The sequence below is a fragment of the Nicotiana tomentosiformis genome, chromosome 3 (genome assembly GCF_000390325.3).
Source record: "Nicotiana tomentosiformis chromosome 3, ASM39032v3, whole genome shotgun sequence".
Lineage (NCBI taxonomy): Eukaryota > Viridiplantae > Streptophyta > Magnoliopsida > Solanales > Solanaceae > Nicotiana > Nicotiana tomentosiformis.
In genome coordinates this window covers 15,785,354-15,857,442 of record NC_090814.1, presented here as the reverse complement: position 1 = coordinate 15,857,442, position 72,089 = coordinate 15,785,354, and the positions used below count along the sequence as shown (strand labels likewise).

At 37.9% G+C, this 72,089-nt stretch overlaps 1 protein-coding gene across 5 annotated transcripts; it reads right to left on the bottom strand.

Moving 5' to 3' along the window:
- Positions 1-40,499: 40,499 nt before the first annotated feature.
- On the bottom strand, positions 40,500-60,706 carry LOC104117816 (OVARIAN TUMOR DOMAIN-containing deubiquitinating enzyme 4). 5 transcript variants are annotated; one of them, XM_009628929.4, is made up of 8 exons: positions 60,215-60,246; positions 60,045-60,083; positions 56,870-56,940; positions 56,228-56,766; positions 55,656-55,777; positions 55,144-55,184; positions 54,756-54,854; positions 40,500-40,872 (listed from the first exon to the last, which is right to left on the bottom strand). In XM_009628929.4, the coding sequence occupies exons 4-8, from the start codon at positions 56,748-56,750 to the stop codon at positions 40,701-40,703; spliced, it is 957 nt and encodes a 318-aa protein (XP_009627224.1). In that variant the 5' UTR covers positions 56,751-56,766; positions 56,870-56,940; positions 60,045-60,083; positions 60,215-60,246; the 3' UTR covers positions 40,500-40,700. The 5 variants fall into 5 exon arrangements, with proteins under 5 accessions (XP_009627224.1, XP_009627225.1, XP_070052841.1 ...); XM_009628930.4 differs by lacking the exon at positions 60,045-60,083 and having other exon boundaries at positions 60,215-60,611; XM_070196740.1 differs by lacking the exons at positions 56,870-56,940; positions 60,045-60,083 and adding an exon at positions 60,004-60,040 and having other exon boundaries at positions 60,215-60,312.
- Between the last annotated feature and the right edge of the window lie 11,383 nt (positions 60,707-72,089).

Below are 72,089 nucleotides of genomic sequence, written 5' to 3'. Positions count from 1 at the left end.
AGGAAATACTAAATTCTAAACAAAAATAGTTAGTGTGACTAAATTATCCTTAATTAAATATTGCAGCATAATTTAATGTAAGGAGTAAAAGACTTTTTAAGGATATGTATTTTAGGAATACGTATATAAGAGTAATTTTAGAAAAACAAATTGAATTTTTTCTTGATTATATAAATAGACACTTATTTTGAACCAAAATAAAAAGACAAATTGGTCACTTATTGTGAACCGGGGGAAGTAAGTAACAATAACAACATTAGTCCTTCGGACGACCTTGTTGGTTTGGAAGGGTTATTCATAGTGATAACTTGGGATCGATCCACCATCAATGCCTTCTGGGTCTGAGCTTGTCGCACAAGGCTTGCCTAGTGTGATTTATTTCTCATGTGTGATTTGCATGTTATTACACAATGGGAGGTTTATCCAGTGCGCACAGAGTGCTCACCCAAAGGCAGAGGCTGTGGGTTTTCCTGGGATTCCAAAAAAGAAAAACAATAACAACAATTCCAGTGTAATCTTATAAGTGAGGTCTGGGAAGGGTAATGTGTACACATATCTTACCCCTACCCTGTGAAAGTAACGTGGTTATTTTCAATATATTATCGGCTCAAGGAACAATGTAAATAAACCAACAAACAATGGCAACAACAAGGTAATAGGGTAAGTGAAGCAAATAACACAACATAAAATAATAAAAGAATAAAGAAATAAGAAAATACAAAAATAGTACTAGTACTTCTAGTAAGTTTGGGAGAAACTCACGACTATTTGCGGATCTTTAACTTTAATTCTTGAAATCCGTATTTTACTATCGAGAATCATGTCCTCGATGAGTTGAAGCAAAATATATAAATATATATATATATATATATATATATATATATATATATATAGAAATGAACATAGTGTAGCAGACAATTTCAAAGATAATGGGCAGAGTTGGTGGATTCCAGAGTGTTTGCCCCGGCTAAGGAGGCAAAGATGTGAGAGTATGTTATTATTATGAAGTAGATAATGATAAAATTTGAAATTTAAATACAGAACATGCCAAATCTTTTGATCAAATAATTGGTATGTTTGCTCAGAACATTTGGGTGTCTTAATCTTTATTTCTCTATTAAAAAAAAAAAGTTTCTTTTTTTCTTTTTACTTTTTCTATCTCAAATGTCTAATTTTTTACTCCTAAATCCTGGGTTTGCTTGACTACAAGTTTGCAATGTCTTGTTACAAACTTGCTTTAGCTCAATCATAGTAGAAAATCAAAGTGATTTACTTTTTATGATGATATATAATAAACCAACTCTTCTCTTAAATATTCTATTTTTCTTGCCAAAGAAAGAAAAGCAAAACCAATTGTCCTCAGTGAATGTGAAAGAATCACACTTCACTTTCGAAATTTAGCTTAAATTCTACTGTGAATCTTAACATTTTGCTAAGGAACAAATTGAATACTCTAAGCTAAGTTAAAACTTTAAAAAACAAAAGGATTTGAAAGTTGTGTTGAAAAATAATTTTTTGAAATTGAAATTTTTTTATATGCATTTTACTTGAAAAAAATCAAAGTTTTGTACATGAAACAAAAAAATTCATGCAAAAACTGGCCCAAATCAATTTTTAGAACTTGAAAATTTTTCTTCGAAAACTAATCAAATTCAGTGAACAAACAATAGTTTTTCCAAATTTTAATGAAAAAAATAAATAAATAAAATTTATGTCCAAAGGGAAGCTAATTCATTTTATTATAAATGCCCTGATTTTTTCTCATTATTTAACAATATTGTTGTGTAAGACGAAATAAAAACAAGAAAAATATGAAAGTACCTCACAATCTTTTTCACATAGTGGTGTCAGAAAATCATTGAAGAAGGACACACATGCTATTGATAAGTTGATACCAACTTTTTCAGAAAATATTCCAGCTTCCTCTTACAATGGTATATTGGTAAATATGAGGATTTTATAGTAGTTTGATTCAAATCCAACGGTAAGGACAACCAGTATTGAGTACAATTCACTCGAGACTTGATTCCAGTACACTTGGTTTGTCTTTTGGTAAGGAAGCAGACAAAGGAGAAACTTGCTCAAACGAAAACTTGGATTTCCCCATTACATTTGCTCGTTTAACAATTACTGTATTGGTTATCGGGATTATGAAAGTTTTTATTTTGGAAATAATCATTTGAAAACTAATTTGTTGAGTTGAGCATAATTAACATAAACTAAATTTTGATGATTAACAAACGTGTTGAGAGAACCAGGTTCCATTGATGTCATTTGTTATGCTATTAACTGGTGTCAAGACAAAATATGCCGATGATGAAAGAACCAGGATGAAGCAGAACACTGAAGAGGTTAATCAAATTTAGCGGGAAGTTGAGTGCAAGTTGTATTCCTGAAGAAAGTCAATTTGTGCGCAGCAAGGAATTATTTTAGCCGGAGGAAACCGCGTTCGAAAAGGTTTCAACAATTATGGAAAAGTTGCAAAGAAGGAAAAGTGTATAAGGTCAAAATCGAGTTTGCCCATCGTGTAATTAGTCGAGATTAGAACGTGATGAATCGAGAATCATCATTGTAACATCGAGATCAGAAGTGAGGCCAGATTATCGAGCTCAAAATACCGAGCTCGAGTCAATATCGAGCTCGAGTCGATATTAAGCTGTGATATGAAGTAGTGTTATCGAACTCAAGAGTCAGAGATCAATCAATATCGAGCTCGAGTCAATATCGAGCTCGAGATCCAGAGATCGACTGACACCGAGACCGGCCAACATCGAGCTAAGAGACAAAGAGCCGTTGTAGCCGCATCAGGGAGAGAATCTCGGCAGGAATTAAGGAAAAGTTAATCAACTAATTTATCATGGGATCCCCACTATGTATTTTTTATTATATCCAAAGTAAGATTTTTCCACTATACGAAGAATGAGTATTATTTCTATAAAGGACAGATTGAACATTGGCAGAAAAGATCAAAACATTCATACACTCGCATTTCAAAGATTATTACACTGATATATAGAGAGATTATCCTTTTTTGGGCTTTGGATATTGATTCATCTCGCTTGTTTACAAATCATTCTCTACTCAATTTGGTTTGTATTTCATTTCCTTTTTTACAGTCAATATTCGATATATTTTCTACTTGTTGTTCCGATTTGTACCGAGTTATACTGCGTATCCTTAGACGTATAAATTCAACTCTATCTGTTTTTCAGGTAAACAGTTTGGTGCCCACCGTGGGGCTAAGGATAATAGTGGTTATTTGGTATGAATCTCTGTGAAACACACTATTTTTACACTTGCTCTTGAAAGTGTCTTTGATTTCAGGCTGAAAACGACGAATTCTCAATTAATGGCCCTACCTATCGACAATGAAGCTGGCCTTCAAGATGAAAACAACAACTTAACGCCCGAGTGTGAAAGGCCACTTGTTGATCCCGTTAGAGCTCGGGTCGAAGAACCAATACACGTTAATTCACATGTGGCCATCGAGGCAAACCAACGTTCCGACCCTGAAAATAGCATTCATGGTGGAACTCGATCTGCAGCTCGAAATACCCAAAACGCTGAGGAAAACGGAATCAGCTTGCGTATGATTTTCGAAACATTGCAAGCTCAACAAGTAGCAATAGCCCAGTTGCAGAGCCAAACCCAGGCACCGACCAGGCTCGAACCCAGTCCACCCCAAGAAGTCACCGACAAAACGGGGCCAGCTGTAGTGAGGTCAAATGAGCAAGAATCGGGGACTAATCCCGAAATTGTTAAGATGCTCGAGGAACTGACAAAACGAATAGAGTCAGGAGAAAGGAAGATTGAAGCAAATGACAAAAAAGTGAAAACGTATAACTCCAGGGTTGATCAAATCCCCGGGGCACCGCCACCGATATTGAAAGGCTTGGATTCCAAAAAATTAGTACAAAAGCCTTTCCCCCCGAGTGCAGCTCTGAAACTGATCCCCAAGAAGTTCCGCATGCCCGAAATTCCTAAATATAATGGAACGACCGACCCCAACGAACACGTCACCTCTTACACATGCGCCATTAAAGAGAACGATCTAGAGGACAACGAGATCGAATCTGTTTTATTGAAAAAATTTGGTGAAACCCTGTCAAAGGGAGCAATGATATGGTATCATAATTTACCGTCTAACTCTATCGATTATTTTGCTATGCTTGCAGATTCTTTCATAAAAGCACACGTTGGAGCCATAAAGGTCGAAACCAGGAAGTCGGGCCTTTTTAAGGTAAGACGAAAAGATAACGAGATGCTAAGATAATTTGTATCTCGTTTCCAAATGGAACGAATGGACCTACCACCAGTCACAGACGATTGGGTTGTTCAAGCTTTTACTCAAGGTCTGAACGAACGAAGCTCGATAGCTTCACGACGGTTGAAGCAGAACGTGATCGAGTACCGAGCTATTACCTGGGCCGATGTTCACAATCGGTCTCAATCAAAGATTAGAGTCGAAGACGACCAGTTGGGTTCTGGGTCCTTTATTAAAAGGGACATCAACCGAGAACAAAAGTCGATCAGGGATCGATACCGGCCATATAGTGGAGATTATAAGGGTAACGAACCAAGACGTAACCTCGCACAAAGCAGTAAAAGGAGTGATCGAGGCCAAGGGTCTCGGGGGCTGATGAATAAGAATGGATTCGACAGACATACTGGACCTAAGGAAGCACCACGGTTATCGGAATATAACTTCAACATCGATGCATCCGCCATCGTGTCGGCTATCGGATGCATCGAAGATACTAAATGGCCTCGACCTCTGCAGACTGATCCAACCCAGAGGAATCCCAATTAAATGTGCGAATATCATGGCACTCATGGCCACAAAACAGAAGATTGCAAGCAATTGAGAGAGGAGGTAGCCCAGTTATTCAATAAAGGGCACCTTCGAGAATTTTTAAGTGACCGGGCCAAAACCCATTTCAAAAATACGGATTTCAGAAGACAAAACGAACAAGAAGAGCCACAACACATCATCCACATGATCATCAGTGGGATCGATATCCCCCAGGGGCCGGTGCTTAAACGCACTAAGATGTCGATTGAAAGAGATAAGCGGTCTCGGTCTCAGGATTACACACCCAAAGGAACCTTGTCCTTTAGTGATAAAGACGCAGAAAGAATCATGCAACCCCATAACGATGCTCTGGTAATATCTGTACTTATGAATAAAACTCAAGTTAAGCGTGTGTTAATTAATCCAGGTAGTTCGGCCAACATTATTAGATCGAAGGTCATAGAGCAGCTCGGTCTACAGGACCAGGTTGTGCCCGTAACCCTAGTTCTAAACGGATTCAATATGGCATGTGAAACTACTAAAGGCGAGATAATCCTGCCAATAAACGTGGTCGGGACCATCTAAGAAATGAAGTTCCACGTGATCGAAGGCGACATGAGGTATAACGCTCTTTTTGGAAGGTCGTGGATCCACAATATGAGAGTTGTACCCTCGACCCTCCACCAGGTTCTGAAATTCCCAACATCAGAGGGAGTCAAAAACGGTCTACGGAGAGAAACATGCCGCAAAATAAATATTTTCCATCGATGAGGTGATTCCGATATCTACGCTATCATTGATAAAAGGATCAGATTCGAAGGGGGAACATGATACCAAGTAGCAATCACAAACGTCAGCCTCAACGCAACTAGAGAATCAGAAGACTGACGAAGGCGATGACTATGGGATCCCTCGATCCTTTGTGGTCCCCGATGATACCGATGCTACCCAGTCAACGATCGAAGAACTAGAGCAAATCACGCTAGTCGAACATTTGCCCGAGCGAAAGGTATATCTGGGCACGGGGTTAGATCCCGAGCACAGGAAAAAGCTTATTCAATTTTTTATAGCTAACATGAACTATTTTGCTTGGTCCCATCTCGACATAACAGGGATCCCACCGGAGATAACCACTCATAGACTAAGCTTGGATCCAAAATTTCGTCCGATAAAGCAAAAAAGAAAGCCCCAGTCTGAGCTCAAACATGCCTTTATTAAGGACGAGGTAACCAAACTTCTTAAAATAGGATCCATTCGAGAAGCTAAATACCTTGAATGACTAGCAAATATGGTGATGGTCCCTAAGAAAGGAAACAAACTTAGAATGTGTATAGATTATAAAGACTTGAACAAAGCATGCCCTAAGGATTCCTTTCCTTTGCCTAGCATCGATCGTATGATTGATGCCACGAGACTCTCAGTTTTCTCGATGCCTACTCTAGATACAACCAGATACAAGTGAACCCGGAGGATCAGGAAAAGACCTCATTTGTCACTAAGTACGGCACCTATAGTTATAACGTAATACTATTCAGTCTAAAAAATGCTGGTGCAACTTATCAACGCCTAGCGAATCGAATGTTTGAAAAACAAATAGGAAAATCAATGAAAGTTTATATTGATGACATGTTAGTTAAGTCCCTGCGAGTAGAGGACCATTTAAAGCATTTGCAGGAAACTTTCGACGTGCTAAAGAAATACAATATGAAGCTCAACCCCAAAAAATGTGCATTCGAGGTTGGCTCGGGCAAGTTTCTTGGTTTCATGGTGTCCAACCGAGGAATCGAAATCAACCCCGATAAAATCAAAGCTATCGAGGACATCACAGTAGTAGATAATGTAAAGGTCGTGCAAAGGTTAACGGGGAGAATAGCCACCTTGAGACGATTCATTTCGAGATCCTCGAATAGGAGCAACTGATTTTTTCTCACTACTTAAGAAGAAAAGCAACTTTGCATGGACTCCGGAATGCCAACACGCTTTGGAAGAACTAAAGTAGGTATTTATCGAGCCCGCCTCTGCTCCATACCCCGAAAGTGGACGAACAATTTTACTTGTACTTAGGTGTCTCGGAGATAGCGATAAGTGGAGTCCTGGTTCGAGAAGAACGAGGTACGCAATTCCATATTTATTATGTTAGCCGGACCTTAGGCGAGGCCGAAACTAAATATCCACACTTAGAAATATTAGTGCTTGCTTTAATAAGCGCCTCTAGGAAGTTAAAATCGTATTTCCAATCTCATCTGATACATGTTGTAATAACTTATCCTCTTCGAAACATTTTGTGCGAACCCGAGCTTTCAGGTCGACTGGCCAAATGGGCCATAGAAATCGGTGGGTACGATATCGAGTATCGACCCCGAACCACTATCAAGTCTCAAATCTTGGCAGACTTCGTGGCTGACTTTTCGCCAACCCTCGTGCCCGAGATTAAAATAAAGCTACTTATAAAATCGGGTACCTCTTCGGGAATCTGGACCCATTTCACGGATGGTGCCTCGAATGCGAAGGGGTCCGGATTAGGCATCGTACTAAAATCACACACAGGTAATGTAGACAGTCTATCAGAACTACGAAATTGACTAACAATGAGGCCAAGCATAAGGCCATGATTGCAGGTCTCGAACTAGTTAGAAGCTTGGGAGAAGAGATCATAGAAGCCAAGTGTGATTTCCTCCTCGTGGTAAACCAAGTTAACGGGACTTTTGAAGTCTGAGAAAATCGAATGCAAAGGTACTTGGATAAATTACAGGTGACTCTACATCAATTTAAAGAATGGACTTTGCAACATGTACCCCGAGAACAGAACAGCGAGGCCGACACTCTTGCGAACTTAGGTTCATCGGTCGAAGATGACGAACTCAACTCGGGGATTGTCGTACAACTCATAAAATCGGTGATCGAAGAAGGTCACGCCGAGATAAACTCCACAAGCCTAACCTGGGATTGGAGAAACAAATATATAGAGTACTTCAAGAATGAGAAGTTTCCATCAGATCCAAAGGAATCAAGAGCTTTGCGCACAAAGGCAACACGATTCACCCTATCCGAAGACGGAACGCTATTCAGAAGGAGTTTTGATGGACCATTGGCAATATGTTTGGGACCAGGAGATACCGATTACATACTACGAGAAATTCACGAGGGCACTTGTGGAAACCATTCTGGTGCTGATTCGTTGGTCCACAAGGCGATCAAAGCAGGGTATTATTGGACTGATATGATCAAAGATGCGAAGGAGTTCGTTCGAAAATGCGACAAATGCCAAAGACATGCGCCCGTGATTCATCAACCCGTGGAGCTACTTCATTCGGTCTTATCTCCATGGCCTTTTATGAAATGAGGGATGGACATCGTCGGCCCCCTCCCATTGGCCTCAGGTAAAGCTCAGTTTATTTTGTTTATGACTGATTATTTTTCTAAATGGGTTGAAGCACAGGCTGTCGAGAAAGTCAGAGAAAAAGAAGTGATAGACTTCATTTGGGACCACATCATATGTCGATTCGGGGTGCCAGCCGAGATTGTATGTGATAATGGAAAATAATTCATCGGTAGCAAAGTAACTAAATTTCTCGTAGATCACAAGATCAAAAGGATCCTATCAACACCGTACCATCCCAGCGGAAACGGACAAGCCGAATCGACCAACAAAACCATCATCCAAAATCTTAAGAAGAGATTGACCGATGCCAAAAGCAAATGGAGAGAAATACTGCCAGAGGTCCTATGGGCATATCACACAACATCGAAATCCAGTATTGGAGCAATACCATTCTCGTTGGTCTATGGCGTCGAAGCTTTGATCCCGGTTGAGGTCGGAGAACCTAGCATCAGGTTTTGATATGCAACAAAGGAGTCGAATAACGAGACCATGAACACAAGCCTAGAATTATTGGACGAAAGACGAGAGGCCACTCTCGTCCGATTGGCTGCCCAAAAACAGCGGATCGAAAGATACTACAATTGAAGAACCAATTTTTGATATTTTAAAATCGGGGATTTGGTACTAAGGAAAGTCACCCTCAACACCCGAAATCCGAATGAAGAAAATCTAGGTCCGAACTGGGAATGACCATATCAAGTCCTCGAAATCGTCCGAAAGGGGTCTTACAAGCTCGGCGTGATAAACGGCAAACAACTACCGAGTAATTGGAACGTTTCACACCTAAAACGATATTACTACTAAGGTTCGACCCTCCCATGTTCATTTATATTTCGAAATTAACACTCGCAGGTGTTCGACTAGAAACAGGGATGGATCATTCAACTCGAAGCCTTTAGATCTGAAAGCACGTGTTGCATTCTTTTTCCCTTAGACCGGTTTTATTCCAAATGGGTTTTTCGGCAAGGTTTTTAATGAGGCAACCATTAATCGTTCTAACTTAGAACAATTCAATAGTATTCGAGGCCTCTTTACAATCAAGCTCGAATATATGAAGTTCGGTGCAAGAATGTTACTTCATGGCAATGCGATTTCGATAGAAAAAATTGTAAGGGCCAAATAGTCAAAACGAACCATGCCCATATAGTTTGCTCGAGCCCTAGAACAAAACATGAACACATGAATAATGATTTATAAAGATAAATTTCTTCTTTACCGATATCTCATATCTCAGAAAGATTCTTCTATTTCGTGATCTATTATGCAAACAGGCTTAAGGGCCGACCATGACCGGAGTTTGAAAAATTACCCCATAAATCGGGGACTACCAACCGAAAAATCAACAAGATCAAGATCCACATAAGCATAAGGGCTATATTACTTCGAGTTCGAGCAAACACTCACTTGACCATTAAGCCTGAGGGCTACATTTCTTCGAGTTCGAGAAAGCATTCTTACTCCACTACAAAGCCCAATGGTTACCTTATTTCGAGTTCAAGAAAGTCCTCACTCGACCACTAGGACTAAGGGATATTCTTATTTCGAGTTCGAATAAATCCTCACTCGACTATAAAGCCTAAGGGCTATTCTTATTTCGAGTTCGAGCAAATCCTCACTCGACTATAAAGCCTAAGGGCTACATTACTTCGAGTTCGAGAAATCATTCTCACTCGACTACAAAACCCAAGGGCTACCTTACTTCGAGTTCAAGCAAACACTCATTCGACCATTAAGCCTAAGGGCTACATTACTTCGAGTTCGAGAAATCATTCTTACTCGACTACAAAGCCCAAGGGCTACCTTACTTCGAGTTCAAGCAAAAACTCACTCGACCATTAAGCCTAAGGGCTACATTACTTCGAATTCAAGAAATCATTCTCACTCGACTACAAATCCCAAGGGCTACATTACTTCGAGTTCGAGAAATCATTCTCACTCGACTACAAAGCCCAAGGGCTACCTTATTTCAAGTTCGAGCAAATCCTCACTCGACCACTAAGTCTAAGGGCTATTCTTACTTCGAGTTCGAGCAAACACTCACTCAAGCATTAAGCCTAAGGGCTACATTACTTCGAGTTCGAGAAATTATTCTCACTCGACTACAAAGCCCAAGGGCTACCTTACTTCGAGTTCGAGCAATCACTCACTCAACAATTAAGCCTAAGGGATACATTACTTCGAGTTCGAGAAATCATTCTCACTCGACTACAAAACCCAAGGGCTACCTTATTTCGAGTTAGAGCAAATTCTCACTCGACCACTAAGTCTAAGGGCTATTCTTATTTCGAGTTCGAACAAATCCTCACTCGACCACTATCGCATTAGCATTAGCCATGGCTACCTCGGCCTCCGAGTTGGCTGTTGCCGGTTCCAAGACCAGTCTATCTCGATCAGAAGTCACTGAGTCTAACCGAGCTAACATTACAACCAAGATCGGAACTCCTCGATATTTTTCTCTTGCACCAAGGCTCTCTCTTTTGAGCTTCGGAGTTGGGCCTCGACCGAGGCCAGTTGAGCCCGAGCAGCCTCCTTTTCAGAAGCAAGGCAGTCTATATTCTCTTTCCACTCCTCGGCCCCCACTTTCACTGCATCCACCTCGGTGCGAAGCTGTCCAATCATGTTGAGCTTTTGCTGAACCTGCGGGACCGAGCTGTTAACCTTCACGCCCAAATCAGTGTCATTAACTTCAAAGACTTTTTTTACCTGCTCGAACAAATTGGTTTGTTGTTTTCGAGTTTCTTCTAGCTCAGCTCAAAGTCCTATTGCCTCTCCTTCCCTCTGCTCACTGAGAAGCTTGAAGGTATCTCTCTCCTTAGTAAGCCCTCGAATTTCAGCTTCAAACCGGCTTAGCTCCCCTCAGGATCGGAAAAATGCCTCGTGATAGAGCACAAAAGCCTACAAAAAATAAAAGGGAGTTATACAAAAGAAGAAAAATACAAGTATAAAGTTGACAAAGAGAAAGCGAAATTACTCGATGCAGGGCCTGCTGAGCTTCGTTGAATATACGAGGAATCTCCGCCTTGCCCGAGCTCTTCTTCGAATCCTCCAAATCACTCGGACCGGTAGCATCTTCTACTCCAACAAACTAACCATGGAAAGGATCCTCCTTTCCATGGGCTCCCTCCCCATGATAAACTTCCACAGCTTGGGCGTCATGTATCATAGACTGTGAAAATGAAGTAAAAGAAGGAGAATCTCCGATCTCTATTGCCCCGATTATGTCTTTTGAGGCGCCGCCTCCATCTCGGGGAACCTCAAACTCAGTTTTTGCACCATCATCGACCGCCTATTCTACGGATTCGTTGCCCCAAGGTAAAATATCCTCGGTCTCCCTTTGCTCGAACTCGGTTCGAAGTCTCCTCTTCGACTTTGTCAGACCTGGGTGAAGCAGGATCAGTCCCCACTGGTCACAAAGATTTACAAATATCGATGCCAGCCCGAGCACGGGCCACCAGTCCAGAGTTATCTTCTTCATATTCTCCTTCTTTTTCATCCCTTAGACGCAGGACCGATTCTATAGTCAATGGGATTGTGGTTCCTTGGGCTTACGGACTATCCTCTTCTTAGGTTTTTGACCCTCGGAATCCAAAGTCCTTTTTCTATTACTTTCCTTCAAAGGCTTCGAGACAGGCGGTAAAACTTCCTCACCATCGGACAAGGGCCTCATGACCGCATCTTTTCCGAGACCTGTGAAGGGAAAAGATAAGTAAACTCATGCTTCGAACAAACATGTCACCTCGAATGACAAACGAATCGGAAGACCAAGATGAAAGCTTACCATGAGTACGAGCTTCCCATCGACCCTTCGACAAATTGTGCCATGAGCGCTCGGCAAATGATAATGTCGAAACCAGATTTTTTACCCAGTTCTCGAGATGGGGAACCGCACCCGGCATCCAAGCAACTACTATGTCAAAAAGAACACTGATAAGAAAAGATGAAGTGGAAAACAATAAAAACTAAAAACGGCATCACACTCACGGTTCATATTCCATTTCTCGGGAAATGGCATACACTCAACCGAATTAGGTTCGAGGTCTTCACTCGAACGAACCGGCCCATCCAGCCCCGATCCTTATCTTCATCTATGCTCGACGTGAACACCTTGGCGCCATGATGTTGAAATTATCAGCACGTCTCGGTAAAGTTGAGGACTATACAATCTTATGAGGTGGTCGAGGGTGAAGGGAAGCCCATCGATTATGCTCATAAAGAAACGGATCAAGATCACGATCCTCCAGAAAGAATGATGAATTTTGGCCGAGGGTCATCTGGTATTTCTTGCAAAATTCAATTATGACCGGATCGAAGGGACCCATCGTGAAAGGGTAAGTATAAACACTCAAATACCCTTCCACGTGGGTAGTGAGCGATTCCTCCTGTGCTGGTATCACGACCTCTTTGTTTACCCAATTACAATCTTTCTTCACCACATCAAGGAAACTTAATGGTATCGAGCATAGGTATCTCGATACCGGTTCGCATCGACCGGCAACCAAAGAGGGTTTGTCAACTTTAAAATCAGAATCAATAACCCCCCCCCCCTCCGGGAATGAGTTCTTCAAGGTGTAGCTCGAGTTCTTCAAGGTGTAGCTCCACCACCGTCTTCTCACCGGCCGACCGAGATGAGGAAGCGACCTTTTTTTGAGGAACGATTTTAGATATCTTGGCCATTTAGGTTTTCAAAGAACAAAGAAAATGGGAAAATGAAATATTTCGGTATTTGATGAAGAACAAACAAAGAACTTTTCTGAACTTGGAAATAGATAATTTTGAAGAAGACAAAGAATTGTGAATGAGAAGAGTAGGAAGTAAAAGTTTAAAATGATGAAGGAAGGAGGCTATTTATAGAGTCGCAATGACGGTTCAATATCAGCAATGGTCGACCATCGTCTGACGCACATTTAATGCCTTGGTAACTGAACTGATGGGACATTTATCAGGTACGTCATGGTCGGGCTCGATGCAGACGTCAGTACACATCTAATCATGTCGTTGAGAATTCATATCGTTTCTCGCCACATTCTTTCCAAGAAACGAGGGGACTATCTGTATACAGTCAAATTCGAGTTTGAAATGTGATGAACCGAGGATCGTCATTGTAACATCGAGATCAGAAGTGAGTCCAGGTTATCAAGCTCAAGATACCGAGCTCGAGTCAATTTTGAGCTCGAGTCGATATCGAGCTGTGATATGAAGTAGTGTTATCGAACTCAAGACTCAGAGACCAATCAATACCAAGCTCGAGTCAATATCGAGCTCGAGATCTAGAGATCGACCGATACCGAGACCGACCAAGATCGAGTTAAGAGACAAAGAGTCGTTGTAGCCGGATCAGGGAGAGAATTTCGGCTGGAATTAAGGAAAAGCTAATCAACTACTCTATCATGGGATCTCCACTATGTATTTTTTATTATATCCAAAGTAGGATTCTTTCACTATATGAAGAGTGGGTATTATTTCTGTAAAGGACATATTGAACATTGGCAGAAAAGATCAAAATATTCATACACTCGCATTTCAAAGATTATTACACTTATATAGAGAGAGATTATCCTTTTTTGGGCTTTGGATATTGATTCATCTCGCTTGTTTATTAATCATTCTCTACTCAATTTGGTTTGTATTTCATTTCCATTTCTACAGTCAATATTCGATATATTTTCTACTTGTTGTTCCGATTTGTACCGATTATACCGCGTATCCTTAAAACTACGTATAAATTCAACTCTATCCGTTTTTCAGGTAAACAAAAAGGTTAAGAAGTTGTAAACAAATAAATTACTCTTGTTATTACTGATATTCAAGACTAATGTTATTATCACAGTTCTAAGAAATTACTCTTGTCAATAGCAATCTCAAGCAAGGAGGTATTCTTATGGACCCAAACTGCTCAATGAAAGAACCAACTCGCTTAGTGCTTTGGTTGTTAGGTTTAGTCTTTGTTATTGAATTATAACTTATTTGCTTTTAAAGAAGTGTAATCATATGTTAGCATAAATTTTGAGTTTTTTCTCGCTTTCTAGACTAGAGTTAATTTAGAAAGGGATAACTACAATTGAGTTGATTGTAGGGGAATGATACTAGAGTTAGTTCTCTTGGTTATAGAGTTGAAATCTAAAACTGTTCTTTGAAGTTAGTGAAGTTCTGAGGCAAATCCTACAGAGTAGGTCGTGGTTCTTACTCCCATGAAGTTTTTCGTGTAATATCATTGTGTTCTTTAAATTCTCCACTTCACTAGTTTTTTGTCTCTGAATTAGGTAGGTCAAAGGACCAGGTTCTTTGATTAGCAAAAAACCAGTAAAACACAATTCATCCTTCTTGTGTCACGTTGCAACTTTAGAATAATACAATTAACATGTTTGAATAATTGTTGTTTTCAAAAGATTTTGTTAGTTCCCAAAAAAGTTACTCTAATAGAAGTCTTTCACTCTTTATTATTATTAGCCAATTTATACTCCAATTCCATCTCGAATTTATGGGTCTATCGGAAACAGTTTTTCTAGCTTTTTAGGTAGGGGTAAGGTTTGCGTACACACTACCCTCCCCAAACTCTACTTGTGAGATTATACTGGGCACGTTGTTGTTGTTGTATTAAAGGAGGCTTGAAGACTCCCGATGGCGGTGTAATAATTAGTTCAATCCGTCCAAATTTGAGTTGATTTTGTTGGAAATAAATTTAAATCATGGATCAATTTAGGCACACAACACAGATTTCCCGTTACTCTGCAAGTTTACTCGACCTTCTATTAGGTCTAAAGTTGTATGTCATTGCTATGGTGCTAACAGTTAACATATTCACTACTTTAGTGCTGTTGTCAACATCGTAAGCTGAGCATGAAAAGTCTGAGTCAATTTGGGCTAGAATTTGATATATACTCCAAATTAACCTTGAGAATCGTGACATGTTCGTTGTTTTAACCTCCTTACTTAATACATTTAATTTAAGTTTGGCTCAGAACCCGTTAGGTCAAACTCCTAAAAAATGCTTATTTTTTAAAAAGTATTTTTGTTTCAAAGTAGTTTACGAAACAGATATTTTTGTAGAGTAGCAATTTGTATTTGGCCAATTCATTTGAGAAGTACTTTTTGCAATCATTGATAATCGAATTGTGTTTGGCCAATCTTTCAGAAAAGTACTTTTGAGGGTCAAATTAATGAAAAAATGACAGTAAAGGTTTATATATATATATATATATATATATATATATATATATATATATATATATATATATATTAGGATTTCAATCAATATAAGATATAATTATCTAAAGTAATAATATTAGGTATCTAGTATATTACTTATTGTTACATGATGATTTAAATATATCAAAATACATCATTATGTTGTAAAACTATTAATAATATGGATGTCCACTACTTTTACCCATGATGTATATAATCTTCCACTACTCATCACTATTAAGATTGTACCTCTCACACCTCCATAACCTCTCCCCATGATCTTCCCCCATGATCTCAATTGTTAATTGATTTCATGATATAATTCCATATATTGTGACGTTATTTACCCTACTTGTTTGTTGTTTGGATGCTAATTTGTGCGACAACTGAGCTTAATAGAGTTTATTTTACGTGTAGGAATACTTGGACATGAAATGGATAAAAGTTGCACAAAATGGTACCTCAAAGCTACAAAATAGAGCAATAAAAGAAGACGTGCAAGGCAATAAAAAGTCAAGGTAGTAGACAGTGCAAGGCTTTGTCCAGGTTATTGTCATTGGCGCCTCTGATAGTGCCTTGCGGGGAAATGTTGGCGCCTCTGATAGCGCCTCGTGGGGAAATATTGGCGCATCTGATAGCGCCTCATGGGGAAATGTTGGCGCATCTGATGGTGCCTCGCAGAGTAATGTTGGTGCATCTGACAATTCCCCGTACCGACGATGCTTATCCGAGCCACTTTTATTTTCTCATTATGTTTGGACGTATAGACTTTAGCCCCACCATATAAATACTTCTTAAGGTTAGTTTTTGAAGGGTTAGGCATCATTAGAGAGGCAAGAGGCTATGGAACACTCTGGAGCACGAATCACAAGAGTTTTTCTCTCCGCTTTTCTTTAATTTGTAGTTTAATGCTTTTGGATATAACTATGATTATTTACATAATTATGTGTAGCTAACTCCGTCATCTAGGGTTGATGGTACTAATTATTGGATGAAGTCTTGATTGCGTATTGATATAATTGATACGTGTTTACTCTCTAATTGTTCAACTATGTGTTTCTTGTGGTTAATTGAAGGGCCCTTGATTAATCGTGTCTAGTTATCTTGTGTTACTTGAGAGAGAACACTTGATTAGATTGTTGTTGAACAATGCCACTTTTGAGTAAGTTAAGAGATTAATTACTTGAATTTAAAAGCGGATTAGAGATAACAAAGCTTTGACGTGATCCTTATAAGTTGTACGAATTGTCAGCTAGAGTAGTTTGAGAGAATACTTCTAGTAAACTATCGTAATTGATCGAGAGATAATTGCGATAAACAAGAACTCATCATCTTTAGAGAGTGTTGCGGCAAGATTATAGCTAGCGTGTTAGAGAGTGTTGCGGCAAGATTATAGCTAGCGGCAAGATTATAGCTAGCGTGTTGCGGCAAGATTATAGCTAGCACGTTATCTGCACGACTCTAGTCTTCTCCAAAGTTAAGTGCAATTCTTCATCCGAAAGGTATAACACGTTATCTTCTACATTTCTTCTTCTCTTCTTGCCATTTCTAGTGGTATTGTACTGTGTGAATTAAGTCAAATTGTTATCATAATTTGTCACGAACCAAAATCCACTATAGGTCGTGATGGCGCCTAACGCCGCCGGCAGACAAGCCAACGGTGATTTACCAATTTGATTACTTATTTTATTACTTTCGAAAATACAAATTTTAATAAGAAAAGGAGGTTTACAGTTCTAAATCACGGGAACGTACAACATTTATAATTTATAAAAGAAATAAAAGGCGATAATAATGTACAAAACCCTAAGCATCAACTAGTATAACCCCAAAGCCTGGTGTCATAAGTGCATGAGCATTTCTAAGGAGTACATTCATAATATAATGTCTGTCCTGAATGTAAATAAGATAGGATAAAATAAATAGTACAATGAAAACTCGGTGGACTACGATGCATAGCCTGGATTGCAGCTCACAAAAAGTCTCCTAAACAGATGCGCCTATGCGCCAAAATGATCACCAAAGGAATATGTCAGATTCTGCATATTTAGTGCAAAAGTGCAAAAAGAGTACGTCAATCAACGTGTACCCAGTAAGTATCTAGCCTAACAATGGAGAAGTAGTGACGAGGGGTCGACATCGACACTTGCTAGAGGTTCAATAAAATAATATAATAATTCATAACAAATATGAAGTGCACAGCGATAGTGGGGTAAATCTGCAAATTTCATAATCTTCAAAATATTACTTTTAAAGTATAAATTTATCGATCTTGTATTCTACCTTAATAGATCAGAAGAAAAATTCCAAGTTTCAATTTCAAATAATTAAGGAATACTATAAAATGTCGGGAATCAGTGAAAGGTTTATCTCTTGAATATTCGGACTGCTAGCGATATAACACACGATTTTGTCGAAGTCGTTCGGCCCGATCCAGAATAATGTGTACACTGCCAGGGTCGAGCGACATGAACCATAGATGCATCTATTATACTGCCGAGGTGTTGGGCCCGAGCGAAGAAATGAAGGAAGTTATCGAATTACGAGACATGTGCTTACAATACAGTACATGAGCACAAAGTGAATATAATATTTACCGTTTCCCAAATAACTCGCCCACAACTCAAAGTGATAAGGCTCGGCCTAGTATACATAAATTTGTTCCTAAATCAATTTCAATTATAACTTCCATTAATTAAGCCAGCAGAATAAGTTCAAATAATTCAAATATTACATGATAAGATCCTAAGTCTACATGGACATAAACATGCTTTAGCTACGGACAGACTCTCGTCACCTCGTGCATACATAGCACCCACAAATAGTTGCACATAACAATAAATATCTCCTAGGGATAGTTTTCCCCTCACAAGGTTAGACATGAGACTTACCTCGCTCCGAAGTTCCATAACCGGCTCCAATGCCACTCTAACACTCATCTCCAAGCCAAATGTTCCCAAACTAGTCGAACAACGTGCAAATCAATAAAAATATACTCCAATGCTTACAATTTAACAATTTATAAAAATTCTCAACTCCGCTCGAAAAGTCAATAAAGCCATCCCCCGGGCCCACGTGCCCGGATTCCGAATATTTCGAAGATAAATATTACCCATAACATTACGAACTAAAATATATAATTTGTTCCTAATTCCATGTCCAAATTCGTGGTAAAAAATCAAAATTACCAAATTTCTAGGTTTCTTCAAAAATCCCATAATTCTACAATTTTCCATGTTTAGATCCACATGTAGATCATGTATTTAACTCGCAACATTGGGGATCACTTGCCTCATGAAGGATGACAAAAATGGCACTCCAAAATCACCCCCAAGGCCGGCTCCAATGACAGAAAAGAGGTGGAATAAGCCAAAACCCGATTTGGCTAACTTATACAATCTGCCTAGGCAACCTTCGCATCTGCGAAGCCAATGGCCGCTTCTGCGGCATCGCTTCTGCAGTTCCCTCCAGGCCCCTCAACCTCCGCATATGTGGCCCCTCCAGTGCTTATGCGTCTTCGCTTCTGCGATGTTTCATCCGCAAGTGCGGTTCTGCTTTTACGGAATTCGACCGCATCTGCGGTCCCAGCCTTCTCCAGCAAAATCCGTATCTACGCTCCAGTGGTCGCATCTGCGATCACACAGGTGCGTGAGTTTCTTCGCACCTGCGACCTCTACCCAGTTCACTCCCAGTTGCTTCTGCGGCGCAATCCTCGCTTCTGCGATGTTGCTTTTGCATCCCAGCTTCTGCAGAAGCGATCGCACCAACAACCAGAAAAATCCCAGCATTTTCTTAGTCCAATAATTAATCTGTTAACCATCCGGAATCCACTCGAGGCCCTCGGGACCTTAACCAGTTATAACAATGCGTCCAAAAACACATTACAAACTTAGTCGAGACCTCAAATCATGCCAAACTTTGCGTACAAATCATTTCGGAAACTACGAATCGACGATCGCAATCCTTCTTTAACTTCCGAACTTTCAAACTTCGACGAACACGTCCGAACAATACCAAAAAATTTTGGAATGATACCAAACTTTGCGTACAAGTCATGAATCACAATATGAACCCATTCCAAGGCTCGGAATCCCATACGGACATCGATAACACCAAGCCCACTTCAAACCAAACTTGAAAAATTCTTAAACTTTCAAAATGCCAACCTTTCATAATAAGCGCTGAAATACTCCCAGGTTATCCGATACTCAACACGAATATACGCCCAAGTCCGATATCTTAATACGAACCCATCAGAACCTTCAAATCTCGATTCTGATTTCTTTTACTCAAAAGTCAAACCTTAGCCAATTCTTCCAACTTAAAGCTTTCAAAATTAAAATTTTCTTTCCAAATCTACTCTGAACTTCCGAAGTTCAATTCCGACCACACGTACAAGTCATAATACCTGAAGAAAAACTACTCAAGGCCTCAAACTGCCGAACGACGCGCTAGAGCTCAAAATGACCGGTAGGGTCGTTACATTCTCTCCCACTTAAACATATGTTCATCCTCGAAATTGTTGCGGAGTCATCCAAAATCACTGTTTAATACCTCGTGAACCTACCTGTTCCACCACAACCCAGTTGAACACATTAGCTCGAGTCAGACTCAAGACCCCCTCCCCCCCTTTTATTTAGTCAATAAGCCTTAGAACCAAATTTCAATCTCCGAATTTATCTACAAGACCTGATTCTAACATACGAACGTCGTATCAATCACTAAACACTGTACCAAAACATGATCATGCACCCATACTGAAATCACACCATGCACCACATAAGTCGATTTCCCAGCATAACATCCTCCGACCACACTAGCTGAAATTTCATGAATTTGATGCCCGCAATATATCTCATGACGCATATAAGTGTTGTTCCAATTTTTGAAATACGGCCACGACGGCAGAGATATGTAGAAACTAATAACCACCTTCTGAATCAAAAAATAATGGAGTCTCTCCTCCTGACAAGGACCATTACTTCATTCTGAACTGAATAACAATATTTTCTCTTAAATATACTTTATATAAATCAGATTGCACTAATTTCAGCTCTAATAACCTCGTCTCACCCAGTACAAGCTGCTCAGGCAATAAGCCATCTCAAACACTGACCCAGATCTCATATGAAGCCATTAATGCACCGACAAGATACAACTTAAATATGACACATAAGGGAGAATGAACTATGGGGAAAAAAGAACTACCCAGCCTACGTAACGAATAAAACGGACGAAGAGATGCTATGAACCTTTCTCAGAGAATGAGAAACAAATACACAAAAATAAGTATAGGGGACCGTACTCAACATCTCACTATTGCAGCGTTCAACCCGATTCACACATGATACTGTTACGACGTGCAACCCGATCCAAACATGATACCGTTGCGGCGTGCAACCCGATCCAAACAATGTACCCGTGGCGACGTGACACCCGATCCACTCATAGCAATAAATAAGGACATACCCATCAAGCCCTAATGCTTCTACCTACAGAATACCGAATATCGTCCACAAGCACACCAAGTGCAAAAATACAACTCTGGGGAGACGGACAGAGCAATACGCCAAAAAACCCAAGAAAAACTAAGGTGCGATAAATGACCTGCATCTCGAGATCCATCCTGCTCATATTACACCAAAAGCTACACGGGACCTTAACACATGTGCGAATAATCAAGGTGTATCTATCCGGAACAACTCCCACAGTTCACAACCAAAGGAATAGAGCACCTCCCAGGCATAAACGCTCACATTAACGATAATACCATAATCTCCATGCTTGGTTTCAATCTTTAACAATCAAGTGACTAGCATGTCACACTTATACAGATTTCCTCGTGGGATATTATCCCACGACCTTTCGCACCGGGTAGCAAAGTCTGCACCTCCATACCACCAACCGTCTAATTCTGTAAAGCAAATCAAGAATCCATAATTCAATGCCCAAAGCCGCTTACACGGGACACCATTCTCAGGTGACACTAAGATAACGCCAGCTTACTTTGAACTTCTGGATCCGTTCCCCCTTCTCCTCCGAGCTTGGGACATTCTCATCAAAACTGAACTGTAACCTTGATCTGCAACCTCCAATTTCCATAACTGCAGAAAAATGCAAACTTTAAGTTGTGGTCTAAATCGCCATAACTCTTCCGGGATCAATTTACATATAACAAGGCAATTTAATTCAAATACTTCCTAAATCAATAAAATTATGGTGGTTGCCAATCCCGCACGTACAACCACAAACCACTTGTATAACTTAACACGCCGAAGGAACTAATAGTTTGAATTAGCATGATCATTGCCACAATCATGCTAATTCAAACCATTACTATGACCCAACTCCTTTCAATTTACTCTTGACCTGACTTAGAAATAATAATAGCTCCATTCACAACATAACAAACTCAATCCACACTCTTCCTGAGTGACCCGAATCGCGGCATCATATCGTCTCAATACCCATGAATCATCGCATACCTTTCTCAAGCGCAGAATATCATCTCCAGCTAGTACACCCATTTTGCAAGACCTTATGCAAATACAAAATTATCTCTTCCTTTCCTCCAATACTACACCGCATACCCGATGATAACATAGAATATTCCAAGTCCCGTTCATAATCCACTGTGAAAACTCGATCCTTAACCACACAACGGACCCGAAATCTTTAGGCACTGTACTTTAATTCTTGAACCCACTAGGACCATTATTGAGAGTCACCCACTCTGATCTGATACCGAATATAACCAAACGCCAACGCTCTACTAACACATGAACACCCTCTCAAAGAAGCAACCGATTGAATTTTTTCCCTTATACATCACATCCACAAGGAGCATAAACTCTGAGTCTTCCCAAAACCTGCACATGGATCGATAAGGCGGAGTATAGTGCACATTTATTAATTTCTTTGATTGAATTACCCCTGATGTTTTCTTTCCTTAGTCATAATAACCCACCAATACACCGATAATTAGACACCATGCAAGAAGATAACCACGCAATCCAATCGTAGATGGTGGGGCTCCCCCACTTAGCTTTAAGCTACAATTACACATTCCTAGAATCCACGAGTATTCCACCTTCTCAATTTTCATGACCTCGTACCTTTAACCTGCCAAATTTCTCGAAATCTTTTGTTAAGATTTTCATGAAACATTCCGAATTATCAGCCATAATCGCATACTAGATCTTTCACTTCGTAGTAAGTAGAACTCTTCGTAGAAACTTCATCAAAATCACACAAATGCTGACCTGTCCATCGGAGATAGCCCACCTGTGGAAATTCCATACCGACATCCCCCAATGATGTTGCACCGGATTCAACTACCACGAAGTCAGTAAACCCTCCTGAGCATGTGCTCATCCACCAGTTGTATAAGTTTGTTCCCTCCCCATTGACATCAACTGAAAGTCTAACAATACCTTTCAAATTCAAAGTCATGTTGAATCCGAAACGATAATCAAATCTTCACACCCCTCTTCATTTCAAGCAAACTCCTTTCTGACATATATAATCTTTCTCCTACAGTAATCACCATTCCAAATATAATCTGTGGACCAAATAACCTTCCATCATGATTCCTCGAATCGCTCTAATCTTCCTCAAGGTACGTGGATATCCTACCACAAAATCCATATACTACCCTGCCACTCCCACTTCGGTCAAACCATCTCCTTTAAGCAAATTCTCGATCTCTGTTTTTCATACTTGACCTGCTAGTACTTAAGCCATCGCGAAATACCTCCTACCATGTCCTTCCTCATACCTAGTTGCCCCAAATATTATCTCAAATCAAATTCATACCTGTAGCACCGGAACTAATAAATTGTTACTCTAAACCTCCTAGAAGATCATCTTTCTCGAGCCATCAACATTAGAAATACCAATTCGATTCTGAACCGCTATCTTTGACAACCGCTTCTCAAGCACCATTTCATAGCACCCACTATAACACCGGCGAACCTTAATGTGTTCCAACAAGGATGACGATACCACATCATAAATGAGAATTCCACCACGCTCGAAAATATCAAGTCTCGTCACTTCATCAACCAAGGATTGCACATCCATAGTCTGATTGCCTTTCCATTACTGGAATTGAATGCCGAACTTCTAAATTATGTACTGAGAAATCATCTTTTCAAGTCATTCATTGTCTCAACACATAGACAAGAACCCTACCATTACACCAACACTGTGCGATAATAACGCATGAACATCATAGCAATCCGTGCATCGCCTCAAACCATAGGAAGTACAGATACTAAACTAAAATGACAGAACATCCTTCAACAAGGCGACGATAATAGCCTGCTCGAACACGCAGGGAAAAACACCACACAAAATTATGCTCGATAGTCGAATCTAGTACAGAAAACATTGTATCCACAGGGATTGGATTTAAACAGTGTTTTTGTAGCTTATAGTTTAATTGTTATCCAAGATGATCAACAGTTGAGAATTATGTGAATTAAAACTAAAATTAACTAAAAATCTAGAGCTAATTGACTAATGACAATCGAACAAAAGTAAGCAAAGAAGATATCAATGGGGAAAAATAGAGGTTGATTGAATAGGTGTAAGATACTTGTTCGGGAATTAACTCTAGTCGATTCAATCCTAAGGTTCAAGTGAGTCCCTCAAATTCACTCAATTATTAGTTCAACGTTTAGTAGAAACTCCTCTCTCGATTAAGTCTCAACCTCGCAATATAAACTAAGTTAAGCTCAGTGAAGATATCCAAGAATTCGTAGTGGATTAATCCTTAGGAGAACCTCTTTCGATTACCCTCATAACTAGATCTAAACATTAATTCAACTAGTGTAGCACCCCGAAAAACTTTCGAAGTACTTAAGCGCTATTAAGAAAGTTGATATGCGCTAATTATATTATTTTGTGTGCAGATGAGGACTATTTATTTGATGGATATCAATTGGATATGATAATAAGTGTACGAGGCATATTATAAGTGATGTGGGGTCTAAGGAGAGCCCTAAGTCTAAGTCAAGTTGGAAATTACATGATGGACTAAAGTTCCAAATGAGTAAGCACAAGACCAAATTTTGGACGAGTATATCTACATATATATAAGAAGTTATGTGATGTAAAACCTATAAAATAAAATATCATCGAGTCTAGTTTCTAACGCTTCAAACCGTTTGTCATTTTGGCATTCCAATAAGAAGTTATGACCAAATTACCAAAAGCTGGCGGAGGAGCCTACGGATGCAAAGCATCCGAGGCCGCGTCCGAAAGAGAGGCTGGTAGTGAAGTTCTGCCATAGCATCCAGGTCTGCATCCGAACTTCAAAGAGGAGTGAAGTGGGGATGCGAAGAATCCATGGGCGCATCCAAAACCCAGAAATCTGGGCCTATAAATACAAGGTCGGGGGAGGGGAGTATTTTGATTATTTGGGGGTTAGGGTTCTTGAGGTGAAGGGGCAATTTTGAGCTCAAATCAAGTCCAATCAACCAAGGTAAGTTGTTAATGATGTTTTGGGTTGATTATTACTCAATATACATGAGTTATAATATCATTCTTACATCTAAATACTAGATTTTTTCATCAAATCCTCTAAAATAAAAAAATCACCAAAGTTGTGATATTTCAAGATTGATCTACTAGAGAGGTAATTCCAATGCTTCAAACTCATTTATTATGAGTATTTAGAAGTATTTGAATCATTTGTTACAAGTTTGAATGGTTGAAAGATTGGATTATAAAACTCTAGTTTATGGCATGAATAGTACTTTTGAAAAAATAAGAGAGAAGATGATGGTAATCTTGATGATGAAATTTATGAATACAATGAACCTATGGAATTATTTGTTAGCAAAAGATGGAAGTGATCAATTAAGTAATCACCCGAATTGTATATTTTACAAGTGTTGATTATGGAAGATGATGAATAGTAACTTGGTGGCAATGGACAATTGATGTAGTATCATTATTGACTTCGAATGGGTATTTAAAAGTGAAGTGTTATCTATAAAGATGAAAGAGTGAAGTGTTATCTATAACGGGGTTGATGTAGTATCATTATTGTGGGTTATATCTCACTTGGTTGTTATTTAAAATAACAAGGGTCATGAATTGATAAAATTTCTTATTGTTGTATATCAAATATTGGTGCATTATTTTTATAAAGTTTGTCCCAAGAACTTAAGTAGAGAGAGTCTATGACAGTTATTGAGTACCGATGTGGTGTACTCAGCCCTTTGGGGGGCCCACTTTAGGGCCCTGCTTACTTTACAAATTTCAGGATGATGTATGATACGTGGTATGTGGTCAGGTCAGGATGATTCTCTTTTCGAGGTATTATGAAGTACCACTTTTATTTCGTGGTAGCTATCATATTCTTCCTTATTTTATATTTGTTGGGACTACTCCAACCGTTGGTTCTATTCTTTGGTATAGAGGCTTCATAGATAGTTGTGAAAGGTTGTAATAACAGGGTTGTACATGACATACATGAAAGTATATTTATTTTACTTAGTCTCATTATTATTATCATGAAAGACATCTTGTGTGATTTTGAATTGGAAAATATTTTATCATTAAACTTGAAAATGTATATGATTTTCAAGAAGCTTTCGCAGTTAAATTGGTTTTCATATATATGATTTGGGTGCATCACATGGTTTGGTTCACTCGGGTCGGGTAGTGTGTCGGGTGCCGGTCACGTGAATTTTGGGTTGTGACAACGAGCCTCTTTCGATTACTAACAAGAATCAATGAATTTAACCAATAAGATAATACAAAGCATCTCAAATTATGCCTCTTTCGATTACATAAACAAGTGAATATATATGCAACAATAAAAACACTCAAAAATGCTTCTATACATAAAACTAGAGTTAATATCCACAAACAATTCTCAAAACACCAAATCCATCAATACCTAAAGAAGAATTACTCCATGAATATGGAAAAATTCATCACAATTAAGTTTAAGTCAAAGAAAAACATATAACATCCAAATTCTTGTCCTGAGTGAGGATGAATGGTGAAATTCTAGTGCTCTTGCTTCTCCCTCTTCTCCTTAGCTTCCTTAGGTCTAAATTATATCAAAAGTCCTCAAAATACCATTTTTCTATGTATATATACCAAGTAGGGTTGGGCTCAAACAAATACACCTTCTTCTACGTGAAAAGGGACACTTTTCAGGAGTTGAACATGTGCGGCCGTGCGCCTGGAAGTGTGCTTGCGCACTTGGCCGCGCACTTTTCACATTGTTCTGCCTTATATGCGTGGTCAGTGCGCGGTCGCGCACTTGTCACCCTGTTATTTCGGGAGTTTGAAAAACAGTAAAATATTAAAGTTGTAGCTCTTTGAATTAGCTTTCTAACAATATATTGTGGAGCCCAATCGGTGTTCCGAGTAAAGAGTTATGTGCATTTTACTAGACACTACGTAATATGCCTGCTCGATTCTTCGTTTCATTCCACTATCATCCGTTGATCCCCGAATACGATCCCGACTTAATTCCTTGGGCTTTTACTCAGACTTCAAAGCTCCAAATCACTTGAATTCATTCCATAACATCTACATAGCTCGGAATCACTCCTACAAGACATAAAACACACAATTAGTACAAAACACTAGCGATTAAATCTCAAACTCAACTAAAGTGCAGTAAATTGGAATGTAATAATCGACTAAAACATGAGATTATAGCCTACCATCAACACTCCACACTTAAACCATTGCTCGTCCTCGAGCAATCAAACCACACTTTATATAGACACAACCTTACTACGCAACTCTCCTAACTCATCACACCAAGAATATTTAAAATAGACTAAGCACAATAGTGTAACATTTTCACCTCAAGATTTGACTCACAAGTACCACGTATTATTTATAACTCACTCACTTACTCTAACATAGAGGTCAATAACACTACCTTTCCTTCATGAATCATGTGCCCTCACACAACAATAGAGAGTAGTTCCACATACAATAAAAATTAAGGACAATCAGGAACTCAAGATAAAAAGAATTCACTCACTCTCAGAAATAACATTCATATGCGATAAAAGATGAACCATAGGCTTACCCATAGTGTACTGCTCTACTAATTGAGCTCATTCACTCAAGGATCAAATAGGACTTTAAATGGTTATAATGTAGGTTGTGGGAAGGGTATGATACATTTAGATATAAGAGTGACTACACCTCCCTAAGCACTTTAATACATATATTTCATTGTTCAAACCCCACACTTATGTCAAACCATACTCCACCTTGACATCAACATACATTAACTCCCAAATTATTTAAGCACATTTACATCAAGAGTCACCACTATCAAAGAATATTTTTCACAACAATACAACATATTTTTCTTTCTTTTTCAATTCAAGTGGCGCTTACTTTTTCAAAATAATGCACCTTCCTTCTTATTTTAACAGTTCCACTCAAAAGCCAAACCAACCACCCCACACTTCATCTTTTACAAAGTTCATAATAATTTTAAGTGCTCACGAGAGGTACAGGGTTCAAATAAATTGTCAATTCAAACAATTGGATAAGGCTTATAACGTGGTTGCCAAAGAAACAAGATTATAGGCTCAAATGGGGTTTACTAAGATACATAACAATTTGGTGGGTAAACACATATATTTGGCTCAACAAAGAAACGCCTATATCACTTCCAAGACTGAATAAAACTACTATTTCGCTTTGCAAACACACGGGATAAGTTCTAGACATCAAATATAATGCATAGAATAACATAAAACCTCACACACACATGGCGCGTGACTCACTCAGGATTGGACTCATCAAGACATTCTAGTCAAGTAGTTAAGCAACGTTAAGATCATACAATTTAAGGTACTTATACAAGAGTAAACAACTGAGCCTAAGCGTCACAACTAACACACTTACTATTCTCAAGGCATAACAAAGTCAAGAGATATTGCTTTCCTTTCAAACCATAGCACAAGGTTTTCTACTTATAATAAAAATAAAAACTAACTACACCCGGTTCAAGCAAAACACTTGAAAAAGAACCACGGCACAAAGATACCTACAAAAGAAATTTTTTTTTTCTTTTTCCTCCTACTTAATTCCCTCATAAACCCGTTGAATGATATCCATCATCGGGAAAAGACGAAAATTTTAAAATTTTTATGGATTTTCAATATTTTTCTATCAAACTACTACAACTAACAAAAAAAACCGATTTAATATACATACAACATACATACAAACATATCCCCTACCCCATACTTTAGGTTGTGGCATGTCCCCATTGACACACAATTAAAAAGCATAAGGTAAAGAAAATTTTCCTGAATTTTTTTCTTTTCCGAGAACTTATGAACTCCACCCCTAATTCTGAATTCATTCCTCATTTTCGCTCCTTGGGATTCTTTATGAAGCTCATTAAGCCCAATTCTTCTAAGGATACCTGCAAGACCCGCTCTTTTCTTTCTTGTCCTCATCTTGAGCGGTGAATTGCTCGTTCAGGATCATCCTTAACTTATTTCCGCATTATTTCACAGGATCAATCCATGCATCTTCCTGTAAATCCCCAAAAATAAAATTCACATGATCAAGGTTAGAATAAGAAAACAAAGAAGAAAGGTCAAATGAATATTCCTTTGGAATGTCCAACACCATTCGTTTCTCATTCTCTTCTATTAAAGGTTGCAAATGTGGAAAGGTGGATGGAGGTTTTAACTCTTCTTCCGTTGCTTCACACTCAACCACAGCCTTATTCTCGATCATCTAAGTTGAATCAGAGTCTTCTTGTACCGTGGAAATCTCCCTTTGTAGACGCTCATCCTCTTGAGTAGGCACATTCTCGCAGGGTATCTCCTCCATATATTCCCCATTACAAAGCAATGAGCTTTCTGAAAGTGTACTTATTATTTGACTCACTTGTGTTTTTAGGTTGTTAATGGCTTCATCATCTTGTGTAAATCTCTCTACCGGCTTATTTATGAACTTATACACAAGCTCTTCCAAACTATCATTCTCTCCTTGAGGTGGTTGTCTCACTTCGCTTTCACTATAATAAGGGTATTCATCCCAACCAGAGTCAAGATTGTGCCCATTTGAATTCTCATACCTATACGAACTAGAAGCAGAGTGAGACTGTTCAAAATACAAACTATAGGAAAAATACATACTTGTTTGACAGTCAGCCCATAGATGATTTCCACCGCATTTAAAACACATAGCAGACCACTGATAATATTTAGCTGCTAACTCATCAACCGTTTTCTTAGGCTGGTTGTACACCATCTTCACACCATTTAGAGTTCAATATCTACAGTATCGTCTCCAACTTTTTAGGTACTACAAAATAAATCTTGAAAAGAAGTTAACTGATAACGAAAATAAAATAGAAAGGGAAAAAGAAAAAAAAACTAAAACTCAATTCCTGAATTAGAACCACAAATTATTTCAAACATTGTTGATTGTCAATCCCCGGCAACGATGCCAAAATTTGACGATCTAAAAACACAACATAAAATTATTCTTGCTAGTCAAATATAGTATAGAAAATATCGTATCCACATGGATTGTATTTAAATATTATTTTCATAACTTCTAGTTTAATTGCTATCTAAGATGATCAACAGCTGAGAATTATGTTAATTAAAACTAAAATTAACTAAGAATCTAGAGCTAATTGACTAATGACAATCGAACAAAAGTAAGCAAGGAATATATCAATGGGGGAAAATAGGGGCTGATTGGATAGGTGTAAGATACTTGTTCGGGAATTAACTCTAGTCGATTCACTTCTAAGGTTCAAGTGAGTCTCTCGAATTCACTCAATTATTAGTTCAACGTTTAGTAGAAACTCCTCTCTCGATTATGTTTCAACCTCACAATATAAACTAAGTTAAGCTCAGTGAAGATATGCAAGAATTCGTAGTGGATTAATCCTTAGGAGAACCTCTTTCGATTAATCCTCCTAACTAGGTCTAAACATTAATTCAACTAGCCTCTTTCGATTTCTAACAAGAATTAATGAATTCAACCAATAAGATAATGCAAAATATCAAAAATTATGCCTTTTCGATTACATAAACAAGTGAATATATATGCAACAATAAAAATACTCAAAATGCTTCAATACATAAAACTAGAGTTAATATCCACAAACAATTCTCAAAACACCAAATCCATCAATCCCTAAGGAAGAATTACTCCATGGATATGGAGAAATTCATCACAATTAAGTTTAAGTCGAAGGAAAACATAAAACATCCAAACTCTTGTCCTGAGTGAAGATGAATGGTGAAATCCTTGTGCTCTTGCTTCTCCCTCTTCTCCTTAGCTTCTTTAGGTCTAAATTATGTCAAAAGTCCTCAAAATACCGTTTTTCTATGTATATATACCAAGTAAGGTTGGCCCAAATAAATACACCTTCTCCTATGTGAAAAAGAACACTTTTCCGGAGTTGGACGTGCGTGGACGCACACCTGGAAGTGCGCGCACTTTTCACACTGTTCTACCCCATATGCGCGGTCAGTGCGCGGCCTCACACTTGCCGTGCACTCTCCTACTTGTTCTTTTGGGTATGTGAAAATACGTAAAACATGAATGTTGTAGTCCTTTGAATTAGCCTTTCAAAATATATTGTGGATCCCAAATGGAATTCCGAACGAAAAGTTACGTGCATTTTACTAGACACTACGTAATATCCGTGTTCGATTCTTCGTTTCGTTCCACTATTAACCGTTGATCCATAAACATGATTCCGGCTTAATTACATGGGATTTTACTCAGACTTCAAAGCTCCAAATCACTTAAATTCATTCCATAATATCTACATAGCTCGGAATCACTCATGCAAGGCATAAAACACATAATTAGTGCAAAACACTAGCGATTAAAGCTCAAACTCAACTAAAGTGCAGTAAATTGGAATGTAATAATCGACTAAAACATGAGATAATAGTCTACCATCAACGAGAGGTCGACATCGACACTTATTAGAGGTCCAATAAAATAATATAATAATTCATAAGAGATATGAAGTGCACAACGATAGTGGGGTAAATCTGCAAATTTCATAATCTTCCAAATATTACTTTTAAAGTATAAATTTCTCGATATGGTATTCTACCTTAATAGCTTAGAAAAATGCCAAGCTTCAATTTTAAATAAATAAGGAATACCATAAAATATCGGGCATCAGTGGAAGGTTTATCTCGTGAATATTCGGACTGCTGGCGTTATAACGTACGATTCTTTTGAGGTCGTTCGGCCCGATCCAGAATAATGTATGCACTGTCGAGGGTCGAGCAACACTAACCATAGAAGCTCTATTATACTGCCGAGGCGTTCGGCCCGCTCCACAAGAAAGGAAAGAAGTTACCGAATTATGAGACACGTGCTTACAATACAGTACATGAGCATAAAGTGAATATAATCTTTACCGTTTCCCAAATAAATCGCCCACTACTCAAAGTAATAAGGTTCGGCCTAGTATACATATATTTATTCCTAAATTAATTTCAATTAAAACTTCAATTAATTAAGCCAGCAGAATGAGTTCAAATAATTCAAATATTACATGATAAGATCCCAAGTCAACCCGGACATAAACATGCTTTAGTTACATACAGACTCTCATAACTCCATGCGTACGTAGTACCCACAACTAGTTGCACATAACAATAAATATCTCCTAGGGATAGTTTCCCCTTCACAAAGTTAGACAGGAGACTTACCTCATTCCGAAGTTCCATAACCGACTCCAACACCACTCTAACACTCATCTCCAAGTCAAACGTTCCCAAACTAGTCAAACAAAGTGTAGATCAATCAAAATATACTCCAAGGCTTACAATTTATAACAATTTCCAACTCCGCTCGAAAAGTCAATAAAGTCATCCCACAGGCTAGGTGCCCTGATTCCGAAACTATTTGAAGATAAACATTACCTATAACATTACGAACTCAAATATATAATTTGTTCCTAATTCCATGTCCAAATTCGTGGTAAAAATCCAAAATTATCAAATTTTTAGGTTTCTTCAAAAATCCCACAATTGTATAATTTTTCATATTTAAATCCACATGTAAATTATGCATTTAACTCACAACATTGGGGATCACTTACCTCTTGAAGGATGACAAGAATGGCACTCCAAAATCGCCCCCAAGGCCGGCTCCAATGAGAGAAGAGAGGTGGAATGACCCAAAACACGATTTGGCTAACTTATACAATCTGCCCAGGTGACCTTCGTATCTGCAAAGCCAATGGCCGCTTCTGCAGCATCGCTTCGGCGGAACAATATCTGCTTCTGCGCCTTCGCTTCTACGAAATTCGACCGCATCTGCGGTCCCAGCCTTCCCCAGCAAAATCTGCATCTGCGCTCGAGTGGTCGCATATGCGATCACGCAGGTGCGGGAATTTCTTCGCACCTGCGACCTCTGCCCAGTACACTCCCAGTCGCTTCTGCGGCGCGATCCTCGCTTCTGCGACCCAGCTTCCGCAGAAGCGATCGCACCAGCAACCAAAACAATTCCAGCATTCCCTTAGTCCAAAACTCGATCTGTTAATCATCCAAAATCTACCCGAGGCCCTCTGGACCTTAACCAATTATACCAACACATCCCAAAACATATTACAAACTTAGTCGAGGCCTCAAATCACGTCAAATAACCTCGAAACTATGAATCGACGATCGAAATCCTTCTTTAACTTTCGAACTTTCAAACTTCGACGAACGCGTCTGAATCATACCAAAACATTCCGGAATGATGCCAAACTTTGCGTACAAGCCATGAATCACAATACGAATCCATTCCAAGGCTCGAAATCCCAAACGGATATCGATAACACCACAGCCCACTTCAAACCACTTAAACCTTTAAAATGCCATCATTCCATAATAAGCGCTGAAATGCTCCCGGGTGATCCGATACTCAGTCCGAACATACGCCCAAGTCTGAAATCTTCATACGAACCCATCAGAACCTTCAAATCTTGATTCCGAGGTCGTTTACTCAAAAGTCAAACTTTAGCCAATTCTTCCAACTTAAAGCTTATGAAAGTAGAATTTTCTTTCTAAATCAACTTTGAACTTTCCGAAGTTCAATTCCGACAATACGTACAAGTCATAATACCTGAAGTGAAGCTACTCAAGGCATCAAACCGGCAAACAACGCGCTAGAGTTCAAAACGACCATCGAATCGGCCGTTTTATAATTAGTGGCAATTACGAATCAATATGAATCACACAACACTGTGGCAAACATTATAGATTGCTAGTTATTGGCGTTATAAGCCATCACCTTAAACCTATATTATTATCAATATTTTGTCTTCGTTTATAGAAATTGTTGTTTGATAAAATACGTAACTTTACGTTCTGAAATCTGTATAAGTACTAATAAATAGATTAAGGTCATCATTACCACTATATGTATTATGACAACACAATTTAAACATTCGCAATATCTATATCCATTTATTTATTTTCACTATTATCTTAATCATTTCCAATTAGTTTATTTTCTTTGATAGTTTTCACTATGTCGAATTTGTCAAAGCTTGAGTTTGTGGAACTTGATATATCTAGAAATAATTACCTATCATGGGTTCTCGATGCAGAGATTCACTTAGACGCTAAAAGTCTTGGTGACACCATTACTCAGGGTAAAGAGGCATCGAGCCAGGACAAAGAGAATGCGACGATTTTTCTTCGTCATCATTTGTATGAAGGATTGAAGGTTGAATATTTGACAGTGAAAGATCCACTTAAATTGTGGACTGGCCTGAAGGAAAGGTATGATCACTTTAAGGTAACGGTTTTGCCAAGGACTCGATATGAGTGGATGCACTTACGGTTGCAAAATTTTAAGACCGTAAGTGAGTATAACTATATTGTATTTCGAATAAATTTTCAATTAAAATTATGTGGGGATGTTATGAATGATGAAGATTTGTTGGAAAAGACACTCAACTTTTGATGCCTTAAATATAGTATTACAGCAGCAATATCGTAAAAGGGATTTTAAAACGTATTCTGAATTGATCTCATGCCTTCTAGTGGCTGAGCAACATAACCCTTTTGATGAAAAATCATGAAGCCCGTCCCACAAGGTCAGCTCCAATTCCTGACGCGAATATGGTAGTGAAATATGATAAATTTGGAAAAAAAAGAATAACATGGCCATATGAATGTACGTGGGAATGGCAATAGTAAGAGACGATATAATAATCGTCAACGTGGTGGTCATGGCAAACAAGAGAACAATATGGGTTCTCAAAACAATCCTTCAAGAGGCAAAAGCAGTAACTGCCACCGCTGTGACATGAAAGTTCACTGAAAAATTGAATGTCGTGCACCTAAGCATTTTGTCAGGCTTTATCAAAACTCCATCAAAATAAAGGCAAATAATATTGGAGCATCTTCTACTAATACCTCAGTGGAGTCTCACTTGACCTTTAAAAATGATTTTAAGGCAGTGCCTTCAAACAAAAATGATGATAATACCGAGGCAAATCTTTCTTTGAATGATGATGATTTTGAAGGCATCGATGAACTTACTCATTTTAATGTTGAAGACTTCTTTAGGGATCAAAAGTAAAGTTTGATCATTTTAGCGGGGAATGCAACTATGTTGTTATTTTTATTTTCAATATTATTTTTGTCTCGTTCTAAAGTTATTTTTATTTTCAAGTAGTACTTAAGTTGTTTTATGTTGTTGTTGGAGTTGTTTATGAATAAAATAAATTCCACTGGATTGTTATTGTTGTTGTTGAAGAAAATAAAATTCTCCAGTCTTCAATTGGATCCAAAATGAGTAATGAAGATTTATGTCTTACAACTCACACAATATTAAGAGATAAGAAAATTTTCTCTTATTTGGTTATGAAAAAGGCTTTTGTTAATACAACATCTAGTAGTACAAAATTAATTGAGGGTCCTAGAAGAGCGGCCTTATTACTACCTAAAGGAACAATATTGACTATTAATAATGCATTGTATTGTAGTAAATCTCAAAAAAACTTGTTGAGTTTCAAAGCTATTCGCCAAAATGGATACCATGTTGAGACCTCTAACAAAGGAAAGGTTGAATACCTTTATATTACTAAAATAAAAGCGGGGAAAAAATATGTGCATGAAGAATTACCCGCATTTTCTTTTGGCTTGTACCATACAAATATTGGTGTGGTTGAATCACATGCCATAGTAAACAAAAGGTTTACTACTTCAAATGATTTTATCATTTGGCATGATTGGTTGGGCCATCCCGATTCTAACATGATGAGCAGAATAATAGAGAATTCAAATGGGCACACATTGAAGAACAAGAAGATTCTTCAATTTAAGGAATTCTCTTGAGCTGCTTGTTCTCAAGGAAAATTGGTTATTAAATTATCAGTAGCTAAAGTTGAGATTGAATCCCATACATTTCTGGAACGTATACAGGGTGATATATGTGGGCTTATACACCCTCCATGTGGACCATTTAAGTATTTTATGGTCTTGATAGATGCATCTACAAGATGGTCACATGTGTGCTTATTGTCAACTCGTAATATGATATTTGCGAGATTGTTGGTACAAATAATAAGGTTAAGAGCATAATTTTCAGATTATGCAATTAAGTCAATTCATCTTGATAATGCTGGTAAATTTACATCTCAGGGCCTTTACTGATTATTGTATGGTCACTGGTCAGTTGTTTATGTTCATACTCAAAATGGTCTAGCAGAATCGTTGATTAAACGCCTCCAATTAATAGCTAGACCATGACTAATGAGGACAAAACTTTCTCTTTCAGCGTGGGGACATGTTATTTTGCATACAGTAGCACTTGTGCGCATAAGGCCAACCAGTTATCATGAAGTCTCCCCATTAAAATTGGTTTTTAGTCAGGAGCAAAATATTTCCCATCTAAAATATTTTGGATGTGCGGTATATGTTCCAATTGCTCCACCACAACACACAAAGATGGGTCCATAAAGAAGGTTGAGAATATATGTTGCTTATGAATCTCCTTCTATTATTAAATATCTGGAGCCTATGATAGGAGATTTGTTTACAGCCAAATTTGTTGATTGTCATTTTGATGAATCAGTTTTTCCAACATTAGGGGAAAAAAATAAACAGCTGAAAAAGAGATAGATTGGAATATATTATCTTATCTCATTTGGATCCTCGTACAAATCGATGTGAATAAAAAGTTCAAAAGATCATTTATATGCAGAATATTGCAAATCAACTGCTAGATGCATTTACTAACCTTTCACGGGTTACTAAATCGCATATTCCAGCTGTAAATGCTCCAATTCGAGTTGATGTCCCAGTAGGCCACGCCTTAAACGTGGTAGACCAATAGTTTCCAAGGATAAAAATTCCCGAAAAAGGAAAGGAGTAAATGATCAAGTTGATCATAAGGTGTAGATAATTGCTCAAGAAGAGCATAAAGACATAACAATTGATAAGACCTCACGGGAAGTTCAAGTTCCTAGAAATTATGAAAATGAAGAGATCTCAATAAGTTATGTCTCTACGGAAATAGGTGGAGCCGAAATAATATTGTTGTTGACAAAACTTTTGCATATAATATTGCAGTTGAAGTAATGCAACAAGATGAGGATCTTGAGCCAAAATCTATCGATGAATGTAGACAAAAAAGATTAGCCAAAGTGGAAAAATGTAATTCAAGAGGAATTGGCTTCACTCGAAAAACGTGAAGTTTTCAGACCAATAGTCCGAACACCTGAAGGTGTCAAGCCAGTGGGGTGCGAATGGATTTTTGTGCGAAAACGAAATGAGAAAAGTGAAGACGTAAGATATAAAGCACGACTTGTGGCACAAGAGTTTTTGCAAAGGTCTGCCATTGATTATATGGAGACATATTCTCTTGTGGTAGATGCAATTACCTTCACGTATCTAATAAATTTGGCAATCCATGAAAAGATTGATATGCGGTTGATGGATGTTGTCACAACCTACTTATATGACTCATTGGACAATAAAATTTATATGAAAATCCCTGAATGATTTAAAGTTCCTGAAGCACATAAAAGTTTAAGGGAAACTTGTTCAATAAAGCTTCAGAAATTCTTATACAGATTGAAGCAATCAGGGAGGATGTGGTACAATTGTCTTAGCGAGTATTTGCTAAAGGAAGGGTACAAAAATTATCCTATTTTTTCTTGTGTCTTTATTAAGAGGTCTGGATCTGAATTTGTCATCATAGCTATGTATGTTGATGACTTGAATGTTATTGGCACTTCTAAATAGCTTCCAAAGGTCGTAGAGTGTTTGAAGAAAGAATTTGAGATGAAAGATCTTAGTAAGATAAAATTTTGTCTTGCCCTACAAATTGAGCATGTAACAAATGAAATTTTTGTCCATCAATCAACATACACTGAAAAGATTTTAAAGCGATTTTATATAGATAATGCACATCTATTGAGTTCCTTGATGTTGTGAGATGGCTTGACATAAATAAAGATCTATTTCGGCCTCAAGAAAATGATGAAGAGCTCGTTGGTGATGAAACTCCATATCTTAGTACAATTGGAGCACTGATGTATCTTGCCAATAATATCCGACCAGATATTATTTTTGCAGTAAACTTATTAGCAAGATTCAGCTCCTCCCCCAACAAGAAGACATTGGATGGTGCTAAACATATATTTAGATATCTTCCGGGAACTATAGATATGGGATTGTTTTATTCTAATAAATTCAAGTCATAAATGATTGGTTATGTCGATGCAGGTTATTTGTCTGATCCATATAAAGACCGATCTCAAACAGGCTATTTGTTTACATATGGAGGACAAATATATCATGGCGTTCAATGAAACAAACAATAGCTTCCACTTCTTCAAATCATGCTGAGATAATAGTCATTCATGAAGTTAGTCGAGAATGAGTTTGGTTGAGATCAATGACATAGCATATTCAGGAAATGTGTGGATTTTCTATGAAAAAGGATAATCCAACTACACTATATGAAGACAATGATGCTTGCATTGCTCAACTGAAAGGAGGATACATCAAAGGAGACAGAACAAAGTACATTTCATCGAAGTTTGTTTTTCACGCATGATCTTCAACAAAATGGTGAAATTAATGTTCAACATATACGTTCATGTGAAAATTTGGCTGATTTGTTCACTAAGGCATTACCAACCTCAACATTTGAGAAGCTGAGACAGAAGATTGGAACACGTCGTCTTCGAGAAATAAAGTGATGTTTTCATGAAGGGGAGTAAGATACGCGTTGTACTCTTTTTCCCTTAGCCTAGCTTTTGTCTCACTGGGTTTTCCTGGTAAGGTTTTTAACGAGGCAGCAAATAAAGCGTAAGATTTTTTTCCACAGAGTTTTTTCTCAGTAAGAATTTAACGAGGTATATTATCTATTTATGGACATTCAAGGGGGAGTGTTGTAAAACTACTAGTAAATATGGATGTCCACTACTCCCACTACTTTCACACATGATATAAATAACCTCCCACTACTCATCACTATTATGATTATAACTCCCACACCTCCATAACCCCTCCACATGATCTCAATTATTAATGTCATGTTTAAGGCAATCCTTTTGTAACCTTCTATGTAATAGTATAAATAGAGGCATGAAATGACACACTTGAACACTTGATGAAATAAGAAAGTTATCTCTTCTTCTCTTATTATATTACTTATCTTCTTGTTATATATTGTTACTTTGAGCTACATTTCTTAACACATTCATTATAAATTAAAAATCTACTCCATAGATTACTACTATATAAAAGAAGAAATATATTTGTAGTAGAGAGACTTTGGATGTAATAGGAGAGAGAATAAAAATATAATTAAATAAAAAATTAATTTTTTGCTTCTGAATTAATATTCTAGCTTTTTGGAAGAAGTTAGAATTTATAGCTTCTTCTTAAAAGTTGAAAAACTATTTCTGCTATTGCTCAAAAGTACTTCTCCGTCTAAGTCAAATACCTTAAATTTTTTAAAAAATACTTTTTTAAAAAAACTTTTAGCCTTGAGGAAACTTGGTCAAACGGGTTCTCAATCGGTCCATTTTCCTCCAAAAGTTTGTGCATTTCTTTTCCATCTACCTATATGCAGTGTGTTCCCTCTTAATTCGACCTGCCCATCTTCTTCATTTATAAGGAAGAACTGAAGAAGGGTTCGAATTGTGATTTATTATCAATTCACTGACCGAAAATTTTCAGGATAAGAAGTAAACCAATATATGGTGCATCCACCCCAGTGACACTAGCATAATAGAAAGGAAAAACTCGTGTATCTCATTCGCAATACTTCATTCTTTAAACTCGAAGCGAATTCGAATTGAATTTTAAATACCGATCATAATTAAACCAAAACAATAGCCAATAATAAAACAATCAAAAGTGTTGACTATTGAAAATTTGATGAATAGCAGTGCAAAATGGAAGAAATAGACAATGAGTATATGACATTGAAAATGCTAGTTGAGGGTATGGTGGATGAAATGATGAGAAGTTTTGAAAGCTACTTCGAAAGTGGATGTAACATTCCCAAGCTAAAAAGACATATGCAAAGTAAAAAGTGCACTTTTTATCCACCACTGTGGTCCATACTTATTATTAGAATTACTATTTCCTTTTCTCATGATGAGGATTTTGAGGACCATTTCTCTTTTCCTGTTCCACAAGGATGTAAAAAGAGAAATGCCTTTTAAAACTGAATCGCAAAGGAGACATTATTTGGAAGAAATTTTTTTTACATGAAATGGAGAAGGAAAAGAAAAATGGTAGGAAATTGGAAATTCCACCCTGTATATATGTCCAAGCAGTCTGTTAATCTTTTCAAATGAAAAAAAAAAAATACAATGAAATTAAAAGCCGATAAATACTTTTGAGGAGAATTTCCATTTTCAGCTTGCATTCTTATTCCTTTCTGTAGTGCTCACTAAATTTGAACTTGAGCTCCAACTTAAGAAAAATGAGGAGGAGCATACAAATAGCCCAAGATTTGAAAGTTCTAACCAATAGTAACTGTTATTTGATCGAATAAGCAAATGAATTCTGCTTTTCTTGGATCTCAGTCTGAACTCAGCATATTTAGCAACATCAAGAGCTCAAATTACTGCTATCCAGAGAAAAAGAAAAGGGCACATTCATCTTGCAATCATTATCAAAAAAGTAATTTAGAACTCAACTTAAAAGATCAGTGAAGAGGAAATATAGTAAAGATAGATGTTTCATCAGGGGCAGAACCAAGAATCTCCTTGAGAGCACATATTCAGAATCCATCTCTTGACTATTCGAGATTACTTGTTAGATTCTAAACAATACATAGCTAAAAGGCACATACATTGTCTCTTCTCCTCTATTAAAGTTTTGATCTTGGACCTTTCTTCCCAGAAATGTGCAATGCATCATAATGACCGAAGCCGTGATACAGAACCTTAATTGGATTTTCTTTGCCATATTCTTCCCCATATTCAGCAATAGAAATCAGGCCACGAGCGTCTTGGTCATACATGTAAACATTAATTGGCATCCTGCAGATGTCAAAGAGTACAATCTTGTAAGTCATGCATCATTAACCTTTTTCACTCTGTTATAATCCACACCGTTTAGCCACAAAAATTAGTAAATCCAAGAAGATGACATTTATTCCCCTAAAAGAGAAATACTCATCTGGAGTAATATAGAAACACTGACGAGATTGAGAACATTAACAAATAGGAGTAGACAGAAACACCAATGACGTGAAAATTTGGAGAAATCAACAGAACTACTTAGCCCGATACAGCTCTTGTACCTGAGACTGAAACAGTATTCCTTCACTCATGAGCTCTTTTTTGTGTTTGTCCAGCTCACCTATATTCCTATAGTTTCAATGCTTCATTATCATATATATTTTTTTTGTTAATACTCCTCTAGCTCCTACTTTCAGCTCATTTCTCAGTCACTAGTTTAAATGCATCCAACAGCAGCTCAATGAACTTTTAACTCATGCTCTAACCTCTTCTAGATAGACAGCAACAAAATGTGCATTTCCAAAATAGAAATGTAATACACTGACCTCTCAAGTTATGAACTTGTTGTGGTAATTTGGTTGCTCGTGAATGTTTCTTGTTGAACGAGTGTTTTTGAAAACAAGAAGAGTTGGAAAATAGTGCTTATGCTATGAAGTGAAACATCACCGAACTTCAAATATGCACAACTCTTATTCTAGTAAGAATCCAGACATGACTCCAAAGCAAATTTGTAGTCCTTGAAGCTTGGTTTCCAACAGTTCAAATGGTTTTTCATTTGGAGACAAAGTAATGGCCATTTTACTCAAGTCACACAGGCTGACAACAGCCAGTGCCGTGCATTGAAGATGGATAACTAACCAGAGAGCCTGAACGTCCCCCCATCAAGTGCCTCACACTGGACTCAACAAACAAGCTAGTGCAGCAGCCGGAGACTTAAACATTTGAGAATTTCTTAATAAATTTCACGCGGTTTTGTGCCACTATTGTATAAACCTCAACCCTAATCCATGTATACACAGAACGTGGTTTAGCAACTAAAAGGAGTTGGGAAAAGGATTTGAAGGGATTTAATCACCAAACAAGAAATTACAGAGCCAAAGGTAAGATGGAACCTAAGTCTAGATTTTAACAAGAATTCTACATGAGTATTGAATTTTTTTGATAAGTACCATGAGTACTGAATTGTAGTCACACAGGGTGACTTAAAGGTTGAACTAAGGTTACAATGATTGGATTTTCACACTTTGTAAAGAAGTTATGGAAGTTGACCTATAAATACGATGATCCCTGGAATTATGATAAGATTGCAAAACTCTTGCTACGGATAGAACTCAAACGGCTAGTATGAGGAAATTGAGTAAGTTTAGCTGGGTATTGTGAACGGGCAACGTATATAACAAAATATGTTTAGAATGATGCTATTTCACAAAAACTTGATACTAGGGGTGTGTTTGGTACGAAGGAAAATATTTTCCGGAAAATATTTTTCAATTTTCCCATGTTTGGTTGGCTTCAATGTTTTGGAAAACATTTTCCTAAAGAACTCATTTTCCTCATTTTGGAAAACATTCTCTTGGTAGGGAAGAGAAGCAAAAACATTTTCCAAAACTCTTTTTCAACCTTCCCCACCAACCCCCACACCCTCACCCTACCCCACCCCACCCCACACCCCCACCCCATCCCCACCCCCTCCCCCCCCCTAAAGAACTCATTTTCCTCATTTTGAAAAACATTCTCTTGGTAGGGAAAATGTTTTCCCTACCAACAGAAGGAAAAATATTTTCCAAAACTCTTTTTCAACCTTCCCCACCAACCCCCACACCCTCACCCCACCCCACACCCTCACCCCATCCCCACCCCACCCCCCCCCCCCCCTCCCAAATAAAAATGTTATTAATAATACTTTCTTTTCATGTTATAGATAGATTTTTTTTTTCATTTCAACAAATTAGTATTTTCTTTTCATGATATAAAAAATTATTTTTTTCATTTTAACGAAAGCAATACTCTCTTTTCATGATAAAGAAAATATATTTTCTTTCATTTCAACAAAAAAAGTAGTTTCTTTTCATAATGTAGAAAAAGTATTTTTTTTCATTTCAACAAAATGAGTATTTTCTTTTCATGATGTAGAAAATGTATTTTCTTTTATTTCAATAAAATGATTACTTTATTTTCATGTTGGAGAAAGAGTACTTTCTTTTTCAACCAAAAAAAAGAGTATTTTCTTTATAGTTATGGAGTATAAATTTCAATGTTATTTTGCGTAAAAAAGTAAAGTAGCATATTAGTTCTTTTGGATTTGTGTGAATTTTTAGAAGAGTAATTAAATTGTTTAAGAAAATAGAGTCTTGAAAATATTGGGTATTGGGGAAGGAAACATGGAGACTTCGGGAAAGAGGGTGAGGAGAATAGCATAAATAATATTTTCCTAAAAAATATTTTATACTCTCTAACCAAACACTAGAAAATATTTTCAGGAAAAAATATTTCCACTTACCAACCAAACAAGGGAAAATAAGTGATAAAACCATTCTTTTTCCATGAAAACATTTTCTCGGAAAACATTTTCCATGGAAAACATTTTCCTTCATACCAAACACACCCTAGATCTAGATTATATAGATGAAAACTTAGAGATTATTGATTTTATTAGAGACAAGTCCACTTGAGACATGGAATTGAGATAAGTAATAACCCTACCTATAACTAGTTTCTTTGAAATTGCATAAATTTAATTAAGTTGATAATGTTTTATTAAGATATGGTTACATTAAATGATTTGATAAAGATAGTATGTGCAGACAAGCCTACAGTATTATATGCATATCATCTGTTTTGGTGGAATGCTCCTTGTCGGTCGTTTTGAGCTCTAGCACGTCGTTCGGCGGTCTGAGGCATTGAGTAGCTTCACTTCATGTATTATGATTTATACGCGTAGTCGGAATTGAATTTCAGGAAGTTCGGAGTTGATTCGGAAGGAAAATTCTCAATTCGGAAGCTTTAAGTTGGAAAAGTTGACTAAGGTTTGACTTTTGAGTAAACGACCTCGGAATCGGAATTTGAAGGTTCCAATAGGTTCGTACAATGATTTCGGACTTGGGCGTATGTTCGGGTTGAGTATCGGGTCGCCCGGAAACATTTCGGCGCTTATTGTGGAAGGTTGGCATTTTGAAAGTTTTAGAAATTCTTAAATTTGACTTGAAGTGGATTTTGATGTTATTGATGTCCGTTTGGGATTCCGAGCCTAGGAATAGGTTCGTATTGTGATTTATGACTTGTGCGTAAAGTTTGGCGTCATTCCGGAATGTTTAAGTAGGATTCGGACGCGTTCGTCGAAGTTTTAATGTTTGAAAGTTAAAAGAAAGATTTTGATCGTTGATTCATGATTTTGATGTTATTCGTGGAGTTTCGAGCCTTTGGATAAGTCTAGATAAGATATTGGGACTTGTTGGTATGATTGGACAGGGTCTCGGGTGAGTTCCGGGGTGATTTCGGATCATTTCTCGATGTTTTGCTATTGTTGGTGCTGGTGTCTGGTTTTGTTCTTCCCGAACGCGAGGGGATTCACGCGTTCGCGAAGAAGGATTTGTTGGATGCTGAAATTTTGTGCTTCGCGTTCGCGATTGCTGCTTCGCGTTCTCGTAAGGTAGGACGGCAAAGCTACGCGTTCGTGATGTCAGCTTCGCGTTCGCAATGAAGGAGCTGACCTGGGAAAGGTTGGCCTTCGCGTCCGCGAAGGAGTGGACGCGTTCGCGATTGAGCAGCCTGGTGAAGCATCGCATTCGCGAAGAAGAGTTTTGGGGTCAAGAGTTTGTTGAGCTTCGCGAACGCGAGGGTTGTGCCGCGTTCGCGAAGAAGGGTCGTCTGGGCAGTGTCCCTTTTTAATTCGGGAGTTGGCTCACTTTTCTCTCATTTTCACTTGGGTGGCCGAATTTGGGAAGCTGTTTTGAGGAGGTTTTCATCAATCAACACAAGGTAAGTGATTCCCACTTATGGTAAGCTAAATGCATGAATTATATATGGATTTAAACATGAAAATTTGTAGAAATTGTGAAGTTTTTGAGGAAAACCTAGAATTTGGTAATTTTGGATTTTTACCACGAAATTGGACATGGAATTGGGAATAAATTAATTTATAACACTTCCCAACTCCGCTCGAAAAGTAAACAAAGTCAACTCTCGGGTCCACATGCCCGAATTTCGAATGTTGGAGTATATTTTTATTGAGTTTTATGATTGTTTGACTAGTTTCGGATGGATGGACATTGGTTTGAGGTGCTAGAGAGGCGTTGGAGCCGGTTATGGAACTTCGGAGCGAGATAAGTCTCATGTCTAACTTTGTGAGGGGGAATCTACCTCGTAAGTGTTATATCTATTATGTGCTACATGTTGTAGGAGCTACGCACGTATGAGGTGACGAGTGCCCGTGCGTATGCTAGAATTTTTGAGTATGTCCAGGTAGACTTAAACTCACGTCATGCCTTAGTTATACTATTTGCCTTGTTTAATGCTTTAAGTCGCATTATGACTTGAGACTAGACTCGCGGAGTAATGGACCCGATATATTAGAAATTTGACGAGCTACTTGATTCGCCGTGGAAATTGTGCTTCCCTTACGAATCATGAGTGGGATCAAGGACCCGTTAAGCTTCTTATTCTAATGGGATCGGGTCGTTCGCCTCGGCAGGATATTATTGTAACACTCTTATGGGATCGGGCCGTTCGCCTCGGCAATATCATGTATCATATTCTTATGGGATCGGGTTGTTCGCCTCGGCAGTATCATGTATCATATTCTTATGGGATCGGGTCGTTCGCCTCGGCGTTTTATAAAACACTCTTATGGGATCGGGTTGTTTGCCTCGGCATTTCTATAAAACACTCATATGGGAACGGGTCGTTCGCCTCGGCAACTTCAAGAAATACTCTTATGGGATCGGGTCGTTTGCCTCGGCAGAATCGTGCGTAATATTTGATAAGAAGCCACTGTATCCGTGAGTTTTCCTAATTTGAGTTGTGACGACCTATCTGGTGGGGATCATATTTTATATACTCCGGTTGAGGAGGTAACCGATATTTGAGAACTGGTGTTTACGGTTCAAAGGAGGATCATACCACGTACCTATATTTGTTTACACTGTTTATTTACCATGCCTCATACTCGTTTACGTTCTACTGCACTTAATTTATTGGACCACTAGTAAGCGTCGATGTCGACCCCTCGTCACTACTTCTCCGGAGTTAGGCTAGATACTTACTGGGCACGCATTGATTTACGTACCCATGCTACACTTCTGCATTTATTGTGCAGGTATATATATTTCTGGTGGTCTTTTGGGCGCAAGGGCACAGCTATTGTGGGGACTTTACGGTGAGCTGCATTCCAAGTTACGATCCGCAGCATACGGAGTCTCCATCATAATTATTTAGTTTATCATGTCTATCTTGTATTCGAGACATATGTTGTATTGTTATTGTACTTTCTCGTAAATGCTCATGCACTTGTGACTCCGGATTTTGGGGGTTCCTAGTGGATGTCCATTATTGTAGTCCATGTTATTATTATCATTTCACCTTATGATTTATTTATATTCGAAATTTGGTAAAGAAAAGCACAGGCTTCTAATAAGATTCATGATTTCAAAAATAATAAAATGAATAATTAAGCTGACAGTTCATCGTTGGCTTGCCTAACGGCGATGTTGGGTGCCATCACGACCTATAGTGGATTTTGGGTCGTGATAGCTTGATATCAGAGCTCTAGGTTCACTTAGGTCTCACAAGTCATGAGCAAGTCTAGTAGAGTCTTGCGGATCGGTACGGAGACGTCTGTACTTATCTTCGAGAGGCTACAAGGCTGTTAGGAGCACTTCCCTTCTTGATTCCTCGTCGTGCGATTTGATCCCATTGAAGCTTATGCCTTCATTTCCTTACTACTCATTCTTATACGATGTTGAGTGCTGGTTATCACTTGAGAATCGAGGAGTTGTAATAGTACTGCAGATGTGGTGCAGGATGTTTCTCCCGGCGTGTTCGAGTGGGTTATTATCGTCACCTTGTGGAGGGATGTTCTGTCATTTCAGCCCAGTGTTGGTGTTGCCTACGGTCGAGATTTAATATTTTCGAATTTGGTGGAATTCTTGTTAATATTGTGTTGTCACCGTCCTTGATTGAATGCATTGAGGCTCATCGGCATGTTGGTGTTCATTTGTTTGCCTCTGGGCATGGTGTTGTGAGATGGAACCTAAGAGGAATTTATCAGGGATGGTTGTGCGTTGCGACTTCAGGATCGAATCAGCGTTTCCAGTATTGATGATTCGAGGGAGATGATCTGTGAGGTGGCTTCTATGCTTAGAAATTTTGAATGTGACGAGAAGGGCTTGATTGGAATGTAGGAAAAGGTGAAGTATTCGATCATTGTCTTGGATGCCATACGGCTTCGAGTTTCAAACACGTTGTTGGACCTTCGGGTGATGTTAATGAATGAAGGGATTCTTACGGCTGGCAGATCAGTGTGGACCCAGGGAGGTTAGTTGATTTCATGATGGATGTAACTATAGCAATGACGTTGGAGGAGGTCGATATGAAGTTACACAGGTGGGCCATCTCCTGTGAGCAGGTTCGCGGTTGCGTGGTTTTGATGAGGTTCTACGAAGAGTTCTACTTTCTTCTCAACATGGGATGCATGTACTGCGATGTGAGCTTGGATCGCTTGAAGCAGATGGTACGACGGTTAGGAGGTCGAGTGTGCGATTGTGGCTGATAATTCAGGATGTGTTATGATTAATCCAACAAGAACTTACGAGAAATTTGGCTAAGCAACGATGTGGGATCATGGTAACCGGGAAGAAGAGGTCGTTGTGGGGTCAGGATCTATGTGGTTGAAGCGTAAAGCTAAGTAGGGGAGCCCACCGTCTATGATTGAGTCGTGTGGTTGTGTGCTTGTGTAGTTTCTGGTTATCGGTGCATTGGTGGATTAGTTATGACCAAGAGGAGAAAAACATCAAGGGTATTTTGGACAAGGAATTTGACGTATATGTGTTACATTTCGCCTTAACGATTCATGTGCAAGTGTTGGGGATGACTCAGAATTTATGCTTCCTGTGGATGTGATGTGCAATGAAAAGAATTCATCTGGTTACTTCTTTGGAAGTGTTCATGTGCTAGCAGAGCACTAGAATTTGGTTACATATTCAGAACCAGGTCACAGTGGGTGACTCTCAACAATGGTTCTAGTGGGTTCAAGAAGTAAAGTGCGGTGTTTAAAGATTTTGGGTTCGTTAGGTGGCTGAGGACTGGGTTTTGGTGTGAAGAATACTTGGGGAATTTCTATATTATCATCGGGTCTACGGTGCAGTGCTAGAGAAATGGGAGAAACAGTTTCGGATTCGCAGGAGGTCTTTCAGAACGGGTGTATCAATTAGAGATACTATAGAGTGCACGATGAGGGTTTGAGATGGCTTATGGGTATCCGAACGACGTGGTCTCGTGATTTGGGTCACTCGGGATGAGTGTTGTTTGGGGTCCGTTATGTGTTTAAATAGGACTATTATTCCAAGGGCAAGTCAAGAGTAAATTGGAAAAGTTGAGTCGGTTAGTTATGGCTTGAACTATCATGATTCTGCGATCATAGGAATTCGGTTGTGTGTTGCAATTGTTCTTCTGAAATAAGTGGAGTAGAAAGGAGTTCTAGCCGATGAAGTGTTTATTCTACTTGTGGGTTCAGGGGTTGTGATGAAAATCTTGTACTCTCGCATAGCGGCATGATAGGCGCAATGAGCGGCATGGAGATTGGAAGTTGAGGATCAAGGTTACGGTTCGATTTTGATAAGAACGTCACGAGTTCGGAGGAGCGGGGGAAGGATTCGGATGCCAGAGTAAGCTGGCACTATCTTAATGTCGCCTAAGGACAGAGTTATGTGGAAGACGCATTGCGCATTGGGTTGTGGATTCTTAATTAGCATTACAGGAATACAAGGTCGGTGGCCATTAATGTTCAGACTTTGCTACCCGGTGCGGAAGGGTGTGGGAGCATATCCCACGGGAAGATCGTATAAGTGTGATATTTTAGTCATTTGATTGCTAGAAATTGAAATCAGGTATGGAGATTTTGGTACTGTCGCCAATAGGAGAGGTTATGACCGAGAGGCGCTCTATTCCTTTGGTTGTGGACAGTGGAAGTTTGTTCCGGATTCGACGACTGCTCGTATGTGTCATGAATAGGGTCATTGTGGATCCTTGAAAGGTTATTGGCCCAATATGGGATGATCGGAATCGGCTTGAGGTCCGTTGGTAGATCTAGAGTGAAAATATGTTTTACATCAGGTCGTATGTGATCATTTAGCACAGCATTGCTTATGGATGAGTTTTCGGGCGTTGGATGTTTTCCGTGTCGTCAGTTATTCTATGTAATACTCTATTATGCTATGTGGGTTGTGAGTCGGCTTGACTATTCGCACATGTATGGTGATCCCGTGTAGCTTGTGGTGTTAAATGAGCAGGGTGGCTCTCTAGATGCAGGTCATTTATTGCACCTTAGTCGTGCTTGAGTTTTTGTAGCCCATGGCGCTATCCGTCTCTCCAAGGTTGTGTTTATGCACTTGGCGTGCTTGTGATCGATATTCAGACATTTCGTAGGTATGAGCATTATAGCTCGATGGGTATTTTCTTATTGACTGTTATGTGTGGATCGGGTGGCACGCTGGCACGGATACGATGTTTAGATCGGGCTGCATGCCGCAACGGTATCATGTGTGGATCGAGTTGCACGCCGCAACATTGAGATGTTGAATACGGTTCCCTATACTTATTTTTGTGTGTCTTGTTTCTCATCTCTGAGAAAGGTTCATAGCATTTGTTGACCGTTTTATTCGTTACGCGGGCTGGGTAGTTCTTTGCCAGAGTTCGTTCTTCCTTATGTGTCATATTCGAATTGTAGCTTGTTGGCGCATTGATGGCGTCATATAAGATTTTAGTCAGTGTTTAAGGTGGCTTATTGCCTAAGCAGCTTGTACTAGGTGAGACGAGATTATTGGACCTGAAATCAGTGCGATCAGATTTATGAAATATATATTGAAGAGAAGATGCCACTATTCAGTTCGGAATGAGGTAATGGTTCTCGTCAAGCGGGGAAAACTCCATGAGTTATTGATTGGACGGATGGTTATGAGTTCCTGCACATCTCTTTCATTGTTGCAGTGTTGTGAGGGCTGAGACCGGGCTTATATGTGTTATGGGGTATACTACGGGCAACTGGTTCGTGAATCTGCACCTACTGTAGTCGAAGGATGTTATCATGGACATACGAATTGTGCGGTGCATTGTGTGATCTCAGCACGGGTGCGGGATCCTATTTGGTACAGTGGGTTGAGATTGTTACGGTCTTCACATGTTGGAATCAGGTCTCGTGGAGAATTCCGGATGTTGGAATTTGGTTCTAAGGCTTATTAGCAAAGGCAATAGGGAGGATCTTCAGTCTGGCTCAAGCTAATGTGCTCACGTGGGTTGTGATGGCACGGGTAGGTGCACGAGGTGTCAACCAGTGATTTTGGTCAACTCCGGAACGGTTTTTGGCACGTTCGAGGACGAACGTATGTTTAAGTGGGGGAGAATGTAACGACCCGACCGGTCGTTTTGGGCTCTCGCGCGTCGTTCGGCAGTTTGAAGCCTTGAGTAGCTTCACTTCAAGTATTATGACTTGTACGCATAGTCGGAATTGCATTTCGGAAAGTTCGGAGTTGATTCGGAAGGAAAATTCTCAATTCGGACGCTTTAAGTTGGAAGATTGACTAAGGTTTGACTTTTAAGTAAACGACCTCGGAAGTGGGATTTGAAGGTTCCAACAGGTTCGTACAATGATTTCGGACTTAGGCGTATGTTCGGGCTGAGTATCGGGTCGCCCGGGAACATTTCGGCGCTTATTGTGGAAGGTTCGCATTTTGAAAATTTTAGAAATTCCTAAATTTGACTTGAAGTGGATTTTGATGTTATTGATGTCCGTTTGGGATTCCGAACCTTGGAATAGGTTCGTATTGTGATTTATGACTTGTGCGTAAAGTTTGGCATGTTTAAGTATGATTCGGACGCGTTCGTCGAAGTTTCAATGTTTGAAAGTTAAAAGAAAGATTTTGATCGTCGATTCATGATTTTGATGTTATTCGTAGAGTTTCGAGCCTCTAGATAAGGTATTGGGACTTGTTGGTATGATTGGACGGGGTCCCGGGAGCCTCGGGTGAGTTACGGGGTGGTTTCGGATCATTTCTCCATGTTTTGCTACTGCTGGTGCTAGTGTCTGGTTTTGTTCTTCGCGAACGCGAGGAGATTCACGCGTTCGCGAACAAGGATTTGTTGGCTGCTGAAATTTTGTGCTTCGCGTTCGCGACTGGTCCCTCGCGTTCGCGTAAGGTAGGACGGCAAAGCTACGCGTTCGCGTATGGGTTTAAACATTGAAATTTGTAGAAATTGTGGAGTTTTTGAAGAAAACCTAGAATTTGGTATTTTTGGATTTTTACCACGAAATTGGACATGGAATTGGGAATAAATTATATATTTGGGTTCGTGATATTATGGGTAACGTTTATCTTCGAAAATTTTCGAAATTCGTGCATGTGGGCCCGAGGGTTAACTTTGTTTACTTTTCGAGCGGAGTTGGGAAAGGTTATAAATTAATTAATTATGAGTGTTGGAGTACATTTTTATTGAGTTTTATGATTGTTTGACTAGTTTCGGATCGATGGGCATTGGTTTGAGGTGCTAGAGAGGCGTTGGAGCCGGTTATGGAACTTCGGAGCGAAGTAAGTCTCCTATCTAACTTTGTGAGCGGGAATCTACCCCGTAGGTGTTATATCTATTATGTGCTACATGTTGTAGGAGCTACGCACGTATGAGGTGACGAGTGTCCGTGCGTATGCTAAAATGCCTGAGTATGCTCAGGTAGACTTAGACTCACGTCATGCCTTAGTTGTACTATTTGAGTTATTCTTGTTTGTTTAATGCTTTAATTCGCATTATGACATGAGACTAAACTCGCGTAGAGTAATGGACCCGATATATTAGAAATTTGACGAGCTACTTGATTAGCCGTGGAAATTGTGCTTCCTTTACGAATTTCTTCCGCGTTGTTCTTATTCATCGAAAAGTTTCCTTAAATTTCATAACTCACACGTACATTCGTAAGTGGGGTCAAGGACCCGTTAAGCTTCTTATTCTAATGGGATCGGGTCGTTCGCCTCGGCAGTATCGTGTATCATATTCTTATGGGATCGGGTCGTTCGCCTCCGCAGTATCATGTATCATATTCTTATGTGATCGGGCCGTTCGCCTCCGCAGTATCATGTATCATATTCTTATGTGATCGGGCCGTTCGCCTCGGCGTTTCTATAAAACACTCTAATGGGAACGAGTTGTTCGCCTTGGCGTTTCTATAAAACACTCTAATGGGATTGGGTCGTTCGCGTCGGCAACTTCATGAAATACTCTTATGGGATCGGGCAGTTCGCCTCGGCAGAATCGTGCGTAATATTTAATAAGAAGCCATTGTATCCGTGAGTTTTCCTGATTTGAGTTGTGATGACCTATCTGGTGGGGACCATATTATATATACTCCGGTTGAGGAGGTAACCAATATTTGAGAACTGGTGTTTACGGTTCAGAGGAGGATCATACCACGTACCTATATTTGTTTACACTGTTTATTTTACCATGCCTCATACTTGTTTACCTTCTACTGCACTTAAATTATTGGACCACTAGTAAGCGTCGATGTCGACCCCTCGTCACTACTTCTCCGGGGTTAGGCTAGATACTTACTGGGTACGCGTTGATTTACGTATTCTTGCTACGTTCCTACACTTATTGTGCAGGTATATATATTTCTGGTGGTCTTTTGGGCGCAAGGGCACAGCTATTGTGGGGACTTTACGATGAGTTGCATTCCAAGTTACGATCCGCAGCATACAGAGTCTCCATCATAATTATTTAGTTTATCCTATCTATCTTGTATTCCAGACAGATGTTGTATTGTTATTGCACTTTCTCGTAGATGCTCGTGCACTTGTGACTCCGGATTTTGGGGGTTCCTAGTGGATGTTCATTATTGTAGTCCGCGTTATTATTATCATTTCACCTTATGATTTATTTATATTCGAAATTTGGTAAAGAAAAGCACAGGTTTCTATGAGTGCCAGATTTTATTCTAATTATCTAATAAGATTCATGATTTCAAAAATAATAAAATAAATAATTAAGCTGACAGTTCACCATTGGCTTGCCTAACGGCGATGTTGGGCGCCATCACGACCTATAGTGGATTTTGGGTCGTGACATCTTATTCTTGAAAACACCGAATGTTCAAGGTGGTCTTAAAATGTGTATTAGTATATTAGCATAAGTAACTTGTATCTTATGAGCATGTATTGAACTGATTCTTACAAAGCCTTTACAACATGTTTGACTTACATGTATTTGCACAAATGATACTTCAAGTAGGTGTGCATAACCTAAAAAGACATTGCTTTGGGAAAGCCAGCAAGGCTTCGGGTGGAAACCATAGAGATGGTATCGTTTACCAGCAGGGCTAGCTCTAACCTTATTAGTAGTAAGGCTTGTGCCTTAGGCCCCCAAATTTTGGGGGGCCATTTTTAAAAAATAATAGGTTTGTGGGTATTTAAAAATAATATTTAATACTTTTAATACAAAAGTAGAGTCTTTCATATAAAAAGAAGGAATTATTTTTAAATATAACAATTTGACTTACCTAAAAATGGGTAGATAACGTTTCAATAAAAGGGCAACCCGGTGCACTAAGCTCCCGCGAAGGACCAGACCACATGAGTCTATTGTACACATTTTTATGAGTTGATTTGACAATTCCCTTTTACTCCTTCATTAGATAACGTGTAACATTTTTACTCCCCCTTCCTTTATCTAAGTCAATCTTACCTAAGATCAACAATGTCTCAAGAAAAAGATTAAATGGGTTGGTTATATTATCAATTGACAAGGAATAATTAGAGAAAATCGATTATAAAAAAAATTATTAATAATTTTGTATCTCAAAAGCTAGAAGATTAGAATTTAAATAAAAATATATATTATAACTTTTTTTTTAAAATTTAGTCCTCACATTAAATTTTGGCTTTAGGCCCAACATGTGCTTGAGCCGCCCCTGTTTGCCAGAAGAGGACTGTATAGAGAAGTGTTAACATATGTAACCCGTAGTGGAAAGTGTATAAGTTCGGATTCCACTATCTTTTAAGTGTAGTGGATACAATAGCCCTTCCTGATCAGGTTAGCAAAGCACGTACTCCCATAGAAGGAAGTACTTGGAGATAAAGAGACTCTTGAGAAAAGAAAAGTACTAGTTCGATATAACTCAAGTTTGTGATCATACTTCGATGTAAAAGTTATATGTTTGAGCAGAATCTACTAGATGATACTTTGACCTATATGATACACATTTTTGAGCAAGTATGAACATTGTACAGAGTTCATTATTATGTATTTGATAGAATACGCTATTTTAAATGCATAAGTTGTCCCTAGTGGTTGTAAGGTTAGTATTAAGAGAGTCGGTGGATACACCCCTTCCATTTACGTCTTCACATATCCAGATGCAGAGTTGAGTCAGAAGGACTGAGTAACACAGTTGGCACTTGAGCTACTTGGTGCTCCACACATTGTTTATCTAGCTAGTCATGTTGCTTTCCTTGTATTTAAAAGTTTAGATTTGTTGGTTCAATATCTAGAATCTGTTCCATGTAATCCATGACAGGTTCTGAATTGAGTAGTGTACAATTTTAAGGTTCAAGCATCTACTATAAAATATACATACACATTGCAGACATGAAAGCTCATCGATACAGTAGCACACTATTAAAAGCAGCAGAAATCTAACTCACTGGAGAACATGAGAAGCCATCAAGAGTTCCGGTTCACCTCCCCACACATGAGACTTCCTTATCCGTGCAACATATGTGTCAAAATCACCTTCGATGAACCTGGATGGATATCAAACCATCAATCATATATCTATAACCCAAAAGTTAAGAGCAATGAGGCTCTTCACTGCACCTGCCCAGCTATTCTCCCTACTAAGGAAAATTAACAAAAGGAATAAAAGATGAAGTGCATGTTCACTGAAATATCTGAAAAACCAGCAACAACTACATATCATTCTTCCCTCATTCCTTAGAGTAGAATCCCATGATTATTACTGTTTAATAGCACCTTACCTACATCAGAATTAGTCAGAACTAAGAACTTAAATTGCATATGCTTTAGACTTACCATTCAGTCTCTTCTCGCCTCTTTATAAATTCATCTGCCACCTAATAGATAAAATGAACTAGAGTAAGCAGAAATTGCTGCAATTTTTGCTTCCAAACAATATGAATTTGTAAATGCCCCCTTATTTTGTTTTCTCTCCTAAGCTAATTTTCATTTTTCTGCTTTTATATACTTTTCATTTCCTGTTTGCAGGGGTTGGGTTACCAGTGCTCTAAAAGCAAGTCTTAACTGACAACCAAGATCTCACAGAAGGTATGACATCAGAAGAATAGAGAAACATTAGACACTCCAAATAGCTAGGAATTAAGACGCGTTTGCAGAAACAACAGTTGAACAAGATTATATAGTGATCACTTCAACCCTTTCGAACTTTATCACTTCAAATTTTCAGTCTTTATTAGTCTGCAAAGTGTCAGAAAATTGTCAAGTGTTATCATTTCAGGCTTCAGCCAATAAACAGGGAGCTGCAAGTTTGTTAAGAACACATCATAGAAGAAACTAGGCAAACATACACTGGCCCGCAATTCATCCGCCAATTGCCTCTGTAGGTTCTCATCAGGAGGGGGCTTCCCTGACCTTAAACAAGCACCATGCGCAACAGAACGAAATAAACATCTTCCATCTCCAGGTATACCTGCATGGAATGAAGCAGTCTTTTCCATCAAAATAACTTCAATACTACTACTATTTACGTTAGCCATTTTAGGCAAGGGTCTTGAAATCCAATATTAGTGCATGTACAATGCTTCCACACAATCAGCAAGTGTCCTGGTAGTATATCAACCAACTTGGAAAGAACAACAACAACAACAACCCAATAAAATCCCACTAATGGGGTCTGGGGAGGGTAGTGTATACGCAGACCTTACCCCTACCCCGAAGGAGTAGAGAGGTTGTTTCCGAAAGACCTTCGGCTCAAGAAAACAAAAAGACAAAAGGACAAAAGGAAACAATATTAGTATCACCACAGCAATCATAGGAAAAATAGGAACACCATGAAATCCAGCAGAAAGATGCAAAGCAAAAGCGATAGCTAGTAAATAGGACCTGCACTGAAAAGAAAAGTCTGGAATGCACCACTAACCAATTACAGAGTAGTCAGTATAGACCTTCTTTCCATGTGAATAGCCAGTGGCCGAGGAATGACAGTTATTTGCCCTATTTTCTCCTGATGATTCTGCATGTACCAGTTCAGAGGTTGAGTAGCAGACCAACAAGCCAGAAAATAAACCAGCACATGTATGATGTCTCTGTCCAGAAATATGCGCAAGTTTGCATCTGTTTTTTGGAATCTTTGACTGAGTGGGCAAAGAAAGCCTCATATTCACATTTTGGGACCGAAGAGAAATATCACAGCACGCCTTCCAGGTATATCTGGGATTAACTGCAGTTTTAAGCGTTAACGAGTGGCAACTGCTCTTCAGCTTGGAGATACTAGACCCAACACATCTTTTATGGGATCCATCAAAGTTAATTGAAGATAAGAAACAATGTGACTTGGACGTAGAGATAGTAGAGTAATGGAGTTTTGTAGGCTTGGTTGAGATACAAAAACGCAAAGAGTTGGCTGGTGCTTGCAAAACTATATTACAGAAGCGACTTGTCATTTGTCTTCTCGCATGTCTGCTCAGGAAACACAAGTTTATCATATAAGTACAGATGGGAGAACTGACCATTATTCTAGAACAGCAGCAAGAAAGCAAAGGACTATAAAACCTAAACTCACAATTGTTTTATATAGAATCAACAGGGTAATGTGGCACTTGGATTTATGGTATCAATTGGCTCTTAGTGCAGCTGCATATTCATCAAGCAATTGAAACCAAATTTATATACCCATATATTATTTAAAAGCTTAATATCTTCTTTGTCTAAAATCTCCACATAGTTCTTAGAGATGAATAAGATGATAGGCAAAATAAGAAGCAAAGACTGCAACGAATTTGGATGCCATAAAGGGAAAGCCTACAGACTGCTCAGAAGAAAAATATCAAAATGGACTTCGCTCATACAAATTAGGGGTGGGCATTCGGTATTTCGGTTCGGTATTTAAGAATTTCGGTTTGGTATTTCGGTATTCGGTTTATCAATTGTGTATACCAAATACCGTACCAAAATATTTCGGTACGGTTCGGTATTTCTTATTTTGGTTCGGTACGGTTTCGGTACGGTTCGATTTAAACCAAATTTTTACTATCTCCCTCACTCCATTAACTAATAGGAAGCAAACAACTGAAATATTTTGTTTATTTCTTCTGCCATGGATCAACCAATTCTCCACAATCTATTCCTAATTTCTCGCATGAATGACTTCCACCAAACGTAGTTTTTGGTATATTACATATTTAATTAGCAACATTTAATATTATAAAAGGTATAATAATGAAATAATTTCATTTTATATTTATGGAATAATGATAGTATATTGCATATTTAATTATATAAATGGTATAAGATACATACATACTTAGAAATAAATATTTACAGAATAATATCAGTATAAATATTATATATTCAGAATTCCGCCAAAATATTGATATAAAAATTCTGGAGTGTATTATATATTATAATTCAGTTTGTGGTATATTTATCGTATAAATATTACTATATGTTTGGACTATGTTATATAGTTGTATGAATTTCACTTTGTATAATATAGTACTATTATATACAACATATATAAATGACATAATGTACATATATAAACAGGTATGTTCCATATAGTGATAGATATATACGTATAATATATCTAATATAAACCATCAAAATCCTACAGAAACACCATAGGATGCATTTCAATGTTGGATATTGCCGGATCAAGGAAGTATGTCAAAAGTTCTTTAAGATGGTAGAGAATGTCCCATGATTTATGCATCTTATCTGGTCATTAATTATTTGCTTAATCTTTATAATATGCCATTAGTGTAAAAACAATCTTTCATTTATGTAATAAATAAAGAATATTATTATTTTCTTAAATAATTTTTAAAAAGTGCTCACCCATGTCGATTCCTCTTTGGAATTTGGGGTGTGGGCTTAAGGTTATTGGGCTAAAAATTAAAAACAAAGTTGGGCTTGGACTAAACTATTTCGGTATCTCGAAATACCGAAATATCAAAAACCCAATCCGTATACCGAACCGAATTACCGAAATACCGAAATTTTTGTACCGAAATAAACCGAAATACCGAAAAAATCGAAACCGAAATACCAAATTAATTCGGTTTGGTTCGGAATTCGGTTTTTCGGATTTTATGCCCACCCCTAATACAAATACCAGTACCGTACAGTTTATTCCAGTATGAAAGCTCTTCCTAGACATTTATCTTCTTATATATGTACAGAGACATTTCAGTTACAAGCATAAAATATATTCCATATAGTCTTTTGACAAACATATGTTGCAGTTTCCTCGATCAAGTGATTCAAGTGGTTATTATGCTTTATTGGTTAGTTTTTTTTTGTAGGCACCTTATATGCAAAAAAATACACCATGCATCAGAAAAGAAGACTTATCAACCGAAGAGCAAGGAGCATATCAATATGCCACATGAATTTCGAAAGGCAACAACCAATATCAACCATATAAATCTTGTCATTACTCCCCTATAAACTGACATGATTGAGTCAATAATGCACAATATCTCATACGGTACTTTTTATTATAAAAGAAATAATCATCATTGCCTTCATATGGTACTTCATTCTTTCTTGAAAGGGAAAAGTTAGTGAAGTGGTTCAAAATCATATGGTACTTCATTCAAAATGAGCAAGCTGTCTATTAGGCCTAATATTAACACTCATTCTGAAGTAACAGGAACCATCAGAATATGTAGATTTTTGAGAAGTCATGCAAATGATCCTTCAAGCATTGATCAAACTGAAAACTACATTGTAACTATCACATTTCCATTTCATATTCATGTTTGATATCACAAACAATTATGGAAACTCTGAAAGTGCACAAACCATTTCATGAAACAATTCTTAAAGCACCAATAATGCCAGAGAAGGATGTGGAAACAAATGATGGGTGTAATTGGTTGGCTGCTCAAAACTTCAAACATCACTGGAAAAAAAAGTACTAATGCAGGAGCTTACATAGACATTTCATGAACTATGGACTCAACATGACATTTTCCTATGTGAATCCTTCTCTCTCCTTATCAATAGTTAATTAGTTGAAACACCAAAAAGATCTCACAAAATAACTCCTTCTATCCCATACTTATGACACTATTTGATCGGTACAGAGTTTTTTAGATATTAGTTTAACTTTGTATTATAGTAGGTTTGGAAGTAAGTATTAAGAAGTTGTTAAGAGTTAGTTTGTTCAAGAAAATATCACATTAAGGTTAAATGTGAAGATACATAAACTTTGTGAAAGTTGTAACTTATCAACAAAAAAAATTGTGAATTTGTATTGGATTACTATAATATTAAAATTTTGTCAAACATTCTAGTATGTCCTTAAAATGGAAAGATTATTTGGAGAGATAAATGAGACATCAATACACAAGTCACTATAACATAAAATATAAATAATATAAGTTATATATATTGACAATGTAATGATTTTCTTACATCATCATTGTAATTTAACTTGATATAGCTGGTTACTTACCATTTATTTTAGGTAATCAATTAATGTTTATTAAATAGAGCTACCTGCAATTATCTTTTAAATGACCTCATTTTGTAAATATTTTTTACACCCTTAGCGGATAGAACTTAAAACTCAAAGATAAATAGCTATGATAAACTAAGTATACTAAAAAATGCTGATTTTGAAAACACTAAAAATAAAAACAGTATAAATTCAGACTAAAACCATTCACAAGAAATGAAGGATGAACATACAGTACAACACTTTAAAACAAGGATTCGGGCGAGAAACCTACAGTAAACCCACGTTAAATATACATCAGTTGAATGGTAGCCTGAACGACAAAAATCAAGATAGACAAAGAAAATTCAGAATTTAGAAAGTCTACACAGAATGCAAAGAAGACAAATTAAAGCAAAGTAAAATTGAAGCAAAGAATGTAAGAGTAGTGAAGAAAAGAATAACCTTTGAATTCCGATAAATGTTGAAGAACAAATGGTAAATTGTTCCCGAGCTACCAGTTTAAGCAACTCTTTTAGGTGCGTCAGAAGCTTCTAGCTTTGTCCGGAAGAACCCAAAGGGGAACTCAAAGGGTAAAAATTAGAAATAGTCTAATTACAATTAGTAATTTCAAAGATAATAAAAAATTAGTTACTTATAAAATCTGAATAATATATCCTTAAAATCTGGAAAAATTACAACATAATATGTTGGTATTTGAATTTTTTAGACTTTTTATAGTTCAGGTAGGTTATTTTTGTCCAAATTTGATCCCGCATAAAATAGTAACTATTTTCAATAACTTTGCAAATATTTATTATTTTTTCATCAACAGTTCAAAAATTGGCTAGTGATAACTCCAGACTATACTCCTAGCTATGACGATTGAAGCTAAGAAGAAGAAGAAGCAGAGGAGAGCAAAGGAGCAGTTGTGCTCTGTTACCGTATATTTTCTTAACAAAGAAATGGAAGGCTATTGTACACTTATAGTACTTCAACCACTTAACCGCCTAACTTCCCTAACTACCGACTAGCCACACTACTAATTTATTACATATAATTAGTTGTACACAACTATCAATAGCACTTGGTTCAACACTCCTCCTCAAGCTGATGGCTAAAAGATATCTCTCAGCCTCAGCTTGGACATTAAGTAGTCATGTTGCACTCGACCAAGGCTCTTTGTTAGGAGATAAGCATGTTGCTCTTTGGTGGACACATGGTGTGTTTTGACCAGGCCTTGTACTATCTTCTCGCGAACAAAATGGCAATCAATGTTGATATGTTTGGTTCTTTCGTGAAATATAGGATTGGCTGCTATTTGGATAGCAACTTTATTGTCACAGTTAAGAGTTATAGGTAACTCAATCTCCACACCTAACTCCTTGAATAGACCTATAAGCTAGGTAAATTCAGTAACTGCTGAGGCCATGCTCCTAAACTCTGGCTTTGTAGAGCTTCTAGCTACATTTTCTTGTTTCTTTGACTTCCATGAAATCAGTGCATCCCCAAACTTCACCAAGTAACATGTAACTGATCTTATGGTCTGCAGACAGCCTCCCCAATCTGAGTCACAAAAACCTTCTAGTTTTCCTGAGTCTACATATGGCATTAGAAGACCAAGTCCTGGAGAACCTTTGATATACCTTACCATTCACAATGTAGCTTCCATGTGTGACTGTTTTGGTTTGTGCATGTATTGGCTCAGAACTTGCACTACATAAGCAATGTCAACTCTAGTCATTATAAGGTAGAGTAACCTGCCTATCAGTCTTTGGTATTTTCCAGCATCAGTTAGTAACTTGTCTTCTGTTTCAGAAGAAGATTGACTATGAACAAACCTGTCATATTCTTCAGATGTGAGTTTTACATTTGCTTCCAAAGGTGTACCAGCTGGTTTTGCACCACTAAGCCCAATCTCTGCAATGAGTTCCAAAGCATACTTCTTTTGACTCATCACAATCCCCTTAGATAATCTAGCAAACTCAATTCCAAGGAAGAATTTGAGTTCACCTAAGTCTTTCATTTTGAACTTGAGTTTCAAATCATTTCTGGTCTGAAGAATCAACGTTTGGCTACTTCCAGTTACAAGCAAGTCATCCACATAGACAAGCACTACTAAACTCCACTTTCCTGGTGAACAATGAATAATCAAAGTGACTCTGAATGAATCCAAGCTGTAGTAAAATATCTATTAGTTTTTTATTCCATTGCCTAGGAGCTTGCTTAAGTCCATATAGGGACTTATGAAGTTTGCAGACATTGTGCTTCCCCCTGGCTAGCAAACCCTGGAGGAACCTCCATGTAAACTTCTTCAAGTAAGTCTCCTTGGAGAAAAGTATTGTGTACATCCATTTGAAAGATGGCCCAATGCTTAGCTGCAACAATGACTAGAACTGACCTGATTGTAACCATTTTGGCTACAGGAGAGAAGGTCTCAGTAGAGTCCAACCCCTCCTGCTGGCTATATTCTTTTGCTACAAGCCTAGCCTTTAACCTTTCTACTGCACCTAAGGAGGTATATTTGACCTTGAACACCCATTTACATCAAATAGGAACTTTCCCATGAGGGAGATCCACCACTGTCTAGGTGTGATTATCTTCCAAAGCTGATATTTCACACTTCATTGCCTCAATCCACTTTGCATATCTGAGTGCCTCATTGTAAGTTTTAGGTTCCGCAATAGCTGAGTAAGCAGCTAATGCAGCTCCAAAGGAAGGTGACACATTAGCATAGCTGACACAGTCTGATTGTTACACCCCATATTTTTGTACGTGAAAGTACGCCGTAAGTCAATTGATGTAAGCTCGGAAATGAAGTCATCTTTGAAAGTATATGAAGTGATTTAATATTGTTATACCCCATACTTGAGACATCACTGTCATTATAGGATTATCTAATGTAAGCTCAAAAAGGACGAAATCTTTCTACAATGATAAGAAAGGTTTACTAAAGCCTTAAGTAAGTTGAGATGAATATGAGACTTTGATATGATATATAAAGTTTGGAAAAAGTTGGATTTAAGTTGCGAAAAAATCGAGCTAAGATTTGCCTTGTAACTAGCCATTTTGAGAAATTAATTCGTAAGATTTATGATGTAATTTGGGACATATATCATACAAAAATGAAGATATTTGAACCTATTTTCCAGCGGTCCAAACCATTTACTCATACGATATCGGGGTAGAGAAATATGAATTTTTAAAGTAGGGTCGCCAAGTCACGTCGTCGCACTTCAGAGAAACTGGCAGGTTTATAGGCCAGGTTGCGAGGCAGTTTTCTCCCAATATATTGAGAGTTACAGGAATATATTTATATTTAATTAAATCCCCATGTATCTAGTTTCTAACATTGCAAATCGTTCGTCGATACGACATCGGAGTAGAGACATATCCGCATTTTTGCGAGACTGCGCAAGCAGCTCGGTTGGGACCACTTGAGACGACCTCCGGCCTTACGTTTTTTTAAAGGTGTTTCAGACACATTTCAGGTCATTTCTCACCCACATTTCATCTAAACAGCTCTCCAAAACCCTCCCTAACATATTCCAAGATCCCAATAATCAAACTCAAGGGAAATCAACTCAAATCATCATCAAAATTTAGCCTAAGTGAAGATGAGAGTCTCTATGGTGTCGTGATGTGATTAATGGTGGTTGTAAGATAAGGGAAGCTTTGGTTCAATTTTTTTCAGATTCTTTAAGGTATATATAACACCCTATTGTCACACCTCCTTTTCCCGAGGGTATAGGGGATAGGGAGTTTTTTCAATTTAAGTGACATTATTCGAAATGAGATTATTTATTTATTCAGAGTCGCCACTTGGAATAATTTATGGTGTCCCAAGTCACCGATTTATTTTAGAATCTCAAATCGAGAAAATTTGACGTTTATTTTTGTTCCATGAACACAGAAGATCGGGTAAGGAATTCTGTTAACCTGGGAGAAGGTGTGAGGCACTCCCGAGTTTCGTAATTTTAGCACGGTCGCTTAACAATTAATACTTGGCATAATTATCTGATTTATTACATGTTTTAAACCCATTGTGCATTTTTGTCTTTTATCGCTTTTTAATATTTATGGAATTTATTTGAACAAGTCGCGATGTCACACACTTGTCGTTTTGGTACACATTGCAAACTGCGCCACGTGAAACGCACCCGCAATTTACAACATGTTTAATTTTATTATTATTTGAAGTTATGGTCAAGTCGCGTGAAATGCGCACTTGAATTGGGGTTTACGTATCATGACTATGCCACATGAACCGTACTCATAGTCACGATGAGCCTAAATTAAGCTACGGTATTCGAATATTATTCAATTACTAATTTTGACATTATTGTAAGGTCATGAGGTATGTATATTGTTATGGAGGAAATGAAGTAAATTAATTATGGAAAACGTTGGCTAGCTTGTGAATGTTTATTTGATTTTGGTCATGTGCAACAATTAGCTCATAAATACGCTAGGTAAGTTCAATTAAAGTCTTACACCAATCATGACCCAACCTAATCTCTTATAATTTTACTGCTAACCAATATTTGAAATTAGACTAAATTTATGGCAGGAAAAGATAGATACAGGCAGGATCAATTTAGTCACTGAGATAGGAGATCAAAATGAAACTAAAGCATACTAAAATGGAAAGACATTACTTCATTGAATAAACAAGAAAAGTAACGAATTAATACATATTTATCAATAAAATTAACCATATGAACTACTAAAAAGGACAATAAATTAATCTTAACAAATACTCAACATGAGAACAAATTAATCTTAGCACACTCAGATGCGAACTCGATCATATCATACTCAAAGTTAAATTAAAACAGAGTGACCCAAAACATTAATGAGAAAAAAAAAATATAAAGAGAAGTGAACCTTTGTATTGATGATTGTGGATTTAAATTACAACCACTCAATGATCGGATTGCTCTCAACTGGACCCTTCAGACCAAGGAAAACTCGAGCGGCAAATCTCAACTTGCAGCCTCAATCGACCTTGTAAAACTAACGATTTAGTGGCTATTTTTGGATTTTGTTTTTTTGGGTGGGGGTGGGGGTGGGGTGGGGTGGGGGGGGTAATGATGGCTCAAAAGTGGTCAAGGGCTGGTGGCTTTGGGGTGGTGAAACTGCTGGATTTTTCGAAAGAAAGCCGAAGAAAGAATGACACGAGTAGAAATTTCCTTATCCTAGAAGAAGAAAATAAATTTTTCTCAATTCCTTCCTCCCTATTTTTCCTTTCTCTCTCTCCATCTTTTTCATCACATTTCTCTTCTATTTATAGAAAAAAAATTCGGAATTTTCAATTTTTTATTTATTATTATTTTTTTTATTTTTTTTAATTAAAAAAAATTTTCACTTCCCATTTTTCTTATTTTAAAAAAAAAATAATTCACCACTTTCCTTTACTTTTATTTTTTAATTTCTCACTTTTTTTACTTTTAATATATTTAAAATCCCACTTACTTTTACTTTTTTTTTTAAAAAAAAATCAGATACCCTTACTTTTATTTTTTAATTCCAACTTTATTTTAATTTTAATTTTTTAAATTTCCACATTCTTTTACTTTTATTTTTTAAATTGTCCATTTTCTTTTACTCTTTTTATTAAACAATTTCTACCTACTTTTACTTTTACTTTTCAATTTTATATTTCTAATTTTTCTATTTTTTAATTCCCATTCGAAATTTGTTTTTAAAAAAATAATAATAATAATAATAATTAATTTTTATTTAGTTTCGGTTTTTAATTCATTTTATTTAAAAATAAAGATAAAAATAATACTAATAGTAATAATTGACCTTTTTAATTATTAATATTTTTTCTCTCTATATATATATATATATATATATATATATATATATATATATATATATATATATATAAGTGTAACAAAGCTAAAAAATATATATTAAATTCTGAAAATATTTACATAGTAGAAGGTGATAAAAATTCAAATATAGTGAAAAATTAGGTGCTCACACCTATTTCCTGGAATTAATATTATCTATGTGTTGGTTAAGTTATTGGATGAAGATTACAAGATAACACTTGAAAGGGGAAGAGTTGTTGTTATCTTTTATTGGGTTATTTTAAGGCTCTATATATATATATATATATGTTGTTATGGATGAAATTTCAAGTTGTATCTACTGCCTAAGGTATGTAAATCATGTTCTTGGTTGTGCTTAAGGTTAATCATGTGTTGTTTGAGTTAAAATCTTCAAGATAGTAATTGACATAGCATAAGGAATCATTATTTTATTTTTGTGGGCTGTGTTGAGGCTATATATATATATATGGTTGTTTGTGGATAAAAATTATTATAAATAGTTTGATTATGTTATGGCTTCTGTTGTTAATCTTATCTAATGTGCTAATTCAGTGGATTGAAGAAGACAACATGAAAAACAAGATGTTGACGATAAAGGTTAAGGTGCTAGGCGTGTGGACTATTTTTGAAGATTATTCTTATGATGTTTTGGGATGAAAACGATATAGTAAGTATAAGTATGATGTTATATAACTTGTAGGCAGATTCATGGAAAAAGAATTGGATTAAATTATATTTTATTAATTGTAAATCGAGCTTGCCGCTCAAAATGGTTGTTGAAGTAATCATAGAGCTTATTGTGAATTATATTATTGTTGTTTGGACTGTTTGGTGACTTTTAGTAATTTATGGGATGTAGTAAAAACAGGGAAAGTGCTATCCGTTTTCTTGTAGAATATTGGTTTTGAAATATGAGAGTTACAATGCTTATATGATGACGACAAAGTCGGGTTACTCATTGTAGACGTAAGAAGATCATATTGAGCTTGGTTGACGATTGGAGAGAATATTGCAAAGGTATGTTAAGTCTATCCCTTATTTCCTTTTGGCATGATCTATATGATGCAAGAAATGAGCAAGTACGCAACTTTCACAAATAATTCTATTCCTAGAAGTACTAGAGTTGCCTATGTTCTTGATTCCCTATATGTCCTACTATCATATCGTCTATTCATGGGTCTTATGGCATTTCGATAGATCGTATTGACTTACTTCATTATGCATTGCATCCATTTATACATATATACTGCCCCATGACCAGATGATATTATATACGTGTATAGTCTATGTATATGAGTATGGGGAAAGGTTATGGCGTTATATACGCACCACCACCTGGTCAGCTGGTATACGTTGATGATTTCGCCCACAGTGGTTGAGATGATATGATGGGATGCCCTTAGAGGCTTGATGATGTTATGTACATATATACATATGCATGGTATGATATTTATATGCACATGCATGACATTATAATCTTTTCATGATTCACAGAGCTATTCAGAATTACAGGTTGAGTTCTTTACTCCATGTTTCTTTCATGTCTTTTATATACTATTATCATGCCTTACATACTCGGTACTTTATTTGTACTGCCATCTCTTTTGCCTGGGGACACTGCGTTTCATGCCCGCAGGTCCCTATAGACAGGTTGAGAGTCTTCCTAGTAGGCTATCAGCACAACGGAAGGTGTTGGTGTACTCCACTTGCTCAAGAGTTACCTATTTGGTCAGTATGATTTAGAAATGTATTAATTGGTATGGTAGGACCCTGTCCCGACCTTTATGATGTTTATGTACTCGTAGAGGCTTGTAGACAGATGTCATGTATATGGATACTTGTATGGCCTTGTCGGCCTATGTTTTGAGTATACAAATGATCATGTCGGCCTTATAGGTTCGTATGTCGCATGCATAAGCTTCTATATCATATTGGGTCATCCCATATAGAGTATTCTCTTATGTTTAATTCTAGTTATCTCATGACGGCCTTTCCGGTTCATTTACCTATGATAGTATGATAAGAATTATACGTTACATTGGTACTCGGTTGAGTTAGGCACCAAGTATCCGTCGCGACCCTACGATTTGGGTCGTGACACTGATATAGGATAACAACAGTGTGCACTTCCTTTGCTAGTAACAATGTAGTCTTTCATCCATATAGGAGGTCTGCTCACCCTAATAGACTTTTTGGTGTCATCTTGTGACTCAACACTAGGAGTTATGATAGGGGCATCATTGATTGTGACATGATCAGCAAGACCACCACTAGGTGAAAGAGGAATAGAAGGTCCAGCTGAATCAGAAGAGCCAGGAGAGACAAGAGAGGAAGAAGGTATGGACTGAAAAGGTACAGACCAAGAAGCATATGTAGGAGCAATTGATGAAACAGTAGTGAGGTCTAGAACAGGAAATAAGGTTGAGCTGGTAGAACTCATATGCTGGAAAGGAATACATCCTCCTTAAAAACTATATCCCTGCTGATATGAAATTCTTTTGTATGAAGCCCAAACATTCCCTTCTATGTAGCAGAGTAACCAAGAAGACTGCAGGATATGCTTTGGGATCAAACTTATCAGGTATTCTAACTGTAGCCACATATCCCAAGCATCCAAAGACTCTCATGTGCTGCAAAGAAGGTGAATGACCAAACATGATCTCAAAAGAAGGTTTTTTTTTGAAGGACAGTTGAAGGGAGTCTGTTGATGATGTATACAACAGTATTGACACATTCTCCCCAGAACCTTAATGGTACTGAAGCCTGAAATCCGAGTGCTCTAGCAACCTCCAAAATATACATGTGTCTTATTTCAGCAACTCCATTTTGTTGTGGAGTGTGGATGCATAAGCTCTGATGTATAATTCCCAGAGATTGTAACAATTCAGACATATGGGAGTTGAAGAACTCACACCCATTATCAGATCTAAAAAACTTAACAGAGTTTGAATGGGCATTCTTAATCATAGCAAAGAAAGATCTAAGAGCAACAACAGCCTCAACTTTAGTAGGTAAAAGGAAGATCCATGTATACCTAGAACAATCATCCACCAAGGTCAATAAATACCTCATTCCATCATAGGTAGGGAATCTATAAGGCCCCTAAACATCAGCATGAATTGTATGAAAGTAGGAGTTAGACAATGTAGGACTAAGAGGAAAAGGTAGTCTTGTCTGTTTAGCTAAAGGGCATATTGTACAATGCTTGTCTTTACTACTACATTCAACAACTTGAAAACCATGAAAACCATTCAGTTTCTTCAAAGTATCTAGAGGTGCATGACCCAATCTCTTATGCCACAAAGCTACATTTACTACCTTATTAGGGGACTTTATTATATTTATGGTATGTATTAGCCTTGGAACATTCAAGGTTTCTGCAGCTGGACTTTGACTTTGAGCTTGTAGTGCTACTGACTTTTTTGAAGTAGAGTTGAACACATACAGTCCATCTTCCTCTCTACAAATCACCCTCACCTGTCCACTGAAGAGCTCCTGGAAAATGAAGAAATCAGGGAAGAACACAACAACCCATCTCATTTCCTTTGTGAGCTTGGACACATATAAAAGATTATACTTGAAGTCAGGAATATGCATCACATTAGACACTATTAGGTCCTTAAGAATAGAAGCAGACCCTATGTGACTAACATGAGCTACACTACCAGTAGGTAAGTGAAATTTTCCACCTTTATCACCTACAGTTTTAGCATTAATCAACAAGCTAGAATCATTCACCATGTGACTTGAAGACCCTGATTCTACAATAACCAGAATGTTAGTAATATCACCACATAATGGCATACCTGCTGCCATAGCAGAACCACAACACTCAGGCTGATTGCCTAGAAGTTGAAGAATTTGGTTGTACTGCTCTTGAGTGAATTGAGGAATTCTTGTCACGATCCAAATTAACCCTCTGTAAGGTATCGTGATGGCACCTAGTCTTTACGACTAGGTAAGCCTAATATTATGAAAAATGTAAAGAAAACACAATATCTTAAAGATAAACAACATATTGTGAATAACCAAAAGTAGTACCACTCGACATATACAAAATAATTTCCCAAGATCCGGAATATCACTAAGTCACAAGCTACTATAATCTATGTAGCTCTATACAAAAGTCTGAAGATAATAAAGAAAGTCTTTAGGCGAGGGAGTAGAAGGGGACTTCGAAGATCTGCGGACGCAAGCAGAAGTACCTTGAAGTCTCCTAGAACCAGCAGCACGCACTAACCCCAAGGCTGATAGCTCGTACCTGGATTTGCACACGAAAACATGTGCAGGAAAGGGCATGAGTACACCACAATGGTACCCAGTAAGTGCCAAGCATAACCTCGGTCGAGTAGTGACGAGGTCAGGTCAAGGACCTACCGGAGTAAATATAATAAATTAAACAGTAAAAGATATAAGTAAAATTTACGGTAACACAGTTAAAGAAATTCTCGAAAATTTAACAGTTACGGGAGCCCTCGGTTCAGAACAAAGTAAACAAAATGGGGAATCTCCCGGTATACCGTCCCGTAGTTCAGAATGAATATGCAGTACAGGGGGATCTCCCGGAATACGTCCGTAGTCCCAAAGTAAATATGCAGTGCTATGGAATCTTACGGAATACGTCCGTAGTCCCAATTTAAATATGCAATGCAAGATAAAATGACAGGTATGGCCTCGAATTATACAGCTTACACTAATCACAGATAAGGAAAATAGGGATTTAACTAAGCATGGCGCACAGAATGTCAAATAGGCAGTTAAAACACGTAAGCATGCCTTTCTAGTCTAAACTAAACAATTAAACATATTAGTGCAATTTAATAAGAGAAATAATTTATGATTTAAAAAGGATAAATAGGATTTTTGCAATAACAGCCAGTGTACGTACTCGTCACCTTACGTACACGGCGCCCACACACCAAATAATATTAAAATATCCTAAGGGGAAAGTCCCCAACACAAGGTTAGGCAAGCCACGTATCTTGAACCGCTCAAATCAACTCGATATCACGTTCTTACCACGAGTATCCGACTCCAAATGGCCCGAATCTATTCAAATTAATTGAATAATATAAATATAACTACAAGTAACTAATTTAACTAATTAATTCGAAGCTAAAGCGTGAAATTAGAAAAAGCGTCCAAAAAGTCTCTTCGGGCCCACATCTCGAAATCGGGTAAAAATTATAAATTTTGAACACCCATTCACTCACGAGTCTAACCATATCAAATTTACTAAAATCCGACACCAAATGGTCCTCCAAATCCACAAATCAAACTTTCAAATCCCTAGCCTCTAACTTCCAATTTCTACCTTAAATACACACTAATTAGGTGGAAAAATACATGAAAAAGTAAGATTATTGATAAAAAATAAGCACAAGGGAGTTACCTCAAGAAATGCCTCAAAAATGCTCTCAAATATCGCCCTAAACCGAGTTTACAAAGTCAAAAATGACAAATATCGCGGAGCCCTTCGGTTTAAACCACTGCCCAGGTATTTCCGCACCTGCGGAACCTGGGCTCGCACCTGCGGGTGCGCTTGTGCGAAAAAGGTGCGCATCTGCGCAATTCACTTGCCCCCTCTCCCTTCGCACCTGCGACGAAAGGGCTGCACCTGCGCGTGCGCGCCTACGGAAATCCCTTCCGCTTCTACGTAACTTGCGCACTTGCGAACAGTCTTGCGCATTTGCGGGCATCGCAGATGCGGCCTTTTCCCACGCACCTGCGACCCCTGACTAATCCACCCAACTCCACTTTTGCGCCAAATTTCTCGCACCTGCGGTGTCGCACCTTCGGGCAGCCTTGCGCAGGTGCGATTACAGTAGAACCAGCAAAAACACCAGATTGTTCTTAAGTCCAAATTCATTCTGTTAAGCATTCGAAACACACCCAAGGCCCCCGGTACCTCAACCAAATATACCAACCAATCCTAAAACACCATACAAACTTAGTCGAGCCTTCAAACCACATCGAACAACACCAAAATCATGCATTAAGCACGAATTCAAGCCTAAGAATTTAAAATTTTCTAAATTCTACAAACGACGCCGAACCACATCAAATCTAGTTCGAATGATCTCAAATTTTACACACAGGTCACAAATGACATTACGAACCTACAACCACTTTCAAAATTCCATTCCGATCTCAATATCAAAATTTTCACTATCGGCCAAAATCACCTAAAAACTAACTTTCGCCAATTCAAGTCTAAATTTACTAAAGGCCTCCAAAACATATTCCGGATGCGCTCCTAACCCCAAAATACTCAACGGAGCTAACAGAGTCAACGGAATTCCATTCCAGATCCGTCTTCACACAGTTCCGACTACGGTCCAAATTCTAAGGCATAAACTCACAACTAGGGACTAAGTGTCTCAAAACTCTCTGAATTCCATAATCAATCACTCCGGCAACTTCCAATAGCGGAAACAAACGTGGGAAAAACAGTTATTAGGGGATCGGGGCACTAATTATCAAAACGACCGGTCGGG

Coding starts and splice junctions, on each gene's coding strand:
- LOC104117816 (XM_009628928.4), bottom strand. CDS start 56,750: ATGACAAGTCGCTTCTGTAATATAGTTTTGCAAGCACCAGCCAACTCT. Junction 55,778..56,227: donor TACTGACTACTCTGTAATTG/GTTAGTGGTGCA, acceptor CATTCCATGCAG/GTATACCTGGAGATGGAAGA. Junction 40,873..54,755: donor ATGGCTTCTCATGTTCTCCA/GTGAGTTAGATT, acceptor TGACATCTGCAG/GATGCCAATTAATGTTTACA.